General features: G+C 49.4%; 4 protein-coding genes across 4 annotated transcripts; 1 reads left to right on the plus strand and 3 right to left on the minus strand.

Moving 5' to 3' along the window:
- Positions 1–6,378: 6,378 nt before the first annotated feature.
- On the minus strand, positions 6,379–6,684 carry LOC120838865 (neutral amino acid transporter A-like). The gene has a single exon (XM_040208968.1). The coding sequence runs from the start codon at positions 6,682–6,684 to the stop codon at positions 6,379–6,381; it is 306 nt and encodes a 101-aa protein (XP_040064902.1).
- Positions 6,685–20,647: 13,963 nt separating this feature from the next.
- On the minus strand, positions 20,648–26,770 carry LOC120838864. Its single transcript, XM_040208967.1, has one exon. The coding sequence runs from the start codon at positions 26,768–26,770 to the stop codon at positions 20,648–20,650; it is 6,123 nt and encodes a 2,040-aa protein (XP_040064901.1).
- A 28,004-nt stretch (positions 26,771–54,774) lies between these two features.
- Positions 54,775–55,398, minus strand: LOC115325067 (the record flags this gene model as incomplete). The annotated part of the gene is made up of 1 exon (XM_029985766.3): positions 54,775–55,398. A coding segment is annotated over one exon (624 nt), but the record flags the coding sequence as incomplete, so codon positions are not given.
- Positions 55,399–62,509: 7,111 nt separating this feature from the next.
- Positions 62,510–64,335, plus strand: LOC115325075. The gene is made up of 2 exons (XM_040208966.1): positions 62,510–62,847; positions 64,113–64,335. Exons 1-2 carry the CDS (start codon positions 62,510–62,512, stop codon positions 64,333–64,335), a joined length of 561 nt encoding a protein of 186 aa, XP_040064900.1.
- Positions 64,336–71,669: the final 7,334 nt, after the last annotated feature.

Genomic DNA, 71,669 nt, shown 5'->3' on the forward strand with positions numbered 1-71,669 from the left:
TCAGAAGTTCACTGCTTCGGGGTAGTTTCCCCGCTGCACGACTCACGCAAAGACAAATCGACGACTTGCGAGAAACAAAAAAAAAAAAACACGAAGAAAGCAACCTGTAAGTGTGATGATCTGTGAGTGTGATGAGCCTGAAGACCTGTGTGAGTGTGAGGACCGTGAGCAGCTTTGAGTGCGAGGACCGTGAGGAGCTGTCAGTGTGAGTGCCGTGAGGACCGTGAGGACCTGTGAGTGTGAGGAGCGTGAGGACCTGTGAGTGTGATGACCCGTGAGTCTGATGACTTGTGAGTCCGATGATTCGTGATGACCTGTGAGCGTGCACGATGACCGTTATGATCTGTGAGCGTGACGACCGTGATGATGACGGCGAGTGAGTTTTGGTTTTGTGTTGAATTGTGAGGGTGAGTCCGGGTGATGACCCTGTTTCGAATAAATCGTGATCGTGAGTGGGTATGAGTTCTGATTGAGGAAAAAATGGTGATCGTGAGTTTGAGTGAGGACAGCTTAAAATGCCGATCTATGATTACAACACGTAATCAAACTGCTCTATGGTGTTATGGGCTTAAGCTGAGCAAGTTGGTTCATTGCTTTTGAATGGAGTTCCAGGAAAAGGTAGAAGAGGAAGACCGCTTAAAGAAGACAGAAGAAAAGGGATGAGAACATTCCGACAGCAGAAAGGTCAATGCGTCTAAGAAAAAGAAATTCCGAATTAAAGAAAAAGAAAACCTAAATCAAGTGTAAAGGAATAAAAGATCTAAGTTAGTGAAAAGAAAAAGAAAACCGGAACCAAGGATTAGCAGAAAAGGAAAAAGAGGCATAATCAAATGTTGCTAGTCCAGCGGTGCGAATGTTATATTTTTTCTCTGTGTGTTTTTCATGTTCAGCTGGCCCCATTCACAAGAAAAGCTCTATGGCTATTGACAAGAAAGTTTGTTACCGCAGGCTACCGTGCGGTGTAGCATTACAACCGCAAGCTCGCGCTGCGCCTCTGAAGCACCATTTCCAGTGCGCTCCAGGATCATCGCCGTGCTCATCACTCTAAAAAAAAAAAAATGCGGTAGTCCTTACACTCCTTGTCACATATACGACACTCCAAAACTTCAGTTCGCCGTGCAGCCCACTGACGTCAAACTGACGGCCCCAACTTTTACGAGAGGCTTGATGACGGCGCAACATAAGACATTAAACAGCTAAAGTACGCATCAAAGAGTGCCGAAAAAACAAAAAAAAAAAAAAAAAAAAAAAACGATGAGGATTTGCATTAAAGGACAGAAAACCCCTGTTACTTCTTTTTTTACAGTCATTTACAGTTATTTAAGCTATTTTAATGAGCTGCACAACTCGGCTGTCACGCCGCTCGTGAAAGTTGGTAGTGCCGGTTCGCTGTACGTTCAACTGAAGTTTAGGGGTGTCGTGCGCTGTGCAGAAACTGCCTGTAAACATAATCGGCCTGTTTAGGGTTTTTATTTATTGCTCTATCAAAAATAAGTATTTTAACATACCTTACATTTTTTGTACCGTGTTACTTGCAACATTGCGGTCCCTTTGGCCAAAACTGCGCGTTCTAAGCTCTCGTCACGAACGGCTGGCTAACACAGACGCGCTTAAAATGCTTCGAGCATTTTTAGGGGCGAAGCTCCTTAGGGTCTAACCTTGTCCGTCCGTCTGTCCGTCCGGTCGGCCGGCGTCCGTGCTCACATAAAAAGAAAAAAAATGTTTGCGCAGTCGACAGGATTCGAACCTGTGCGGGGTGGATTTCTAGTCCATCGCCTTAACCACTCGGCCACGACTGCGGGACGAGTAGGGGGCTCTGAGATGTGGTAGTAACTCAAGAGCTGGGGTTTCTGTCATGGATGAAACGTTGCATGTAGCCGCTCAAAGTCTATACAGGAGAGGGCGCTGCGGTCAAATGCGTATATAATCGCGTTAATCGTTGCATGCATTGGCTCAACGTTTATAGACGAAAGGGCGCTGCGGTTAAATGCTCAAATGCGTATATAACCACGTTCCATACCACACATCCTCTTTCTGACATGGACCATTAACTTAAGCGGTAGAAATGCGTTCCCACGGCTTCTAGCGGATCCAAGCTGATCCGCTAGAAGAACCACTGGCTCTGCATTTCAGCGACCCTAAAGCAGTAATAATGAAGTCGAAACGCAACCCGGAACTCAGCACTACCTATGAGCAATAAAAAAAAAAATATCAGCACCATCAGCACCACCTATGAACAATAAAGTCAGTATCATCAGCACCACCAGAGCTTCGCCCCAATCAACATCATTCACCACGTGGAGATGCCGTCTTTTTTTTTATTCGCTTTGTAAATACTTGAAAGCAAGTACTGGTATCCTGTCTTTTTAAATTGCTTGGAATAAATGGTTATGTTCCTTGTAACGGCCTTAAAACGCGAACCCATTGCCGACTTCTTTTTCTCGACATACCGTTGCGCGACGAGTTTTCACCTACTCATGGCAAAGAATGGACTTTCCGTAGACCGTACTATAGAGTTCTTCATAATAAGCGGGAGCATTTGCCGTCACGTCGAGCACAGATTGAGCTGGCGGCCATGCACAAGACCAGAAATCCGCAGCCTATGCGATACACGAAAAGTCCCTAATGAAATTAGACATCCCGGTCCTTCGTGCAAGGCTGTTGCAAGGCGGAGCACAAGAATTCCAGTTTAACGCGCTCACTGTTTTCGTTAAAACGGCTTCACGCATCAAGGCCGACAGTCCCTGCTACCGGTTCCGCGCCGCCGCTGCCGTGCGCGCTACTCTGGTTCTCCATTCGTCCGCGGGAGGGCGAGCGGCGCGCTGGAGTTGCGAATAGATCTTTCCAGCGGCAGTCTCGAACGAAGCGATTTACAGCGCGCGTCCCTGGTTTTGAGAGGGTACGTTGGTGTTGCTCGACTGCGCTGGGCTGTGGGTTTTCTCGTCAAAGGGTTGCGGCAGCCTGCGTGGGTGCAACTACGGACGTTGATGGCGGTTAAATTAACGCATTTTATTGTTTAATTTGCGTTGTATTGCGATTAGAATTTCTCCAGGTTTTTTTTTCCCGAGACATATTTTCGGAAACAAAAACAAACAAATTAAATTAATTTTTGCGAGTTTGTGCGCAACAGAACAAATACAATTGGCATGTTTGTTTCATTTTATGGTGATTTTTTATTACGCGATACACTCAGCCGTATTGATCTACAAAGGTCCTAACTGCCGAAAGTATTGACCACATTGGATGGCCGAAATGCATGGGTATTACACGCTCACAACACGAAATTCAAGGAGTCTGTTCAATCGGACAACAGAGTGTACCTACCCCAGGGTGCAGCGTTATCCGAACAGGATTTATTTGAGAAAGATCTAAAAAAACACAGCATGTCCCTTATACCGTCTGGACGAGTCACTTCCCGAAAATCGGACTTAAGCCGGCTTGTCTTTGGGCATGAGAGCTGCTTTTTTGCACAACACCAAAACAAATGGACGAACGTGTCTATTCAGTCCACATACCCCGGACCCTATCAGCTATTTTTAACGAAGATCGAAAAGGAAAAATGTTCTGAGATTGCCTCGACGGAAATAATCCTCGATGGACGTCGAACGGGCCACGTCGCGGGCTCTTGGACGTTCGCTCTCTTCGTTTGTTTCCTGCGAAGGCCAAGCAGGCTACGGGCCCTGGTATTCCCTGGCTCTCACAGTGGAAGATAACGCAGGAAGGGCAGATAGCCCTGAACAGGCGAATATAGTAAAAACTTTCAGAAAAGACTGCGAACTCCGAATGCACAGTGCAGGTGGGGAGTCACGCTGACTGGGTTTCCACAGCTCAGCTCGGTTGGATAATTTTCTGGCTGACAGGGGCCGCCCGAGTAGCAAGATGGCGGCGGCCAGAGAGCTATTTTTGCAAAGATCTACACGGCGCTTATCTGGTTGTTAATGATGAAAGAAATTAAAGGCAGCCCCCGAGCGGAAGCCAAGAAGCTTTACTCTATCCGAGACGTCATCACAGTCAACGCACGAACAAAAGTGCTGCACCGGTGCTTATTTTGGAATCGGGTCTAGTCAATATTTGGGCACAAAGTTTGCTCTATTGCCCCTTGATGACGGATATTTTATGAAGGGGTTTACGGGTCGGCGTTTCTTTCTTGGAAATTCTTTCGTTGACATCATCTAAAATAAATCGAGAAATAACTATGAGGTATTGAGTCCATTTTGATCTGGCCTTGACGTGCGAAAGTGATGGTCCGAATTGAAATACATATTTATGACCTCCATTAGTGCCGCGAATGTTAAACGTATGTTTGAGCAACCAGATGGCACTGAAGTTTGAAAAGAGTATATTTCGTAATGCACAAAAGCTTATAAGTATCAGCATGCTAACACCGAGCAACATCGTATAAAAAGCCCCTATAGTATTTACAAAAAAAAGAAAGACGTTTACGAGTCTCTGTAATGCGAAATTAGAGCGCTGCTCTTGAGGAGGAGGAGGAGAGGGTACGGAGTGGAGGATATGCCCTCCTCCTCCTCCCCTCCTTTCCTCCTTCAGAACCTCTCCTCCTCCTTTTCCCTCCCCTCCTTCTCATTTCACCCTCCTCCTCTCCCCTCCTCCTCCTCCAGCTAAAGTTAGCTGGAAAATTGATGCCATTGAAACCTCGATGAGTCACTTCCCGCTTAATTTGAGGTTTCAATCAATGGCCTGTTCAGGCCATTGATGGAAACCTCAAACACCTATTCAATTCCCCCGCTAAATTTAGCGGGGAAAATGACGTCACATGGCTTCGTGTCACGTCACCTATGAACAAATCCAGTTCCGTCGCTAGATTTAGCGGGGAAACCGACTTCATGTGACCTCAAACACCAATTCAATTCCTGGCCAAATTTAAGGGGAATCGAATTGCTGTTGAGGTCGATTGACGTAAATTCCCCGCTAAATTCAGCAGGGAATTTAATTGAGGTCGCATGACATCAACTTTCCCGCTTAATTCAGAGGGAAAATTGCTGCTGAGGTCACGTGACGTCAGTTTTCCCGCTAAATTTAGCGCGGTCACGCCGACGCTGACAGCGACGCCGACGGCGACGCCGCAAAACACGGAAACGGGCGCTTAAGAGCTGCGCTCAAAAACTGGCAGTTTCACTTTCTAGTGAATATAGTCAGTGACCGGTGTTCAGGGGGAGCTCCTCCCAACTCTTTCCACTTTGGTAGAGCTGAAGGGAAGGTCGCCTCCTCTCTACCGTCCGCTCGTCTAAAGTGGGGCTGAAGGATTCTTAAAGGGGCAACGATATACAGTTGGAATGTTTTTTTTTTTTTTAACTTTACGAGAGCTTACCGGCGCTAGTGAGACCCAAGGACGCTCGCACGCAACGCTATTGACCCAGAAATCTCTTTGTAGTTTTAAGAATAAAAGCGTTTTATTTCAATATCTCGTTCGCAAAATTTGATGACACAGTTTGGAGGTCGCCGTGTCCTCCAGTGGTGATATTTGAATGCGGCTCATAGATTGGGCTCGCGAGAATCAATAGCTCGACAAGCATTCCAGTAGTGGCTCGTGCCAAATCGCTTTAATGACGACAATAACCGAGCCCGAACTATGTCTGACACCCAGCGCGTGTCATGTGCTTTGCCCACCCCAACGCGTAGCAACGATAAACATTGGCCGCATATCTTCGGCTCCAGATCTGATGGCCGCTTGTTCTGGCTGCGAGTTGAGGAGAAAAACGCTGCTCGTTTTATTTTTTATGCGACTACCATTGCACGATGAGAAAAGCTAACGCTTATTTCATGGTTTGTCAACGTCGGACTAAAGACGCTTTACACACGCGCCAGGTTAGAACCGCCATTGTTGTTGTCTTACTCAGATACTGAGCCCCTGAAACGGGCGTTTTGCGAGCCTCCGCAAAGGCCAAAGCTGGGGACAAAGTAGAATCAAGCGTGCCAATAACCTGGCCTGCAAGGGTAACGATGACGTGAAGTAGACGAAATAAGAGGAAACTAAAACTGAAAGTCAGTTGGGGCGGCGCCCATGAGCAGCTGCTGTAAAGCGTCTATAGATTAGCGCAGTTGTGGAACTCTCGCAGATGGTGTACGTACTTACCTCGCCCTCTTCAGCCCGCCTTCCGTCCTCGAAAGCGCTCTATAGATTTTCGTTTCAAAACTGTGTGTTCTATAAAGTGCGCTGAAAGGCCACCTAGACGCTGCGCTTCAAGACATACGTATTTGATAAAACACACTGCAGTTATCATAGCAGCTATCCTTAAAACAATGGCGCGTTGAGCGACGGGACGAGGACCGTGGAGGAAAGGTTGGGGGGAGGGGGGGGGAACACTGCTCGTGAAAGCAGCGTTGACGGGAAGCTTCGTAAGTGAGCTAATCTTTGCCTCACCTCATGAGGTCGTAGAGCATATCGACTGTCCCGTTTCGAGTCGGGTCTAGAAGCTCCTTTTGGTCTCCCGTGGCGGCAAGCTCGACCGAGTGTCCCGGCTGCATGAACAGCGCCACGAGCACTGAGACTCCTTGGGCCATCAGCTTGGTGAGCAGGCCGTAAACGAGCGCCCGGCGTCCGACGCGGACGGCCAGCGGAAGGTCCATGGAGCCCATGGTGGCGATGACGCTCGATGTCATCAGCGGTAGCACGGCTTCCTGGAGCATCCGAGTGAGGAGCTCACCCGGGAACTTCAGGTACATCAGCTGGGCCCGCCGGGGGAAACAAGCTGAGGCTCGCGAACCCAAGCTGCGCCTAGTATACAGCAGGTCGCACGGCTCGTTTTTCTACGTGGCCTACAAGCGGTCAGTAGAGGGCACAGATTAGCCCCGAGTGCTGCGTCAACGTTTGGATGTGTTCTTGATCAGTGAACACGAGTCCCCAGCCGCATGCTAACGTCGAACAAGTCACGTACAAGCGGCCAGCCACTCTGGTCACTTTTAGGTGGCGCAGTTAGCCCAGCGCTACGGCCTTGCTATCTTGAAAAATGTTGAACCCGCACGATCCCCGAATTCGCTGGTATATTGCCATTTATTTTAAAATAGCGCGAAAAAGGGCGGGACAAAAAGACGAAGAAGCACACAGGACAAGCGCTAACTGGCAACTCAAGTTTATTGAATGCTTCCAACTTTGCTATCGCCGTGCATGCGCGTAATCTGGTCTCAACAAAAACATGACGTTCCGCCAAATCAATAGATATAGCCCGCCCAACGCATATTCAAAAGGTTAGCGAAACAGCTACATCACCCTTTCGCAGAATCCGAACGCGGAAAGGAAAAAGTGCCTTGTTAATATTTAGAAGCTAGATAGTGTTAATAAAACTATACTCTTTCGGTTGCATATACACGGATGCGACGCTGACGCAAATGTTTTTGTCGCAAGCATGTATATTTGCCGCCTTCGGCAACTCTCTTTCGAACTTTGTTGCGTCCCTCCGCCTGCGCACCGTGCAGCATGGGGGAACAACCACAATGTTGGAAGCATTCAATAAACTTGAGTTGCCAGTTAGCGCTTGTCCTGTGTGCTTCTTTGTCTTTTTGGCCCTTCCTTTGTGCGCTATTTTAATATGAATGGCAATTACCAACTTGCCCACCAGACCAAGCTTTTACAATACATTTGGTATACTGCCCCCGCAATAGCCTGCCAAGTGAAAACTGAAACGTCCGCGAACCTGTGCCTAACAAAACGGATAAAAGCAAAATATTTCCTCTCGATGCAAAGGTTGTAGCTTTGCAGCCAGAATAAATATTTTGCATCCAGAGGAAATATTTTGCATCTTGTAGCACGTCCAGCACGCCGCTGCTGGACGTGCTTGAACGCATGAAGCACCAGGAAAAACGCAAGGCTTGCAAACGTTCACTGGACGCGATATTTGTGGGTGCTGTTTAGAGCGCATGCTCAGAAGTATGTCACATTAATAGGTTGCTAAGAGCGGCAATCTTGATGGTGTGGAATGCAAGTAGCAAAACAATTGTGGGCAGTTTGATACTTTAGACCCATGTTACGGATAAAAAAACCAGAACGCGAATGGTAAAAAAAAAAAAAAAAAACGCATTTTTTGTGTAATAGGTTGCCCACACTAGCGAGAAAACGCGCGTGGCACGCCGATCGCGGGAAGACGCGTCCCGCATCCTGAAGACCACACCAGATAGAGTTCTGCCGCCGCGAATGTCGCGTGACAGCACAGGAGGCCTCGCGCACTCTTGAAGCATTCGAGCGAACGCATGATTTCCCGCAAGATCTCGAGGATTCTCGAGGCAATCGGACGGGCGAGGGACGCTTTTGCTCGCCGAAGATCGAGTCATGACGCGATCAGCGCGCCGCGCGCGTTTTCTCGCTAGTGTGGGCGGCCCTTATTGGCGACGTGAACGATCAAAAGCGTCGCTGCGGTCGGCCCACCACAATTGGCCGAATGCTGACTATGACGTCAGCAAAGGATTTCTCATCGACGCAAATAAGAGGAATGTAAGAACTTCAACTTTGACGGTGTTGGCAGTGTTGCTTTGAGAGCGCTATGATTTCAGGCTTTCACCATGCTCATTACAAACACCATCGAACTTCTTGTTCACAAGGTAATGACGTCACGAAAGGTAACCAAACGAGGGCGCCACCGAAACATCTCGCCGCTAGTAGCCTAGTTCACATGCAGCGGTTTTGGCCCTAGAGCGGCGCGATTTCTGCCGTCGCGGCGCTCTGGCCAGCCCCAGCGGTTGAGCGGCACGAGCGCCGCGACGGCAGAAATCGCGCAGCTCTAGGGCCAAAACCGCTGCATGTGAAACACGCTTAAGGCTCGTCAAATTACGAGGCGCTGGAGAAATGCAGCTTTCTGCGTTAAGTCCTTATTTAGAACTCTTTTTTTTCGCCTTCCGCCCATTAAAAAGCATGCGGGAAGGGCCTCAGAAGGCACCTGGTATAGGGCCGCCCACACTAGCGAGAAAACGCGCGTGGCACGCCGATCGCGGCAAGTAACAAAATGTCGCCGAAGCACAGTCAGCGCCACGAGCGCGTGCAGAGACACGCCCTTTATCTTCCCGCTTAACCGATTTATCGGCGCGCCGGGCGCGTTTTCTCGCTAGTGTGGGTGGCCCTTATCGCTGCGCCCCAGCGTTCTTCCGCAACATGAAGTTCGTCTGCTTTCCTCGCGGTCACCATGGCAACGAACGCCGAATGAATGGAAGCACGCACAATACCGCCGCGTGAAGCCAGCAGCAGCTGACGCCATTTTACGAACGCCGTCTGCTAGCAAAAGCCGAACGCGGTGCGTCAGATCAACCGCCTTTGCCGGTGCGCCGCTGGCAAAGACGGCGAAGCTGAGACACGCCAACGGCGATAGAGCAAGCAACAGCACCGCGGGACAACGGCAACGGCAGCATTTATTGGGATCAAAGGAGCGAAATAAGTAAGGACGATTTTTTTTTAATCATAACACGCGATATCCAAGTTGGGGCCACATACCTTTGCCGGGTCTTTCCTGCGAACTTTTTACAGAGACTCGGGGTGCCGCATTCAGAAAACAGCTCCGTTTGCAAAATATGGGGGTCCTGAAAAGGGCCGTTTAGACAGCTACCCAGAACCTATGCGGAGGGCAAGTTCGTCTGCTCCTTGCGCAGGGGGTAGCGGTGACGTCAGAACGCCGGGCCCTGATTGGCTGATCGAGCCCCCCTATCTGAGCGTCGTCTGCTTCTTTGCAACGTCGTCTGCTCGCAACGTCGTCTGCGTCTGTCTTACGTTTCCTGCGACTTTCGGAAGTGCAGAGGCCAGATTCACGAAACGATCTTACGCCAAAAATGTGCGTAAGACAAAACTTAAGAACAAATTCGTATTCACGAAACGAAATTTTCGTAAGTTTTGCGCAGGTTACGGCGAAATCCTACGACAGCTCCGAAGCTGTCTTACGCACTTCTTACGATCAAGTCAGCATGGCCGACAGCGTCGCGGTCGCGACGACCCACGGACGTTTATTTTTCTACGTGAGCTTCTCACGCGTCCTGACTTCAAGCAGCAAACAAAAAAAAGTAAAAATTACTTGAAACAGAGCACGACGAACAAGAACGCTGGATCCACAGACACCGGGGAAAAGCTCCAACGGCGACGATTCCACCGAACGCGACCAAACGAGCTGGGCAGTTAGGCCTAGCAGGCACTCCGCGACTCGGCGACCGTCTGCCCACGACCGGCTGACGTGCTGAATGGAATATGCCCGCGCGACCCTTGTGAACCCTTCCCGTGTTATACTTTGATCGCTGACCTCAATTTTAGATTAAGAGGTCAATTTCTTCCTCTTGTTATCTCCTTGTTTCCCGAGGCAACGGTGACTCTCGCCGGTGAAAAAGCGGCGAATCTCCGACAGACGCAGGAAAGGTAAAGCAGCCATCGCTTTGACTAGCAGACGTAAAGCAGACGACGTTAACTGCGCCAGCCCGCCGGCGCCGTTAAAGAGTGAGGGGTCGTATTTGGGAGGGAACTTGCGGACACTAAGCAAACAAACCTCGGCGCCCCGGGACACCTCGCCAGTGAGTCCTTTGACTTCCCTCCTTGATGCGCGTCTGCTAGTTGTTAGACGAAAACAACGTACCGCTCGAGTTATTTCGACTGCCCTCCCTTAAAGGCCAAGTCGAGTTCGCTCCGAAAATCGCAGGAAAGGTAAGACAGACGCAGACGATGTTTCGAGCAGACGACGTTGCAAAGGAGCAGACGACGCTCAATAGGGGGTCGCGATCAGCCAATCAGGACTCGGCGTTCTGACGTCACCGCTACTTCCTTTCTCATGCGCAGAAGACAAAAATGAGCCCACTTGCGAGGCGTATAATTGACGCAACGATCATTTGACAAGCGGTAGGAGCTTAAAGGCCGGTTCTCACATGCAGCGAAGCGCTGATGTAGCGCTCCTCACGTGCCATCAGCTACTTATCGTATGCCATGAGCAACAGTTTTGACGGTGCGATACAAAGCTGGTGAACGCTGCCGTCAGCACGCGCTTAGCGCGAGGTTAGCGCTATGCTTGTAGCGCTCCGCTGCATGTGTGAACGGGCCTTGAGTCTTCTTTATGCAGGCAGGCGGGCGACGGGCTCAGCGTAGCGGATCACTCGAAGTCACCGGGGCCGTCAGAATCCTCGCCCTGTCTGCGTCGGGGCTCTAGATTTTGGCGGCCGCGGCGACGAACGACTGAAATCTATCAGTGTTTCCGCGCGCCTTCTCTCTCCTCCAAAACATGAACTTTGCAAGGTGACCAGTGAAATGGTGGCTCTCGCGCTGTCCAGATGGAAGAGAATTTTTGACGTGGGCCCAGGTGCCCTCCACCGTATTGGTGTGCGCACCAGTGTTCGGGTCGACAAAGGGCAGCTTGTGGTTAACGGTGAGGTGCGTGAAGCGAGCGTCATCTGCAAGCTTGCGATAGCCAGCCCAACAGTCAGTGATTATTCTTGTTCCAGGGCGGACCCACTCGGCTATTAGCCCTTGCAGGGTTTTAGCGTCAAGGGTCTCCACGGAAACAAGAAAGCAGCACCCGCTGCCACACTCCACACCGCCGACAACCCACTGGCCAGGCCTTAAATACCCGCAATGGTACTTTCGCCACCCGAACATACTCTCATCCAGGGACGGATGCAGGAATGTCTGGAGAGGGGGGGGGGGGGGGGGGGGGGGGGGGGGGAGTCAGGTGTTGGTAAAGGGGTATTCACACGAGGGAGAAATCCCGGGGATTTCTCCCCGGCACGCGCTCATCACGAGATGAAAACGCGAGGCTTTTGCACATCGCAAAGCCTGACGTTTTCGTCGTGGGATGCGCGTGCCGGGGAGAAATCCCCGGGATTTCTCCCTCGTGTGAATGCCCCTTAAGCGTACCATATGTTTAGAGCCCCCCCCCCCCCCCCTTCGCCCGTTTCGACGCCCTAAATTTTTACACATGTAGAAATGAAGAGAGGGGGCGAGGGCAGGACATCCGGACCCCCCCCCTCTAAATCCGCCTCTGCTCTCGTCTACTTCTACAGTCACGCCTTCGCCGCCGATCATCTCTGAAAGCGTAAAGACGGCATTTACCCCAACCTCCCGACAAAAGATTGCCCAATCAGTTAATGTCTTACTTGGGGCGTCAGTCTCCCGCTGAACCACGGCGCACGGTAGGGTCTGGCACCAGAGGTAGATAATTTTCATGAGTTGGGGAAGCGTCAGGTTCGATCCCTCGAAAAAGGAACCGCTCCGTACCGAGACCTCTCCCCGGCACTGAAACTTGATCGGCTTCTTCTTGGGCGCCTCACAAGTCATCCACATACCCGACCTCCACGAGTATAGCCATGCGCAGATCTAGCGCGGACCTGCAGCATCATCGCAGCTTCGCACTGTGGGCACGCGCAAGAACCCAGGAGGAGGCCCATGCCCTGAAGCTAATTAATTGCTTCAAGAGGGTCTTTGATGGCGTCATGAAGACGGCACAAGTTAAACACCATGGCACTGTGATGCTCGCCTCTGAAAGCAGAGCTGCGCGCATCTTTGCATTTAGTATTTTTATTTGATCCGCCATTTTATACCTCGTGACACAATTCTAGCAAACTAATTGGTTAATCGGTCGAAATACACCATCACGCGACAAAACAAACGCCAATCGTATGACCAGAACGGTTGCCACGGTCGGCATCGTTACAAAGAAGAGTACAGTCAGACCCAACAACAACAACAAAATGAACTAACAAAGTGAATAAAAAAGTAAAAATAACATATAAGAAGGGAGCCGTTCTCGGGCGGCGTGTTCTTTGATGAGAGGTGTTGCTCACGATGTTCCTTGTTTGTGCTATACCGTTGAGGATGCCACGACAGTTATTTGAAGCTGATTGGAACGAAGGAGGGAGAGAGTCTTGGCGTCAGAATTCGACGTAGTCGAAAAGAAAAGAAAAGTAAGAATGCACAATATATACCGTACTGCAAGACCGTTATACTCCGCACTCGGCGAGGTCACATGACGCCGCCGACGACCGTTAGGCTATTTATTTTGTTTCTTTGGATTTTTTCATCGCGACGACTACTTCACCGTGGATGAGAGTTTCCAGCGGAGGCCCGGCAATTTTTACTAATTATTGTTATTGTCGTTTGAAGGGCACCCTTCCTATGCTGCTTCGTTCCTGTCGCCATAAAAATATTCTTTCTTTTTAGATTATAGGCGCGAAAAATCCACACTGACTAGGGCCTGAGTAACAGCACCGAGATGTTGGCCGAGACTCTGCACTGCTCAGGCCCTAGTCCGTATGGAATTTTCGCGCCTACAATCTAAAAAGAAAGAATGGCATACACACACATATCACGCCCACGCACTGAAAGTTAGTCCAGAAGTCCAGTCTCCCCGACGTGTTTTTGTAGCGCTTTCAAAACGATACACTGATACCGCCAAGTGTCTCCGGCCCAGGATTTTGGTGACATTAAATGGTCTATGGCCCAGCAGTTGCAGCGTTTGTCTCATGTCGTCTCGTTAGGTGCTCTATTTCATGCAGGCACGCAAAAGATGCCAATAACAAAGATAAATAATTGGACTACTTAATTATTGGACTAATTGTATTGAACTAATTGTATCCACAACCAATCCGACCGTAAACTCAACTTTTTTTTTTTTTTTATACGTGGCGCTAACTTTTCCCGCCCATATTTTTATGGCGTCAGGAACGAAGACGAAGCAGCACAGGAAGAGTGCCCTTCAAACGACAATAATAATAATTATTAAAAACTGTCAGACCTCCGCTGGAAACACTGGGGCAAGGTGGAGTAGTCGTCGCGATAAGAATCTAATGAAACAAAATAAATAGCCTAACGGTCCTAGGCGGCGTCATGAGGCCTTGCCGAGTGCGGAGTATTACGGACTTGGCAGTACGGTATATATTGTGCACTCTTACTTTTCATTTAGACTACGTCGAATTCTGACGCCAAACCCCCCCCCCCCCCCCCCTCCTTCGTTCCGACGCATTGTTTGTTGTTGAATTAACAAATCAGCTTCAAATAAGGGTCATCGCATCCTCTAGGATAAAGAAACAAAAAAAAACAAGGAACGTTACGAGCAGCACCTCTCATCAAAGAACACGCCGCCCGAGAACGGCTCCCTTCTTATCTTTTTTTTAATCACTTTGTTTCTTCATTTTGCTGGGTCCGACTGCTGTCTTTGTAACGATGCCTACCGTGGCATCGCGTGTCATGGTTCAAATAATTTCTCTTGTTTATTTTGCGCCTTTGATCCCAATAAATGCCGCCGTTGCAGTCGTTCCGCGGTGCTGTTGCTTGCTCTATCGCCGTCGGCGTGTCTCAGCTTCGTCGTCTTTGCTCCGCGCGGTTGATCTGACACACAGCGTTCGGCTTTGGCTAGCAGACGGCGTTCGTAAAATAGCGTCAGTAGTTGCTGGCTTCACGCGGCTGAGCCGTACGTGCTTCCATTCATTCGGCGTTCCTTGCCATAGTGGCGGCGAGGAAAGCAGACGAACTTTATGTTGCGGAAGAATGCGGCGGCGCAGCGATACGAGGTGCGTGCCGAGGCCCTTCCCGCGTGCTTTTCAATGGGTGGTAGGCAAACAAAAAGAGTTCGAAATAAGGACTTAACGCAGAAGGCTGCATTTCTCCAGCGCCTTATAATTTGACGAGCCTTGTACGAAAAGCATGTTTTTAGACCGGAGTTTGGAGATAGTTTCTTTTACAACAACATGGGTCTAAAGTATCAATGTGCCCCGTCAGCACGTGCTCAACAGCATCGAGCTCTGCTATGGCCGCCGGTGAATGCCACATATTGTTCCGCTTTACCTTAAACTTATGTTGTAATCACACCCTTTAATCGACATTAAGGTATTAAGAATGAATAAAAAAATAAAAAAAATTGGAAGACGCCATTTTTCACACATGGCAATGTGTGCACACCGAGCTTCCGCTAACGGTACACACCCTGCTTGTCTGACATACCTGTCTGGGAGTCCACGGCTTGGAGGAGGCGTAGCGGAATACGAGGCCCACGACCATGCTCCCAAGCACAGACACGGCTATGGCGATGTTGAACATGTTCTCGTAGACAGTTCCCCCGCCGTGACTCTCCTCCACGTGGACGCTGGGCATCTCCACGGCGGGGCCTATGGACGCCACGGACCGCCTGCTCGTATTTCCGGCCTTGGGGCTGCCTCTGGAACCTTTGTCGGGTACAGTGGCATCGCTTTCTTCGAGCGCCTTTCCGCTAGGGCCACCCAGGGGACTGCCGCCTTTAGATCGCATACCGTCACCACCAGTGATCTAGTAAGGTTGGTCACCACGTCGTTTTTCTCCTTCTCCCTGCCTGCTTCTACTTCTTTGGTCTGTCTCTGAAGTAGTTTAGAAATTAAGTGCCGCCGCCACGACCGCCAGCGATCGCCCCAACGACAAAAAAAAAAACGAAAAAAGAAAAAAAAAAGCGACAAGCTCATTGAGGTTTGTGTAGTGCTGACTGCTGATTCATCGTACGACAAAGGTGAATGATGTAAAACGCAACGTAGGTTTGCCAGCGTTTTGCAAAACTAATTCGTTTCGTTGAAAATTTAATTTGTGGAATTCGTTAACGCCTTGAAACTTTGACGGGGACTGCGTTGCGAACGCAGGCTTCACGCCAGTGTTTTCTACAGTGTGTACTTTGCCTGAATGCATATAAAGACAGAAACACTGCCTATATGGTGCATAAAATAAAGAAAAATTCGCTTATCGTGATCATGTTGACTATCTACTGAGTGCTGTTGATAGTAGTGGCGTAGCCAGGAACTTTTAAGGGGGTGAGGGTGGAGGGGGGTTGAGGGGGCTGGGATGTTCATGACTTGGGGTGCGGATGGGGGATGGTGTCAAAATTTGTTTCTATATTCTAGGGCCTGTCGGATTTGGGGAAGGGGGCGGGGTCGAAGCCCCATAAGCCCTCCCCCTCGCCCCCCCCCCCCCCCATGGCTTTGCCATTAGATGATACCATAAGGGCAGCATCCTACATTCCCAGGCTGCCATAAGCAAGTGCATAGCCATTGAGCTCATACCAGAATGACAAGATAGTTGCTGACATTCTTCACGTTACGTAGCGGTTCTTTTTTTAGTACATATGCTCGTTTTTCCTTCACACATCTACTCTGCTTCCGCTTGTCGTTTATGCTTGATGATGATAACTCAACTGTGCGTATTTGCTCTGCATTGCAAGCAAATGAAAAAAAAAATCCAGCTCACACTATTCTTTAATTTCAATGAGTTACTCTCACTTTTGAAACGACAATCTATTGAATTGGTATGATAAACTTTACATTAAACACACGTGTGTTGATTATAGGACAATTTTATCTTTATTATTTTTCTTGGTCACGGAGATGACGACCATCCACAAGATTGCACTGGCTGAATTTTTCGTCTACAGTGGGTAACAATGTTACCATACTCTGTCAGACTAAACTCCTGGATCGCTAGGTTGGACATTTGAGAAAAGGTACATGGAAGTGACGTAATGGAAAGGAGGAACGTATCCTAGCAACACTCACGTGGCGGCTCTGCCCACTTTGACGCCGCTACGTCATCGTAAACTTGACACCTGTCACCCGTTTGAGCGACGTTCGGAGCCAACTCCCGACGAGCGGAAGGAGCTACGCATTCCCTGAGGCGTCACTGCGCGCGGGATACGAAGTAGGATTTACTGCGATGCGGGGAGCAGTTCCTGCGTTTAGTGAAGGAACGGCAACCAATCCTGTGCGTCGCTGGTTGTCGCATCTGTTCTAGTACAGGTAAAAGTATTGAAAAAAAATTAAACCTTTTGGGCGTTGTTAAAACAAACCGCTTTTTTGTGTCCTTTTGCAATACATTTAAGAATTATTTGGAGAGAAAGTTGTTCCAATATTATGCGGGATGTGCGCCACGCGCCTTCTTCAAACCAAAATGTCGAACCACGAGGAGCCGGGGGTGCCGGGGGCAGCGGAGGGGTCGGCGGAACCAACGGGGAGCGCGCGAGTGAAGGCTGCTTTAGTCAGAAACAATTTTTTTATCTTTCGAGAACTTGCTATTGCTGTGCTCAAATAAGAATGTTTGGCGCAACCTCTGTGATAATTCTTTCAAAGTGGTCCAGTGTTTATATGGTGGTATGCTAGTCAGAGAATATATATATATTTTTTTTCCTTTCGAAATTTAACTATTGTGCTCAAATAAGACCAGAGTGTTCAACAAGATATCTGTGATATATACTTCAGATTGCCCAATTGTTTACATGGTTCCAGTCGATGCTCAGTTTTACTTCCAAGAATGGAATATTACATTCCATTTTATCACACTTTTATTCATGAAGTCACAGGTTTTTCTTTAAGAAATAAAGCAATTTTCAAAACAAACTACATGTGCACTGTCTTGAGATAACCCAATCACCTAACTTTGATGAAGTACCATAAAAGAGATAATAAAATGGAGCAGAAGGCAAGACGCTTTGAAGCATTTGTAAAATGAAACAATGTCCATGACAACAATATCCCTGGTTCAATCAGCAACTAAGAAAGCAATCTCTGCAAAAGCAAGCCTTTCTTTCTAGAGGTACTCTAAATTAATTCTGAGTTCTTTGCAGGGGCAATCCAGATGACCTGTTGGTCTGGCAACTAAACCACCGAACCTTTTCTGTCACTGTCGACTGCGTCTCGTGCCTTCTGATCATAAAAATAAAAAAAGGCTGTATCGATTTCACCGCGATGCACTCGACACGGATCTGGAGGCAGCACGTTGGCTGTGCGACAAACTTCACAAGGTGTAGGAGCTGAAGAGAGTATGTAGCTTGTGGGCGGCCATGACTGTGGAGCAGGAAGCGAAGTGTGCACTTTACGGCTTCCACGGGGAGGGCTTCACTGAGGGCAAGGATGTGACGGGGTCCTTGGTGGTCAGGACCTCAGTCGTGGTGGCGAGAGGTTCGCTGTCGCTGGCGGCGCCCATGCTGGGCACCACCGCGGCGAGGGCGCTGAGGGGCTTCCCGACGGTGTCCCTGGTGGTCGGGACTACCGACGTGGCGGCGGACCCCTTGCGTGTGGCGCTCCGCACGGGCACGTCTGCGGCGGGTTCCGAACCGGGCGACAAGGCGCTGCCTCAGAGCCTTCTCCCTGTCCGAGAGGCCGACCGGAAGGCCGACCGGAGGGTCGGCAGGAGCCAGCCTCTCGGGAGCCGATGCTGACCTCTCCGAGCTCGGCTCAGAACCGTCCGAGCTCGGCTCAGACTCCAACTCTGACTCTTCAGGGTCGGAGTCTGACTCCCGTTCTGGCTCGCTCGATGCAAGGCAGATGTTGTGGAGCACTGCACATGCCGAAATAATGGCGGTGACTGTTGAAGGGTGGTAATACAGAGCCCGGTGCCTTTGCAGACACCGGAATCTGTTTTTCTACAGCCCGATGCAGCGCTCCACAACAGACCTGATCGAGGAATGCGCCTTATTAAACCGGCCGCAAGCGGTGGAGGTCGCGTGGTTCCCGGGGACTGGGGTGATGAGCCAAGGCTCCAAGGGGTAGCCGCTGTCACCTGCACATGTAGAGGATGGAACATATTACATTCTTCACTTTTTAAAATAAAAGGCAAGAAAACAGCAAAAACAGCTGTGTGCAACTATGTCAATTATAATGTAACTTAAGTGTGATTTAAAACTGTGTTAATATTTCTGCACTACAGTATCAGTTTACATTATGATTAATTAGCACCAGCTTGCTTGCAAACTCCCTGTTATTTTATGTAACTATGTGTTTTCCTGGTGGGTTGTATGGGATGTGTGCACGGTTCCTTAGGGGTGCTGTGTTGTATGCAAGTGCATTTTTAGGGCCTTGCATCCGACAGATAAAAGCTCTGTTGCTTTTGGGAGTGTGGCCGTGACCTTAGGCACGGGCAGAGCAGAACACGCTGGCCTTGTCTTTGGCAAGCAAGGGGATAAGGCGCCAGTTCGACGAACCTCTTTCCTAATCCTGGGTGGAGTTGGAGATGGGGAAAAGAGAGGGGGTGGTTAGATTGGAAAGGAGTCAGGTCCTGTTGGGACACGGAGGGTCTAATAGGAGGAGCTATATAGGCAGACCGAAGAAGAAGGGTCAGGGAAAAGAATCCAGTGTGTGGGACAGAGACGACCCGAGGACAGATTTGGCGAGCCCCAAGTGGCCAAGGAGGAATTGATCCCATTCCGTACAAACTGGCGACCGTCAAAGCGACCAGGCGAGCCCCCAGGGATCAGTGAAAGAGCTCCAACCTCATGCAAAAACCAACCAGCAAGAGGGTATAGGCAGACAGTAACAGTGAGTGGGCCGAACCGGACAGCGACTCGCACTGCGGTCGCATGCCTTGCGTAGTCTATCACTGTCGTGAAATTGTTGTAGTGTGGCTTTCGTAGCCTGCAGAGTGTGAGAGTTATGTGGACATAAATAGAGATTAATTGCCAAACTTTGGGTGTTGTCTCACTTCAAGGATTTCCAGCAACTGTGTCTGTGTGCCTCACAACAAGCACAGTACGTGTGGTACTGTGGCTTTCAAGCAGTGGGAGCCACCGTGTGCGTAAGGAATGAATTTAGTATGCTCACCAAGCAGGAACCGGCCGTCGCGTGGCAGCTGCCCTTGCTCGAGTTGGTTTCGGAGCCAGGAAAATTGCCACACGAAGGAGTCGTGCACCGACCCGGGATACCGTGGGCATACCTCGGCATTCTCACTCATGAGTGCGGTCACTCACGATCACTCACGCTCACCATCAGATTTGAGGTGATCGTGAGTGAGGCCGCGAGTCTCGAAAAATTGTGATTGTGAGTGTGAGTGTGATCGTGAGGTACGTGAACTTATGAGTGTGAGTGTGAGCGTGAGTCCTGAGAACTGATGAGTGTGAGTCTGATCGCGAGTGTGATCGCGAGTTCTGAGAACTAATGAGTGTGAGTGAGAGTGTGAGCCCTACGAACTCATGAACGTGAGTTTGACCGTGAGTGTGATTGTTAGTTCTTAAAACTCTTGAGTGTGTGTGTGAGCTTGAGCGCTAAGTGAAGTACTCATGAGTGTGAGTTTTGAGGTCTCTTGAGTGTGATTGTGAGTTTCGAGGCTCATGAGCATGAGCCTGAATCAAGACGTGAGTCTTTGGGTGGATATGAGTCCGGTGATCGCATTAGTCTGCGTGATGGCGTGAGCCTGAGGACCATGGCCAGGATGAGTCCCGGTGAGCGCTGGTATATTCTTAGTTGGGTTGGTCACGTGAGCTCCCGGGCCGTCTTAGTGGGCGAGGAGACTCTCGCTTCGCAAGTACTGCGTGGGGTTCGGGCCTTCAGAGTTGGTTTGGGTGTCGCTCGCGCTCCTTCGCCATGTGAACGCGCCGGTTCCTGTGGAGGGCGGAGGAGGGGGTATTCTGATTCCATGGCGCGCCTTAGAGCGACCACTCCTCAGATAGCGAACGACTGGATGTCATAGAAAAACTGTACTTTTATATCCATAACAACCACCGTAAAAGACGGTGCTTCGTAGTAGCGCGTTACATGGTGATCCCAGATCGAATGAGTCCAAAACAAAAAAGGAAGAAAAACACACACGGCACAGACTGATGCCAACGCGATGCGGCTAACCCTAGCAAGTCCAAACTCAACTAGATTGCAGTAACACCACACTCCCCGTCTGGTATCACGAGATACCACTATGACACCATAACGCAAAGTTTACAAACTGGACACGCACTGAAGTTTTGGATCAGTCTTCTTTTGAGATGAGAAGGACAGTCTCAGTGACTGGCCGTCGGAAAGTTTTTAGTTCTCCTCTGGTCGCCGTCTTGATCTCGACTTTCCGTACTTTTCCGTCCGCACTCGGGAAAGTGTTCACAATCACACCCATAGGCCACTCGTTGCGGTGAACCTGTTTGTCCCTTAGGAGCACAATGTCACCCTCCTTGAGGTCTCGACGGCTATCCTGCCACTTGCGACGGCTCTGAAGCGTTGTCAGGAACTCACGTCGCCAACGGTGCCAAAAGGAGTCTGCCAACCACTGCACTTGACGCCACTGACTTCTGTAGAGATCCTTGACGTTGAACTCGCTGGGTGGTAACGTGTCTCCACCAACCTTCTGGGTAAGGAGTGTAGACGGAGACAAGATGTCCCAGCATTCCGGATCCATCGAAACAGGAACAAGAGGTCTAGCATTTATGATTGCTGAAACTTCTGCCAAAAATGTCACCAGAACTTCATGGCTGAGACGGCTCGGTCCGTGTTCCAACAACATGGAATCCAAAATACGACGTGCGATTCCGATCATCCGCTCCCAAGCTCCTCCAAAGTGGGAAGAATGAGGAGGGTTGAACACCCAACTGCAATTTTGGCTTGAAAGGAATGCTTGTACTTTGTCGTTGTCGAGACCACTAGTTCTCAGGTTGAGCTCTGAACATGCTCCGACGAAATTGGTTCCACAGTCGGATCGCAGCTGTTTCGCAGGTCCTCTGAGTGCGAAAAATCTCCTGAGAGCGTTAATAAAACTTGAAGCATCCATGGACTCTATGACTTCAATGTGGACCGCCCGAATGCTCATGCACGTAAACAGCACAGCCCACCGTTTGCTGCTGGCTTCTCCACCTCTAGTTCGACGTGCAGTCACGTTCCATGGTCCAAAAACGTCAACCCCCACATATGTGAATGCGGGTTCTGTACTGAGTCGATCAACTGGCAAGTCTGCCATCTTCTGGTCCAGCTGTCTTCCTCGCAGTCTGCAGCACATGACGCACCCGTGTATGTACGACGCTATGCAGCGTTTTGCTCCGATGATCCAGAAACCTGCGGATCTGATTGCTCCCTCAGTAATGTGTCGACCTTGGTGCTTGATCTGCTCATGGTAGTACCTTACAAGCAGCAAGGCGACGTGGTGTTTACCAGGTATGATTAGAGGTCTCCGCTCCTCTTGACTCAGCTGTGCGTTGTTGAGGCGACCACCGACTCTCAGCAAGCCCTTGTCATCAATACGAGGATCCAGTTTCCAAAGTGGACTTGATTTCTGGACTCCTTTCCCCTGTGACAAACACTCGAGCTCATTTGCATATGCTTCTAGTTGGACGGAGCGAATGACGAGATTCTTTGCAAGAGACAAATGCTCGACAGATAGCTGTCCTGCTTGAAGGCAGCCACGTGGCAGGTCAGCTTCGTCGGCTCGAGAAGGGCACCGAAAGTTGCCAGCAGCACGTATGAGGTATGCCACTGCACGCATCAGTCTAGGCCAGCTTGAAAAACGACTGAAACGATTAGTCCCGAGTCCATTTGTGGTCACACTGGTGGCTGAGACGCTTGCTTCGGGCCGGATTTCGGCATCAGTGTTTGGGTCCATCAGCTCAAACTCGTTCTGCAAGACGCATGAAGACTCTTCTTGACGATTTAAGAACTCTGGACCAGTCAGCCAAGCCGTCTCCTGTAGCCGGGCTGCGGGCACGAATCTTGTAGCAAGATCTGCAGGATTTGCATCGGTCCGAACGTAATGCCATTGTTCTGGTTGTGTAGATTTTCTGATGCGTTCGACCCTGTTGCCGACATACACGTAAAATCTTCTTGTTTGGTTGTGTATGTAGCCCAAAACCACCTTGCTGTCGGTGTAGAAATGCACCACATCTAGTTGTGTGTCTATTTCTTTCTGAATGAGCTCTGCCAGCTCCACAGCCAGCACCGCACCGCACAGTTCGAGCCTTGGAATGGTGTGTTGTGGACGCGGTGCTAGCTTAGCCTTGCCCATTATAAAGCCGACATGACACGCACCATCCGAGTCTGTGGCTCTCAGATACGCCACAGCTGCTACAGCCTTGGTCGAGGCGTCTGAGAAGATGTGCACTTCCTTCTGCTGAGCTGTGCTAAGTGAAACGGCCGCATAAGTGCGAGGCACTTCTAGCTGCTCGAAAGCCTGAAGGGAATCCTTCCAGTTCTCCCACTCTTTCCTCTTGTTTTCAGGAAGTGGGGAATCCCACTCGCAGGTTTCTGTGACGAGTTCTCGTAGGAGAGACTTCCCTTGTATGGTAACTGGAGCCACGAATCCAAATGGGTCGTACACGCTGTTCACCATTGACAAGACACCACGCCGGGTGAATGGTGTGTCCTGAACTGGAACCCTGAAGGTGAAGACGTCCTTCTTTACGTCCCAGCAAATTCCAAGACTGCGTTGGATTGGTGGAATGTCGTGACTCAGGTCGAGTTCCCTTAGATCTTTTGTGTGGTCCTCCTTGGGGAAAGCTTCCATCACTCTGCTGCTGTTTGATACTATCTTGTGAAGCCTTAGGTTACAAACTGCCAACATTTGTTGCGTGCGTTTCACCAGGTCGATGACACCATCTGCCGTAGGGAGAGATTTCAACCCGTCGTCTACGTAGAAGTTCTTTTCGACGAACTCCCTGGCATCTTTGCCGAATTCTTCCTCTCCTTCCTGTGCTGTCTTCCGGAGTCCATATGTAGCCACTGCTGGTGATGGACTGTTACCAAAGACATGCACTCTCATCCGATATTCCACCACTTTGTCGTGGATGTCATTGTTGCGAAACCACAAGAACCTCAGGTAGTTTCGATGGTCTTCTCGTACCAGGAAGCAGTAGAACATCTGCTGAATGTCCACTGTGACAGCGAAGCAGTCTTTCCTAAAACGAATCAGGACGCCCAGCAGGTTGTTGGTCAAGTCTGGTCCTGTGAGAAGAACATTGTTCAGAGAAGTTCCCTTGAACTGAGCACTTGAGTCGAACACGACCCTGGTTTCGCCTGGTTTGCGTGGGTGATACACACCAAAGATTGGAAGATACCAGCATTCCTCTTCTTCTCTTAGCGGTGGGGCTTCTTCTGCGTGGCCATTCCTGAACATCTTGTTCATGAATGTCGCAAAATGCTCCTTCATCTCTGGTCGCTTCTGCAGTGTGCGTCGCAGTGATGCAAGACGAGACTGTGCAAGCTCCTTATTATTAGGAAGCCGAGGTCTTGGCACGCGGAAAGGAAGAGGGGCTACCCAACTGCATGACTCATCTTTGAAGACTTCATTGTCCATGATGTTTAGGAATTTTCTGTCCTCCACCGATGGAGCTGGTTGGTCATCGTCCTTTGTCGTCTGGAACAACGTGTCTGTCGTTTCTTCGACGGAGTAGTCTTTGATGGGTACACCTTGGGTAGGTGGTACATGCTGGGTTGGATTGATGGGATCAGTGAATTTCTCCTTGACGAGAAAATGGTTGCGGCATGGTTCAAAAAGGGAGGGTCGTCCATTTTTGAGCACATTTGTCTTGAAGTTGGTGACACAGTCCGGCTTGCGTGTGCGACCTAGGCAGACGTCTCCTATGATCACCCATCCTAGGTCTAGTCGTTGAGCGAAGGGCGCATCAGGAGGCCCATTGCACTGCTGACGCACCTTGTGGACTCTCAGGATGTCTCTTCCCAGTAGAAGCAGAATCTGAGCTTCCGTATCCAATGGCGGTATGAGGCTCTCTATAGCCTTTAGATGTGGGTGATGACGTGCAGCGTCTGGTGTCGGAATCTCGTTCCTGTTGTTGATCATCTGATTGCATTCAATTAGGGTTGGGAGAGATAGTTTCACGCTGCCATCAATATTTGCAACCAGAAACCCAGAGGCTCTCCTTCCTGTCGTTTCTGCTGTTCCAGCACATGTCTTGAGAGTATATGGCGAACTCTCTCCCTGGACATCAAAGAGGTTGAAGAATTCTGTCCTTGCCAGTGACCTATTGCTTTGGTCGTCCAAGATGGCATACATTCTCACAGCCTTTTGAGGTGTGCTTGAGTGACACACACTCACCAAACAAATCTTGGAACAGGACCTTCCACCGTAACCTTCCCCACACACCTCGGTGCACTTGGAAGATACGTCAGGTGATAGTCCGTGATGAATGGTGTCGTCTTCAGGATCCTGTCCGAGGCTCGAAGACAAAGGTTTGGAACTGTCCGGGTGAAGCGCTCTGGTATGTTCAGTGCTGTCACAGTCGTCACACTTGATCACAACTTTACAGTCCCTTGCGAGGTGGTTTGTAGAGGAGCAACACCTGAAGCAGATCCCAAATTGTTTCAGCAGAGACTTGCGTTCTTGCAGTGGTTTCTCTCTGAACACACGGCACTTTCGTAGAGGGTGAGGTTTCTTGTGAAGCGGGCACTGTCTGTTAGGGTCCTCCATCCTCTCGGCTGTGGCTGGCAAATAATGGTCGACGGCTCCTGGAGTAACGTCGGTCGCATGGACTGAAACGGGCGTGTTTCTGAAGCCTTCTCTTGACGTGACCTTCTCATTCTTTGGGAACCTCGGAAAGGTGCTTCCCGTTGTGCCGAAAGCAAAGCTCGGGTCGTTCCGCATCCTGGCCTGGTCTCGGACAAACTTCGAGAAGAAAGAGAAAGGGGGAAAAGAGACGTGATGATCTTCTTTGTACCTTGAGCCTTTCGAGATCCACATCTCTTGGAGACGGTGTGGCAACTTCTCTGCGATGGGGTTCACCCCTCTTGCCGTATCCAAATAGCCGAGTCCTGTCAAGTGGGGATCAGCTTTTGCGGCTTCCAGTTCCAGAAGCAGATCTCCCAGTTCCCGTAGTTTGTGAGTGTCTTTGTCGGAGAATTTAGGAAAGCTTCCGATCCTCTTGAAGAGCGCATCTTCTATTACTTCGGGTCGCCCGTAGCAGTCCTCCAGTCTTTCCCAGACTATCTCTAACCCCGCCGCGGGGTTGTCGACATGTACTGAACGCAGCCTCTTTGCATAGACCGAAGACTCACGGCCCAGCCAGTTCACGAGAAGATCTAACTCTTCATTTGCCGTAACTTCCAGAGTTTGCACCATACTTTTGAATGTGGCTTTCCATACTCTGTAATTCTCGGGGTGATCATCAAACTTGACGAGTCCTGTGCTGACCAAATCTCGACGGACCAGGTATTTCAGCACACCACTCAATTCTGGAGCAACCTGCTCAGCAGGCAGTTCGTTTGAGCCATCGTGGACGGCCGCCTGGTTGTGCACATAGTCTACAGTGCGCTGAGCACGGACTTCTGATACATCTGAGATGGTTCGGTCGGAGCGATGCTCCCCGCCGTGCTGTTCTGCAGCCGCTTGCAGGATTTCTGCTTGAACTTCCATAGCAGCCGCTTCCCTTTCCAGCTGTAGGATCTGTAACTCAGCGTCTAGTTCTGCTTTTCTGCGCTCGTTAGCCGCAGCCGCACTCTTCTCCTTTTCTTCGAGCCTTGCTCTTTCGAGTTTCATGGCCACTTCCTTTCTGGTGAAAGAAGCACGAGTGCGCGCCGCTGCAGCCTCGGCGCGTGCCCTCGTTGCAGCCGTGCTTGTCGTGGTCGCAATCGAGTGTTCCGAACGCGTCGACCCTCCAGAACGTCTCGAGCCGTGAAGTCGTGGCCCGGCAGACTTCGACGAGTGCTCCGAGTTAGCGTGTTCCGAGTCCCGAGACTTCGTGGCGCGGTCGGGCGTCTTTCCGGTGTCCATCAAGGCTTTCTGAACCGCGCGAGCTCTGTCGCGATCCGTTGTCTTCTGAAGGGCTAGCTCTAGCTGGCTTTGTTCCGCGTTGATCCCCGACAAGTAGGCCACGTAGCGTTCCGACAGCGCTTGGTAACGACCGTACTCTTTTCGGATACGGCCCGTCGCCGCTTGCTGCGTTTCGGCGTTTGTAGCCTGTTCAACTTCCCGAAGATCGTTTGCGATGCGCTCCCAGACGCAGTCGAGCTTTTGACGTTGCTCGTCCCGGTTCGCTTCGTAATTAAGCAAGGCCTTCTGCGACAACGTTTTTTTTCTTCGCGGTCTCGAGTCTTGTGGCGGTTGATCCTTTATGGCGTTCTCACTCACGTGACCAGCCGCCGAGTCCCCGTCCGAAGGGTCCATCTCGTCCAAGCTTCCGTGGCGGCGTCCCGCGTTCGAGTTCGAGCTGAACCGAGGTGGCGAGGCCTAACGTTCCGACGCGCTCACTTGGCGTTCACCGTCTTTTACTATTCTGATTCCATGGCGCGCCTTAGAGCGACCACTCCTCAGATAGCGAACGACTGGATGTCATAGAAAAACTGTACTTTTATATCCATAACAACCACCGTAAAAGACGGTGCTTCGTAGTAGCGCGTTACATGGTGATCCCAGATCGAATGAGTCCAAAACAAAAAAGGAAGAAAAACACACACGGCACAGACTGATGCCAACGCGATGCGGCTAACCCTAGCAAGTCCAAACTCAACTAGATTGCAGTAACACCACAGGGGGGGGGGGGGGGGAGGGGTGCTTGTTCTTGCAGGCTCCTCCCTGCCAGCGCCCTCCGCAATGTCTCAACCAGCTTTAGAGGGCAGAGGGGGTATGAGGAAGGGGGGGGGGGGGGTCGCTTTTGTCTCTCCTCGGCGTTCGCTCTTCGCTTCACGGCAGACTGCGAGACGCCAACGGACTGACGGCGCCTCGAGGCGGCGCGGTAACGTCGGAGTTGGGGAAGCGCTCCAAACGGCTAGCGCTCCTCTCTCTGTGGCATAGAAAGGTTCGTGTGTATTTCGGTTCTTGTTGTCAAGTTGGTGTCAGTGGGCACAGAATTTTATGATTGCGTCAACTATAACGTTCGCACAGCTGCAATAAAATTAAATGACTCGCATGATCCTCATCAGCACCCGGAATTTCATTTCTCTGCGCACCTCAACGTACCTTTCGCAATGAGTCATCAATCAGGAAGTACGACAAAGGCGGTGTCATGATCGATCGAAGCTTTGAGTGAGGTCTTTCACAATGTGCGATACCATGCTTTTAAGTGTTGTTTGGGGCAAAATGGCGCAAGTGCAGGACAGCCAGCCGGCAATGGCCAGGCGGCGCCACGAGAGTGCTGCATTCGGCGACACAAGCGGAGGGGTCTCTCTTAATGGGTCGGCCAGTGGCTAGTCTGCCCGTCGGGCCGTGGCAAGCGGCGGCGAACCCGATTTCAGCAGTGCACGTGCGCGCCATGTCCCTTTTTATTTTATGCGGTTTTTTAAGACCATCGGGAGCCTTGATAGGTCCAAGTGTTGAGAGCATAATCTGAAGCTATCATTTGGACACCTGTTTGAACTGTCTTCGTGCGCTTGCGGCGTCGCTCTATAATAATCGCCGCCCGATCGGTCTGTGATTCGCTCGTCTCCCAGGAAGTGACACAACGCAAAGAGAAGGCAGCGAATAGGTTTACTGTACTTCCCGGTTGCCCGTCTTCGAGAGCCGGCAGCCCGGACCCGCCGACCCTAGTTGTCGCCCGTCGTTCATAGCTGGCAGTCGGAGTCCGTGTCCACGCCTGCGGATCGTCCTTCCCACGCACTGCGTACGCTAGCTGTTCCGGGCTATCACAGCTAGAGTTTCGCTGCAGAACCACTCCTGGACCGCCATGGACTAGGCCGTTAAGGCCAGGCTCGCCGTTTCCGCCGGTCCTGATCCGAAGCTCGCTGGTGGAACGCTCCTGGGACCGACATGGGCCGGACCAGCCAGAACGGCTCTATCGTTCCTGCCCGGCCCCAGCCTCGTGCAGAACGCTCTTCCTCTTTCCTCGCCGGCTGGCCCCCGCTCGCGCCTCGCTCGACCGTCCTCTTCTTCTCCCGGCGCCCCCACGACACTAGAATAAAATTTGGGTAATTAGAACCAAACTCTCCGTGCTAAAGAACAGTGCACAAGTCTGGCGACAGGATATGAGAAGGATATTTACGCTTCGCATGAGCGTTTCCCAGAAAAAAAGTGAGCATCCTGTTTTCCACACGCCGTCACATTTGTTACCAGACTCAGCATTAAATTTGGTAGCCGAAACAAACAAAAATTTGTTCTACGAAAATCCACTATTTAATAACTTGCATGCTTAAAAGGTTTTGGTTGCAACCGCGCGTGCCGAACGGCGCGCGCGGTCGCAACCAAATGCACGCCTACAACTACGAGTACCGGAACAGGTCGAAGGGCATCTCGCTTGAAGACCTGATCGCCTGATTCTCGACGTCAAAGCTAAGCAACAATCGGCCCAATTTTTCCTACTGTATTTCTCTAAATGGTTGTCTCAGAGACTCGTAAAAAAACTAGTATAAATACGTTATTTTGCAAAAGGAGTCTGTCAGACCACTTTCCAAGCCTGCACATCTATTTTCGTTCACTTCAACAATTAATGTAAAATTCACTGACATGATGCATCGCACTCCAGTAATCCACTTTGTCGCCATGTCGCTTCCCAAGATCTTAAAAGGAAGCGGTAAAGTCTGACGCTTGGGTCACCTGCACGGCCGTGGCAGTCTTTCACGCAGCAGTAGCGGCGTTTATTTTTGGGGAAAACTCTAGGCTTAGGGGAGATGTCACAGGAACCCGGAAAGGTCATAGAGACGTGAAGTTGAGACTTAATTTTATGAAAAAACAGTTCCAAAAAGGCTCACGCCGATCCAAAATGCCACGTTCACTCGTGGTTTCTAAATGCGCCCGCCCACAGTCCTCGCGACCCAGGCCGTCCTGGACTATTCAAGTTGTTTTATTTTTCAGTCGCTAGATGGCGCAACGTGTCGTGCCAACTTCCAAGCTGCATTGCTGGTTGCCTATGGGCACACTTAGCAAACTGTGGAAGCTACGACTCAGTGGGCCAATTAGAGCGTCGCATTGAGACAGGTGGCATCCAGAATGGACGCCTGTGAGACGCTGCCATGGGGAGGCACTCACTTGATCGAATGACGTTTTAGCGAACGCCCACGTTTCATCGAACGACACTTTAGCGAATAGTCAGACGCCGCGAAGCGGCGTTTTCGGGCGGCCCAAGTGAGTTCATATTTTTGTAATGAGTTGCCGTAGACTGTCGCCGCGAAGCGGCGTAAAGCGCAGCGCGACGGATGGGTTAACGCGCGCCCCCGTTATTCGCTAAAACGACCATTCGCTCAAATGTCGCCGTTCGCTAAAATGTCATTCGCTCTTCTGATATGGACCCGCTGACGGAGGCCCGCAGTGGCCGCAACGTCGCGGCGCCTGCCCCACGGCCGGGGTGCCGGCGCGCCGGCTGGACGCGACTCCGAGGCGCCAATTGCCCGGGCTTCTCGGGCTTCGTGCGTGACGCTGTGCTCCCCTTGGCCGTTGTTTATTCATGTTTCTTTTTTACGTTGTTATGGTCTAATGCATAGGTGCTCAGAGTGAGGCAAGAATTTCTTGTAAAACAAAAATAATATATCTGATAACCAACTTTTTACAATTCAATTCTGAAACACTTCTTAACGTTGGAAGGCATATGACACATATCGCGATGATTCAAGCCCGTAATGAATTTTTACAATGGTGTAGCGGACGGCAAGATTGATCAGCGGTTTGTTGAATGAACACTTGTTAACCGAGCGACAAAGAATCTGTCTCGAACAGATGGTTACAGAAAGGCCGCCAATTTGATAATTATGCAACATAAATTATAATATATCTTGTGAATTTGCAACTAAATGTCCGGAGAAACCGTTTGTCATCATTTCCGCGAGTTATGAAAAAAAAAAGACACTCAACTTCAATTTCCCGAATGTGCTGCTAATTTCCGGGAACTTAATGCGCGAAATAATGCTAAATATTGCATTTAAAAAAACCGCCAAGTTCGATTTTGATATGGGGCGGACATTGTGCCCGGGAAGACACCTTCGATATTTTATTTTACAATTAGAATAGGATTCAGGCAATGTTGACAGAGTCATAACCTGTAGTGACGCTTGTGTGCCGAACAAATCACTTAATACCCCGCCAGTATTCGTACCCGTGGCGACACCTCGAAAAGGCGAGGAGACCGATTTTCCGCGACGTTCAAGCGTATACCATCAGAGTAGGCTCGTAAAGGCCGGTTCACACATCTGCGTTCCGAGCTACAGGAACGACAGAAACGACACGAACGACATGACACCGGGACAACCGTGACACATGATTGCTTGACAAAGCTGCTCATTGCATTATCTGCCACGCTCTGTAATACGAACATAATCGTCCCCTTTGTCATGTCGTTCGTGTTGTTTTTGTCGTTTCTGTCGCTCGAAACGCAGATTTGTGAACCGGGCTTGGGATAATAGACCGACCTCATCGCCAGTTTCGCAATGCCTCCTCTGTCGCAATGAATTGCGGGAACTGTGATCTTTCCGCACGAGGGTAAACGCCACGGTAGTGCACGAGACGAGCCGTCTTGTGCACTACCGCTGCCTCCTGTGAAGTACAACTATGGCTGCGTCACGCACGCTCTTGACGGTTGGTGAGATCGGTCTATTGGTCAAGCCCAACGTTGGTCAAAGCGAACGGCGAGCTCTCGTTTTCTTTCTTTGTCGGGGGGTGTTTACAGGTATTGCGTTTTCCTGGTTGATAACAATAAACTATTGATATGTTGGGCCTGAAATATTCGCTACAGTACACACGGATGAGCACTATATAAATAGGATTACGCTTCCAGCGAGAGCTCGCGCACGTAGAAGCGGTCAGCTGCCCTATGGCAAAGAAGACGACGTAGGCGATTGAGGAGTTTCAGCGACGATGTCACCGCCCTGGCGGCTGGTCGCCGAAAGAGAAAGAGGGGGATAGGTTAGCTGGGCGTTGGCTTTGTGTAAATGCGTTCGCCACGAACGTAGGCTTATAAACTTCAGCAGCAAGAATATTACGCGGCTCTAGTGTTCCGGTACGAGCAACACAGCTGGCACGATCTGTTACGACTAGCTACGACCACCCGCCGCAGCGATGCAGGCGTCGAAAAAGCGCAACCGCAGTCAGTCGCCGTCGCCCGACGCAGATCGTTTGGCATTCAGGGCTTTCCGCCCAGGATTCTTCGCTTGCACTTGGAACCGAGTTTTATTTGCTGTGCTTGTGTATGTGCTCAGTGGTTGGATATGGACCTCATGGAGCAGTTCTTCAGACTCAACAGCGACTCAAAGTTGACGGCGGAGAGGCTTGCAGCAACGCTTTCGTTTGGTGCACGGGTGTGGCGACTACACGGGTAAAATTTAAGATAGCTGCTAGCATGGCGGGCCATAGTCGTTTTATGTTGACACGATTTTAAGTTTAAGTACTCCGTGCAAAGGCGAATCTATCGCGTTTCTAATCCACCTTTGTTTTTGTTGTTGTTTTTATCACGCACGACCGACTACTAAGCAAATGCTTCTGTACCGGTGGCAATCAATTCGTCGAACGACGTTTCATGGACAAATCGTTTCGTCGACACTGCGATGTTTCATCGACAGATCGTTTCGTGGAAACGAGCGGGTGCTCGTTTCATCGACAGATGTTGCGACGTTTCGTCGACAGCTCGCTCTGCAAGCTCCGCCAGCTGCGCCTCCTCGCGCGGCCTTGTGTTGGATGGATGGATGGATGAAAGATGGCCGACTGGGCCAAGTATGGCGAACCAGTGCGCAGCCATCTTGCCTCACCAATTTAAACTATCAAAATTTTTTTTTGCTTTTTTTTTTTTTTTGGGGGGGGGGGGGGGGGGGGAGCTCGCCGATTGCACTGATTACGGAACTTACGATTTGAGTGGTTTCGCTCGTGTCTTTGCCCGAACCTTTGGGGAAGCGTTGTCAAAGCCGGGAAGTTTTGTTATCTACCAGTGTCCTTTTTCAAATTAGATTTTTAAAACATTCAACAATATGCGCAGCTCTTGAGGGCTACGCTTTCGGCATCATACGTGATCGAGGTGTCTGTACGTCATCGAGTGCAACCCTTCGCGGACTGGCCGCCGGCACTCCGACTGTTTTGAAAAAGTGGCTGAGTCATTACAAGAGCAAGCGTATCTTTCCGCGCGTCGCGTCTTTTGGCAGAACACTCAAGAGCCAGCTGAACATAGCATAGATTGTCCACACGTCAAAACACTGAAGCTCTTAAAGAAAATTTGAAAGAATAAACGAGGCCTGTTTGCGGTGCACACAGCCTTCCTACCGTTGAAAATGGCATTAAATCGGTTTTCAAGCTAATTGGCATCTGGTCTTAGCCGCTAGCAATAAACTTTAAAGGAGACTGAGCATTTTCCTACGCGTGGTTTACTTTTACGGTGATAAAACACGGTTGTTTTCTCCTCCAAACACTGGGTATTCAACCTACTGTACTTACCAGACCGTATACGATTTTTAGTCTTTAGCATATTTAGCTTCTGGATAATGAATAACACAATAGTTCTCCATATGTTATGCCTATACTGAAATTTTGCATGCAGATAAGCTAATATGTGACCAAAGAACATTAGATTTGGAAGCCGCTTTTTTATGAAAAGAGCTACGAACTTGCCCCAGGTATCGGTCTGCTGGAATCGATAAAATAATAATTTAATGTCGCGTGTGGCTCTTACCGACAGATTTCATCCAGTGGTACTACCGTGTCCAAGGCCTTGCATGTGGCGGCTGCTCGAGAGAAGCTATATAATGCAATATGATGCACGTTCGATATCAACTATGGTTTACTTTGTGTAATACGACTAAACTTCGTGTACTGTTTTATTTATCTGTGACCAATTATCGTGTTTGTTTGTTTATTTATTTATTTTTTGCATTGCAATGTAGTTTTTTTTTTTTTTTTTTTTTTTTTTAGGTTTACTGGCGGGCAGCGTGCTCACGGTCCTCCTGGTAGTGCGAGCGTTATTGGTTTTCGTGCTTTTGTTATTTATTCTTATTTGACATTGTTTACAGCCCCCTTATTGTGTAATGTCCTTTTTAATCGGCCCTTAAAGGGGAACTCCGGCGACTTTTTGAGCAACCCCAACTAACTATATTTTTGAAATCGCCGTCCTTTAATCTTTCTAATATGTTATTTTGTATCGCGAAATTCAGAATAGTTATTGTGAAATCGGCAAATGAAAATGACGCCAAAACGAAGATTCGAATATACCCGCGCTTTTCATTGCCGTAACGTCACGGCTTGCGGTTCGAGCGGGCAGTCTAAAAATGAACTATGCCGAGCATTTGTATCGTACTGCTGCGCGGGAGCTGGAGCGACTTTCCAAAGCATTCATTTGACACCATAAAACTGCCTGTAATCAGTTGAAAACAAAGTCTACAGCCCAAAGAGTGAACCCCTGCACACTCATGACGTCACTTTTTCAATGTTGCCAGTAGAGCTTTTCACTTTGGAAAACACGATGAGGACCAAAATTGTAAATTCTGTAACTTCGCGAAAAAAAGTTATTTTGTCCAAATATTTGGGTTACTAGTTCAGCGATGTTTGTTGGTGTTTTCAGCAAGTCTTTAGGCAAATCGGGGACTATGAAGAAAACGGCGGAGTACCCCTTTAAGGATACATGACGATGAAACTAGTGTGACTGAACAGTTTTTTCGCGTATAAGCCGCAGTAGCCAGTAAAACACTGCATCACTTTTCGTTTTGAATAATTTAGGGTAATGAACACGCTTGACTTCAATTGAAGTATTAGGGTTGTAATGTTGCAATAAAAGGCTGCAAGCTGTAGTTTTGTTTTAAAATAACCAATATGAAGAAGAAAAAAAACAGTGTTTACGCCCTTTTCCGCAACCCACCATTGGATCGAAGTTTTGCTCTGTGCCTACGCATATTTTTCTCCACCACTTTTCTTCTTCCAGTAACTTTCGGTTCCATAAACGGGCATCGGAACTTGCAAATATCCGAATAGGCCGCGCGCGAAGTCCTGCGCGCTCTTGCTTTTCCATTTGACACGGATGAGAGCGAGAGGATAGCGCAGTTGCTCACCTTGGAGAGCAACTGCGCTAGGCATCGTCTTTTTCATCTGTTACAAGCGCATGTACTGTTAAATAGCGTTAAGAGAAGGAATAACAGGGTTTATGTACAATATTTACATTGTTGAGAAACGTTCTGATCCGTTGAGGCGTTCGGTATGTATTGCGTCGTTCGGTATTCGTTGAGGCTATATCGTTGCGCACTTCGTTCTCTTCGTTCTGCTGCCCCGTCCCTTTCGCGATCCAGCATGTCCTTTTCATCGCTCTCACTCAAGAACAAAGTCATAATTAAATTATTTTACATGTACCTTAAGTTTCCGGCATTCCTTTCGGAACCGCAAAAAAAAAAAAAAAGTTTGTCGACGAAACGTTTTACGGTGGTGCTGTCGACGAAACGATTGTCGATGAAACGTCACACTGTCGACGAAACGTGTGTCCATGAAACGTGTGTCCACGAAAAGTTGTCCACGAAACGTAATTCCACGAAACGAGTTTCGACGAAATGATAGGGACCCCTTCTGTACCGATCACGGAGTGAATGACTTCGGCCTTACATTGCGGAACGCCCAATAAAAAGTAATGTTCGTTCGGCGAGAAAACTTCCCTTTCGAGGATCCTCCTTTGATTGATTGATAATTTCTCCCGTATCTAGGTGCCTTAATCAACACGATCGATTAAGTTTGCTTCCCTAGTTAGGACATTTTGCTGCCACACGCGGCACTAATTCTTGGCACGATGTATGCCACTGGTGGTATTGTGAACTGGTTTACTTCCAAAGCTAAAAGTGTAACAGGTGGGACAATTCAGTTTGTTAAAAATGTGATGATATGGGAATTTCGTCTACAGCATAAGCTTTCCAGATCTAGAATGGGTGTGCTGGTGGCTACAGCCTCAAGGTTTTAATGGACCAAATGGGTGATTACACGGCGATAATGCGGTGGAAAACTGCCCATTGACTCGGTGAGTTTTGATTGTGACCATCGGTGTGCTGTTGGCAAATTAGGTAATGGCAGACCTTTTCCCTGACCATCTGGCTTTAAGAAAGATTGTGTCTAGATGTGCTTAAATATGTTTATTTCAAGGTTCAGTTGACCCCTCTGCATCATTACAGGAAGGCAGTCTCAAGCCGCAACAAACAGTGGTGAATATACAATGCATAATAACAGGCAGTGTCGAGGCGTTTAGTCCGCAGAAGCCAATTTGAACCTAAAAATGATTTTTTTTAGATAGTTTGCATTTGGTGTATACTCCGCAGGGCCTGGTTTCCGCGACCAGTGCATAGTCCACCAAGCTGGTGCGTTGTGTCTTCGTGTTTTTTTTCCTGGGTAGCATTTTCTTCGCAAGTTCTTCGGCGAATGCTATTGAGCCTGAAGAACTGCTCTTGAGGCCCATATCCAGCCACTGAGCACAGACACAAGTACAGAAATAACACTTGGTTCCAAGTACAAGCGAAGCACCTGGGCGGAAAGCCGTGAATGTCAAACGAGCAGCGTCGGGTGACGGCGACTGACTGCGATGCACCCCTTCGACGCCTGCATCGCTGCGGTGTGTGGTCGTAGCTAGTCGTAGCGAGAGGATCTTCACTTCAAGCAAGAAATCTTGCCATACCCTAGTCATGATATGGGTGCAAGTGTTCGACGACGTGGGCTTTCTCACGTTGGTGCAGTTGTCATCAAGAAAGGTACATATCAACAATGTTTGGCGTTTGAGGCTGAAACTATGACGCATACTTTATCTAAACCTAAATTTATCGGTCTGCGGCTACAAACATTTTCGTTGACGTTGCTTAGATGATGTAACTATTCAGGCCTCGCATTAAATGGTGTTGCGAACTCTTCGGTTGTGTATGAAAACCTATTTTTGCCCTAATAAAATACATTTTCAAAAGGGCACGTGCCTTCTGCTGATGCATATCTTTCAATTTGCAATGCAGAGGCAAAAGAAAATTAACTGTGTACATCTACCACTTAGCATAAGCACCTTTTGCCATTCATTCTTGAGCACACTCAAATATCAGTTTAGGTTGATCTTGTTTCAGAAGCTTTGCCCTCTTTTGTAAAAAGAAAAAAAAAGTTAAAAAAGCTTTACCTTTGTTCTCTTTCTGGCATTTAATACAGATTTGTTTATTTTGCAGATCGCACACAGCAGATATCACCGTGGTACATACAACTCGAACGGCCAATGAGACTATTGCTATTACAATAAAGCTTTCCACAAGAGCCAAAAGGAGGCTTGTAGGGGTGCACAAGCACATCGAAATGAGATTGGCGCTTCCGGGGCTTGTTTACATTATGCATAAAAACAGGACGATCGGCGACCAGCTGATCGCAATATAACACCAAGGATACCGATGTTTCCATACATAGAACGCAGGATAAAGACCTCAGTCGTCCCTTGTATGCTGTAGCTGTCATACTTTCCATCCAACCGCTTCTTAGCACTATTAACTAGAACAACCGAAGAGTTCGCAAAACCGTTTAATGCGAGGCCTGAATGGTTACTTCATCTAAGCAACGTCAAAGAAAATGTTTGTAGCCGCAGACCGATAAGTTTAGTTTTAGATAAAGTACGCGTCATAGTTTCAACGCGCCAACATTGTTGATGTGCACCTTTCTTTGGACCCAAGTACATTCGGTTCAACTTGATGACAGCTGCACCAGCGTGAGAGCTCACATCGAACACTTGCACACATATCTTGACTATGGCAAGGTTGCTTGCCTTCGACTGGCTTGAACACTTCATTTGTAGCATCACGGTAGGTCTTGGTTGAAGCGATGATCGTCTCGCACACGTAAACAAACAGAACAGCACGCTCTGTTTAATTTATACGCTACCGATCTACGGGCGCCGCAAATCTATCCCCCTCTTTTCCGCCATGTTGGATCGATCGGAGTGCCCCTATATTCGCTCAAACTCCTTATGCTCCGACTCTATAACAATGCAAACACCTCGTTCATTGGACTTTTAAAGACTACCGAAACCGACAGATTAACCTCTACGTCACTACCTATTTCGGAACACTTGCAAAACGTCAGTTTTGGAATTTCGCGTGCATTACTGGGCACAAAATAAGCCTCACATGACGCTACAAAAAATAAGCGGTATACTAAGCTACCACTGCGTCGAGAAAAACTCCTTTTAGAAAAAGTTTGGAATGATTCAGCATCTCGCGAGCGTCAAGTGTGGACGCGGCCAAAAGCACGACAGAAAGCAACAATTACGTCTAACCGTCTGGCTGCCGAGCTCCGAGCCTCAGTCCCCCCCCCCCCCCCCCCCCCCTATAGGGCACGCTCTTTTCGTAAACCAATATCCGCTAGACAGGCCGAGCACGCGGCCAAACGGTCATACGTGTGCAAAAGGCCGCCGCGCCGCACGCACCCCTCCAGCAACGTAAGCGACGTAAGCGCACAGCCAACACCACGCACAGCACACTGCACTGCATGCGTACAAAGAGTGAGGAGCATTTGCGCTTGCGCCACCTGCGCCCTATCCGAAGCGGACACCGTAGTGCGCTGCGAACACGCGAAGAACGCATGACGTCAAGGAGCCATTTCTCTTTCTCTCTCAAAGAGAGAGAAAGAGAAATGTCGTTAGACGTACGAGTAAAACAAAACGAACAAAAAAAGTGTCGACGAAATGTAGTAATATGGTGGCTGAGTAATAAGCTCTGTCGAGCATCGAATGTCGAAGAAACGATCTTCGGATGACACATCGATGAAACAAATGTTGAAGAAACGATCTGCCGATGAAACATCGCAGTGTCGATGAAACAATCTGTCTATGAAACCTTGTTCGACGAACTGATTGCCCATTATAAAACTGCGTGTCAAGAATGACGCGGCTTGCCACATGAAAAGTGGCGCGCACTACATGATCGAGAGCGCGACAAAGAACCACATGGGGACGGCCGCAAACCCCCAAACCACTCCAAACCAAACCAAGCAAAGTCATGCCAAAGTCAAACCAATCCAAACGAAATCAATTCAAGGACGGCTGCATGTATCAAGATAATGAATGCTGACAGTATTTTATAAAGGCCGAGGTGACTGAAAAACAATGCCAGCCGATGATTCTCCTTAAATCGCAGCCTACTCCGGCAAGCACGGTCGATCATCAAAATCAGAAGCAACTGAAGTGAGATTTGGAGAAGAAAACTCGGCCACCGCGGCCTCTGTTCATAGAAGAGCATACGACTGACAGACACCACTGTCAACAGGGATTATGGTGAGATTTCAAACTGTCGTCACGTGCACCCACCCTACCTAATATAACCGTCCCCCCCCCCCCCCCCCCCCCCACACACACACAAAAAAAAAAATATGGGTCGATGCTTATATGTTTACTGTATATACATTCTGCATAAACTTCCGTAGAAGTACCTGTGGGTGGCACAAAAAAAGAAACGGAGGTGATATATCTAGTAATTGTTTATCTGTGTACAAATGAGCGAGGTATGCACAGCGAGGCGATGTTCTAATCACTGCGACATTGTCTGTGTAACCTGTCGGAAGGCGCGTTTCTGTTTTCCCGCCGCCCTTGTCAGCAGGCGAAAGTTAAACACACCCACTTTAGTCAGCTTGCATTTAGTTTCTTTCGTAATTCATCCAGGTTTACGAAATTTGGTAGAAATTTGCGGAGCATAAACATTAACATAGTACATTTCTTTCAAATTGGATTAGTGGCTCAGAAGTTTCCCCGCCGCTCGACTCACGCGAAGACAAACCAAAGGCTTGAGAGAAACAAAAGAAAAGCACAAAGAAAGCAAACGGCAAGCGTGATGACCTGTGAGTGTGAGGACCTGTGAGTGTGATGAGCGTGAAGACCTGTGTGAGGACCGTGAGGACCTGTGTGAGTGTGAGGACCGCAAGGACCTGCGAGTGTGAGGACCGTGAGGAGCTGTGAGAGTGAGGACCTGTGAGTGTGATGAGCATGATGACCTGTAACAGTGAGGACCGTGAGGAGCTGAGAGTGTGAGTGCCGTGAGGACCGTGATGACCTGTGAGTATGAGGACCGTGAGGATCTATCTGTGAGTGTGATGACCTGTGAGTGTGAGGACCGTGAGGAACTGTGAGTGTGATGTCCTGTGAGTCTGATGATTCGTGATGACCTGTGAGCGTGATGACCGTGATGATCTGTAAGCGTGACGACCGTGATGATGACGGCGAGTGAGTTTTGGTTTTGCGTTGAGCCGTGAGGGTGAGTCCGGGTGATGATCCTATTTTGAATAAATCGTGATCGTGAGTGGGCGTGAGTTCTGATTGAGGAAAAAATAGTGATCGTGAGTTTGAGTGAGGACAGCTTAAAATGCCGACCTATGACCGTGGGTCGATGCACATTATCCGGCAGTCGGCGTCACACACCTGAAAGTGAGAGAGATATTGACATGTAATTACCTGAATCCACAAGTAGTAGATTGTACTTATGGTTCACAAAGCAGTCGCAATTTCAGAGCCTTTTAAGTTACTTTGTCTGACACATGCATGTCAACACATCTTCCTGGATGCAAGGTACAACTAACTACCTTGAAACAAAAATAATGTTTTTTTTTGTTTTTTTTTTACGGAAGCTTGCACGTTTTAACAGACAAGTATTATTTTTGGGAGAAGCGTCTCACGGCTCAGATGCTACGAAGAGCACACGCCCGCGCAGTCGTCAGACCCCACAGCCCGCAGTCATAAAACGGCATACTGAAACCGTATCGGCAATACGTATTTTTTTCTATAGATTTGGGGCGCGTTTTGACAACGTAACATGAGTGTACTTACCACCATCACGTTGAGGGCGTAGAAGTACTTCCGGCACCAGTACGCCGCCTTCGTGACGGTGGGGTCGTTCTTGGACGGGCCGACGATGGAGACCATGGTCCCGTCCACGCAACCGATTACGCCGGGTATCCTGCCGAGCAGCCTGAAGCCCTTCTCCGCGTCGAACCTCTCGCTCGGCGTCTCGGGGAAGTGGATCCAGCCACGCTGGACCACGAGACGACGCACGATAGCGACGGACACGGCGCGGACCGCAACGCTGACTGTCTTTTGGTCCCGAGCTACGTGTTCGTCGCTCGCCACCATGCCTTGGAAGCTCCCCGTGCCGTAGAAGCGCAGTGCACACAACACTTGAAGCTCCACAGTCATGATCGTCCACGAGGTGCGCACTCTCCTCACCTCCGGTTCCTGGCGAAGTTCGTCGCACAACCACCGCACCACGATTTTGGGCAGGCGGTATTGCTTCCGAAAGATCTCCTCTGGGAGCTCGAATGCATCGCGGTGTTCCCGATACAGCCTTTCCGGCGAAAAAAAAAAGCTCTATTAAAGAAAAAGTCGAATTGACGAGACGGCGACGCCTCGCCGCCGAAAACATGCTGCCAATGACACCTAGTTCCGAGCAAGTACCTTTTGAAACGTACTCGGTACAAAACAAAACGTCATTTTGTTGTCACGTCCGGCAGCCGACTCCACCTAGTTTTGCCGACTCCGCCCACATTTTTCTAGGGAAATTACGTCACTTTTGCTTCCAACCAATCAGACGTGATGACGTCACTTCCGTGCACTAAAAAAAGGAACATGTACAATGTCGAACCTAGCTATCCTGCTGTCTAAACAACTAACGATTCATTTTAGGACACACCTGTTTGTGATTCAATGTAGGCCATCGAAAAGTGTTTCTTATGATTGTCCGATGACTGACAGGCAATTCCAGAAGCTTGGCGTGAAAAGGTAAAATATCTAATTGATACAATAAAATGCTATCAGCAACCCATCCAGATTTTTGCGGCAACTACAACCTATCCAGACTGTTTGCGGCAAAGTGTTGGAGTCCTTCAGAACGGTGACAATCTCCTCCAGACCGATGATGTTGGTGACGAAGGAACGCACCCCACGACGTTGGTGTGCTTGTCGTGGCGGCGACGAAAGCCTTCTTTCGCACCTGCTTCAGCTGCCTCGGTCCGGGGTTTTGTCGACGGAGCCGTCTCCTCCCAGCCGGTTGACAGCGACACTCGCAACGGCCGTCACGGCTCTGATCACCGTCCACTGGGCATTAGCTATGTGATCATCGGTGGCAACCGCGCTCTTGTAGTTCCCCGCTGCGAAAAATCTCAGTGCGATTCAATTAGTAGCTGCTGCTCGACGGTCACCATCTCTCACCGCGTTATCTCTTGTCGCGCAGCGTTGCGCAACAAGCATCGCCGCCATTTTCTACGCTCTAGAATCCTGCCCAAATCGTGTTCCCCTTTGTGGAATAGAAACGGAAGTTAAAAGCACGAGCACATCACCCCAAACGATGTTTGCACGAACGTTGGCTTGCAATGCGCAAGCGTGCCTGCTCGACAGGGACGTTGAAAGCCCGGAGCACGTTCTTGTAGCTCCTACATCCGCACTAGCTCGCACACATAGTGAAACAGAAAGTAGGGCGTGTCGAGTAATACCGCAGTTAATCTAGTTACGCGACTTCCGCTATGTGCCACGTGGGTTGGACGTGGTCATACGTCACATTGTCGTCACGGTCCGAACTCGAAAAGCGACAGTTGTGTTGGACAGTTCCCGCTCATTCACACTGGAAGCGGATCCGCGTTCGCAAAGCGGTTGCGAACGCGGTTGTATAAAGATCCAGTACAATTGCACGCGTCCGGATGTCATCGAGTGGGCGTGCAATTGCACTGGATCTTTATACAACCACGTTCGCAACCGCTTTGCGAACGCGGATCCGCTTCCAGTGTGAATGAGCGGTTACGGCAAACGGTTGCTTTCGTGTTTCGCGAACGTTCCCATGGGAACCGCGTGGAATTATCACGCGGGCTGTGGCCAATAGGAGCGCGCGGTTCGTAGGGGGGAGGAGTTTTCGAGAAACACGAACGTGACCGTTTGTGACCAGAATAGCACCCCAGGATCGCTAGTTTGGACATTTGAGAAAAAGGTACATGGAAGTGACGTAATGGAAAGGAGGAGTGTATCCTAGCAACACTCACGTGGCGGCTCTGCCCACTTTGATGCCGCTACGTCATCGCAAACTTGACACCTGTCACCCGTTTGAGCGACGTCCGGAGCCAACTACCGACGAGCGGAAGTAGCTACGCATTCCCTGAGGCGTCCCTACGCGCGGGACACGGGGTAGGATTTACTACGACGCGGGGAGCAGTTCCTGCGTTTAGCGAAGGAACGGCAACCAAACCTGTGCGTCGCTGGCCGGCGCATCTGTTCTAGTACAGGTAAACGTATTGAAAAACAATCAAAACCTTTTAGGCGTTGTTAAAACAAACCGCTTTTTTGTATCCTTTTGCAATACATTTAAGAATTAATTGGAGAGAAAGTTGTTTCAATATTAGAGAGTTTTAGTAGACCGTTTTCGCTTTCCCGCTGCGCTCTATGGAAAGCGGAGTCGCCATCGCGCATGCGCGACCCACTCTGGGATTTGAGCGTGTAGCGTCAGCTCCGCTATCGTCGCCATCTTAAGAAGTACGTTTCACTCTCAGTAAAGGTTCACTAGATGGTGTTTTTCTGGAAAGGTGGGTGCTCGCTATTTGAAATCATGCTTAGGAGCGCGCTTGACCGTTATGAACCTCGCTGCACTAAGATGGCTGCGCAGACTTTGTTTGAAAAGGCGTCCCCCAGAAAATGTTTCACGGTGGTCAAGAACCTCTGGCTGCTTCGAGAAATCGCTGGCCGCAATCCTTTCACGGCCCCTGAACAGTGGGAACAGGTGCTGCCTTCCTTGTCTAAGCCAGCGGGCTCGATTTTTCTATGCGAGATGACGACGACGACGTTGAGAGGATGACACACCGGGCGACGGCGGTGCCTCAATCTGAGCCCTGGGCCTCGGTTCCTCGGAGACGGCAGCTTCTACTTCGGCTGGACTACCTCCTTGGAGCATGATTCTTTTACCCCAGTGGACCCCAGTGAGCAATAGCGCCATTATGTTCCTGGTGCTCCTTCATGCACTGATCGAACGGCGTGCAAGATCCTCATAGCTCGCTGCTCACCCGCCCAACCCGCCTCCACGAAGTCTGGACTTCTGCGAATCAGACTGCCACCCTCCCCAATACCAACAACCCATGTCGTCGTCATCTTGCACGTATATACTCATCACATTACCATGTTCCCTAGACGCGGCACCGCGGGCCTCGGTGGTACGGGCTGCTACTTTCCGCGGTGCCGCGGCTCTCCAGAGCCAAACATTAAAGGTTAAAGACTAAAGACTAAAGCAGTCGGCAAACGGACAGATATTTTGTTTAGTTACTTCAGGCAGCAAGACAGTGAAAATTAGCGAAAGCGAGTGCTCCATTTATATCTCTACTTTTTTTCCCCAATGAAATGAGTCTTTTCTTCTTCGTATGCTTCGGTTTGTGATAGGGTGCCTTGGTGTTTATGTACACTGCGCGACATTGTTAGCGGGAGCATTCAATATCCTGTTTTCATTTTTCGCCTTAAATTCGAGGGGCTGACATTTGCCTATTGGTGTGGAATAAAGTGCTCGTTTGGGGCACTAATCTGAGCGACAAATTTTCAGCTTTTTCAATCGCTGTCAAAGAAATAAACTGCAAATAAAAGCGATATTTTTCGTGTTCGTATTAACAGTGGAGCGCAGTGTATGTATCTGCCTCGGTGGGTGACATGAAACCATTTTGCTTGACTATACACTTCTTTTTATTTCTTTTGTGTGTTTATGAAAGTGCGTTTTTCTAGTTTCTGCCTCACTTGTGCTACGGTCTTGTCTTGCAATAGAAGGCCACGCAACATAGGCTACTCTTACAATGCTAAATTCAACAGTAACACTGTAATTTGGTTAGATGCAATATTCACACGCACATCTGAGAAGTAAAATCGTTCGTAAACGTTTTTTATTAAAATATTTCTAAATCCCTTTCAGCCCAGTTGGACAGGTATTTCGCTCAGTACAAAAGCTTGAATATGATTTACTGTGATAATTTTATGCATTCTAATATTAAACAAACAAAAAGATGCCCATGGTCTTTGTAGGTTTCGTCCAGCCGTCTGCGCACATCACTGCCTGGTGCTTCACGACGAGCACCCTCTTGTGGTCCTCTTCTGATTTTTTGATGGACGGCATATGGGCATGCTGTGCGTTCAACAAAACCCCAGCAGTTGTTCAGGGGTGTTCCCTTGTCCTTGACGGCCTAATAAAAAAGACGAAGAAAAACACTCTTACAACACGGCAGTATTTAAACACTACCAAAACATGTGATATGGGACTTGTTACTCCTCTAAGATAAAGCGTATTTCCATTGTAGGGTTGTAAAAAACTGGGTATCGTAAATTAATATATATATAGTTGTTCCTTAATTCTGCTAAGCTTTGAGGCCGTCAAACTGTGCATGCGAGGCTCGCTACGCCGGAATTCAAAACGAAACTTCAGAAAACTGTTCTAATCTACCACTATTGCTTAGAAGTCCAGGGTTGTGTTTGTTAAATTTTGCATTGTTTATGCCTGTCTGGTTTTCACCAGACAAAAAATGACGTGGAATATTCTTTCGACCGTTATTGGTAACTCTTTTCAAAACACCACCGGGTAATATATTCGGCCGCCATATTTTGGGCATCGCTTTTAGTGCGAGAGTCGTGACTAGAATCAATTTCATATTCAGTATTGACGCAGCATTCGTGTCTAATACATTTAGACTCGCATCCGCGACAAACAATGACGTAGCTCTCTTGCTCCCTAGACACTTGGCCAAAATAAGGCGGCCTCGAAGACCAGCGGCACCATAGGTTGCACTTTTGAAAAGGCTGCATTCAAGTTTCTATTATTTTCTAAATCTACCAAGGAAATCCATTGCGAACATTTCCTGAGGAAAGTTAAACAATTCTAAAGTTGCGAGCGAGTGTGAATAAATAAAGCTGAGATGAATGGTTTCTTTGGTGCAGCTTGCGAGTGCTATGCTCATGGTCAGCTTTCAGTGGCATTTTCGACAGGAGGGCGCATGCACAGATATAATCGGCGTTCAAGCACGCGCACCCGTACATCTGACAGCATAGCCATAGGACGTTTACAAAAACGCGACGACTTTACCGACGCCGTGCTGGTTGCAAAGTGATACTCGTTCACTTCGTTTGATTATGCTGTTTTGTGTTACATAGAACTCAAATCGAATGGTTTACTTTTTACGCGCGGGGCGTACGCTTTACTTCTTGATTTGACCCCTTTCAAGCTGAGGTCACGGTCAAAAACATCGACGCGTATTGAGTAAGTGCAGCCATCTTGAGATCTAAGCGATCACGCTAGGGACGCTGAGGGCAGTCCGCTCTACAACTTGTGAAGCGGAGCGCACGCTCACTCCGCTAACTATATACGCTCCAACTCAGAGCGGGTCACGCATGCGCGGTGGGGACGATGCTTCTCGCAGAGCGTAAAGTAGAGCAAAGAGGGTCAATAAAAGTGGCCTACTAATATTCACAGATTACGAACGCGCTCGTCGTGACTTGTCCTGACACTGCCCATGTACACCTTTTCACCAGACAGAGCAGCCGTGCTAGAAACAATGAAAATGCGAAATTTACACAAACCATGCAGGGCCTCACCTGTGAGCACAGCTCCAGTTTCGCCAGGGTCAACCACCTATGTTTGTTCATGTCAGCGAGCAGGTGGCCGAACCTCTCGTAGATGTGACCCACGATGAGGTTCACAAACTGAAGAACACCGACAAGTTCCGTCCAAACGCTCATCCAAGTACGAACAGACGGTTGGGACAGGCCAGTAGAGGAAGAACCATGCAAAGCGTCTCGCCAGATTGGCAACACCCTGCGCCGATCTGTCGGGTGCTGGTATTTGGAGGCCCGCATGCAGAGCAGCCAGGTCCTTCTTTAAGCAGGATAGCTTCCTAAAGGGTTTCTTTTCTACGTTGGAAATATCCAGCAAACCGCGTTCGGAAAGGAAGCTTCGGCGCTTGATGGCACGAGGGATACGAATCATAGATTCGATGTCTCGCCAGCTTAATCTCGTTAGTAGAAGTCTCCTTCCTTGAGAACAGCGGGGATTCATCGTGCAGAAGCCTTGCTAGCCTTGAGCAACAATGTACTCGTACTACGCAAAAGGATGTGCTCGCAATGCACAAACTTCGTCCTTTTCTTTTATTTTTCTACTTCGAATAAGTAAATCTGTTTCATTTTTAATTCGAGTGGAGCAGGGGGGCTATGTTGCGCTTTTTGCACTCCCAGGAGACTAGGGAGAGGGAAGTGACGTCATCGACACAGCAAACGCAGATTGGGTGTTGATTTCGTTTCCTTCTGTCAACATCCAATCTGCATTTGCTGTGTCGTTGATGTCACTTCCCTCTTCCAAGTCTCCTGGGAGTGCAAAAAGCGCGACATAGCACCCCAGAAGCTACAAGAGCGAGTGCTGGCCTTTCAGCGTCCTTGATAAGCACGCGCGCTCGTGCAGTGCAAGTACCGTTTGGAGCAACATGCTCATGCTTCTACATTCGGCTTCACTCGCACACAAGGTGGAACGATTATATTTATATTTTATAGCATAATATTTCTTTAGGTTTGTGCCTACTATTTTGTGTTCATTATTGTCGCCTTCGTCTTTACTACCTCTACAAACAAGTTCCCTTTCACTCTCTTGGTGTTAACGTTCAGGGTTTTTCGTCTTACTAGTACTATAAACGTCCACTTGTGGGGCTACGCAAGCAAATTTTTCGAACCCGCTCAAAACGCTCTTACGCTGAAGAAAAACGCTCAACTAAAACGCGTTTTTGGACCTCCGCTTTCCATTCCGGCGAAGCAGGCCGCGCATGCGCAGTTTGGCACCCCCAGAGCGGAGCGGAAAATGAAAACGGTATACTAAAATTCTCTATTATGCGGGATGTGCGACACGCGTTAACGTAGCAGCTTGGGCGAGTTGGTTGCACATGATTACACACACCACAGCGCACTATAGCAGACAACACTCACACCTTACACACGAAAAATAAAGCACTGTCTTCGGGTATTTCCGAAGACAATTTTCTACATCTACTCTCGGTTTATCTACACTCGACCTTTATTACCTGGAAAGAAAAAAAACGTATCCACAGAAGAAAGGTGTTTGCATTGGGTCATGCATTGCCCCAGTGCTAAGTGATCTCTATCTCGCCCACCAAGACAGACTCTTGAACAATTGGCTTGACTCCACCAGAGTTGCTAGAGTATTTCGGTACGTCGATGATTATTTGATCATTCTTGACGCCGAGAACAGTATTGTTCCAACCACTATTGCCGGTGTTCTATCTACTTTTAAAAACTGCCTAAAACCACTGGAAATTACTTATGAGCTTCCGGAGGAAAGATCAATCCGATTCTTCGATCTCAGGCTCAATTTACAACACACTCATATATGCTGGAAATATGAGCCAAGGAGTAAAAAAACAATTCTTCTGTACAATTCGGCACATTCTAAGCTAGTAAAAAGAGGAATCGTCAAATTATGTCTAAGTAACTCTCTTCAAAAATCTTGCGAGCATCTATTTCAATAAGCTTCGATGCCCAAATTTCCAGATTAACATCCGCCGGATATCCCACGTCATTATTAACATCGATTGCTGAGAGCATGTTGAAAACAAAAAAATACGAGATCATATGTCACACCAAGAGCCAGAGAAAGATCTACGAGAGCTGTCGTGCTTCCATACTTCCACAGGTTCTCCCATGGCATCAAGAAAATCGCCAACAAGTTCAATATTAATGTCGTCTTTACTGCTCCCAATAAGCTTGGCAACTTGTGTAAACAAGTCAACTCACCTGATTTCCACCGAACAGTATGCTGCACCCCAAACCCTCAGAACAGGTTCGTTGAGTGTGCCGATGAAGTGGTGTACTCATTTCCCCTTTCGTGCGGGAAAGTGTACATTGGTCAGTCCGGACGATGCCTTAATAGGCATCGTCCGGTCTGACTCCGATAGATAGATAGATATCCGATAGATAGATCGTCCGATAGATAGATAGATAGATAGATAGATAGATAGATAGATAGATAGATAGATCGTCCGATAGATAGATAGATAGATAGATCGTCCGATTGATAGGCTCCGGGAACACAACAACAACAGCTCCAGAGCCAACTCAGGGCATCTAGGCATACACTGCCGGGATTGTGGGTGCGACGTTCACCTGCCGTCCTGTACAATTTTAGGTAGGAACAGAAACCAATTAACTCGAGAAATTATCGAAGCAGAACATATCGCCAGGAACTATAACAACTGCATTACTACACCATCTTTACACCTGACAGAAAAAGAGAAAACATTTTTAGGCATCTAGGAGGTCGGTGCGCGTGATTTGGGAAATTCGGCGGTGCTAGAGGTTGAAGAAGACAAAGTTATATAAAAAGAGTTGTCAGTCAGCGCGGTTTGTTTGAATTTTGCTTTATTTTCGTGTGTAAGGTGTGAGTGTTGTTTGCTATAGTGCGCTGTGGTGTGTGTAATCATGCGCCACGCGCCTTCTTCAAACCAAAATGTCGGACCGGTCGGTGTAGTAATCTCCTCTACACGGCGGTACGAAAGGAGAGGACGCTAACAGCACTCACATGATGTGGCCGGGTAGGAAGCCGCGGCCCCGCGCGTTCGGGACTTACGAAGAATGAGACAAAGACATGTTGCCTGCTGGGTGTCCCGTAGTTCTCTGACGTCGCTGACGGACGGTGGCTCTTTTATTAACATATGTCACGTGACATCATAGATGCATAAACCCACATAACAACAGAATAAGACAACCCGATAAACTCACCATCAAAGCATACTAAACAGAACACACGTTGCGCCATCTGGTGGCAAAATCACTTATCACAGATCACTACACACTTCCCTCCTTAAAATTTTTTAAAAAGGAACGGAGGGAAACAAAGCACAAAACACAATTCGAATTTCACCACAATAAAGACAACGCTCTCCCCTTGTCTGTTAAAAGAAATTGTAACATATGGAACCGGGTATCGGCTCACAGCGGCGTTCCTGGCAATGAGACGGCAGATCGTCTGGTCGACGCTGAGCAGTACCGTAGCTCTTTTCATCCATGTCACCACAGTATGACAAAAACCATAGACAGTTTCTACATCAGATACAAACACAGTCTCCGATTCCCTATAGCCTACCTCGAGTTGCTACAGATTTGGACTGAAGTTTGTTTGCCTTTGTTGTTTTTTTTTTCTGTTTTGATGTCCATGACACAGGTGTAGTGTATGTTAGTAATTGTTAGTGGTTAGGTGTTGTCAAGAGTTGGTGTTTGTCATGGACACCGTTTTACCTTGGCCAAGGATACCTAAAGCATTTTTATTACATGCTATGACATAGTGCTATGTAAGGATGCAAAACAAAGACTCATTGAAGACATTTGGAGGAATATAAGAAACACATGGAAAGATATCTCCAAAAACAAGCTCTTGGACCTGAAGACTACACTCCACACGGGAACTCCAAACAGTCTCCAAAACAACAACTATGCGTTAAACAATGTCGATAAATGAATTCTGTTGACTTTCCATATTTGAGTCATCTGAAGAAATGAAAGACATGACATAGTCTTTCAACTTTGCTGGGAGACGTTTCTTTCGTTGTGGTCGTAGGGGAGTACTAGCAGCCAATGGGGTTGCCAAAGCCACTGACGGCTGGGATACGAAAAAAAAATCACAGCTTGAAGGGTCGCACTGCACAACCACTGGGTCACAGGGTACCTCCACCTGCTGGGGAGCCCCACTTGGTTCGCCAGGACTTGGTTCCTCTGGGGAAGCAGGCTGCACGGAATCTCCGAGCGCAGCCGGAGGCTCGGTGTCGGGCCACCAGGAACATCCAGGTCGCCCAGGCGTCGGCCCAGACTCGCCAGCCAGTGGAGATTGAGGAGGCCCAGGGTCAAAAGCACCGGGGACGAGCAGTGGCCCCGGATCAGGAACTGTATGACTTTCAGGTATACTGTGTGGAATACTATCATTTTGATCTATATCTGGTGCGAGGACATTTGGAAGTGGAAGTGAAGGAATACTATTGGAGAGTTCACGAAAATCTTCCTCGTCCGAGTAGATGTCGGAATCTCCCTCACGAGGCCGTGCAGACGCCTTCGTCAATTTACTGGCATTCCAGGTCCTTCCATCATCGAGCCTGTACGTGGCTGATCCCAGCTGGGCTTCAACCCTTTTCGACTGTGTATACCTCGATTGAAGTTTGCCACGATGTGTGGGCTTGAACACGCGCACGGCTTGACCAGCGGAGAACTGTGGCCGTTTGGCAGCCTTCCGGTGATCCCAATATGACTTCATGTTTTGTTGATAACTTTGAACCCTCTCGGGAAGAAGAGCACGTTGTTGTAAAACGAAATCAGGAACCTGCCTTGTAGGCATCCCTTGGAGGTTTAGACCGGTGAATCCGGCCATGCAATAAAAGTGAAGGGGCAAACCCCGTCGCAGGATGTACCGTACGGCGGTACGCTGCGAGATGGTCTCGAACAGCGTCTATAAGAGGACGGCCTTGAACTATAGCTGCCTGAAGGCACGTCTTGAGAACACGGTTAAATCTCTCCACCTGACCGTTACATTGTCGATGATACAAGGACGTTTTCAAATGTTTTATGCCATTTTCACGAAGGAAGTCTTGAAATTTTTTGGACATAAACTGTACCCCGTTGTCTGTAACAAGCTCACAGGGAAGTCCTTCATGAGCAAACACATTTCTCAAAAAGGAAATGACAGTTGAAGACGTTACTGCTGCGGCAGACTGCACCTCAGGCCACTTAGAATGATAATCTATCAAGACAATGAAAAACCGTTGACTCTGTGGCGCCCTGTCGATAGGGCCTACGATATCGACAGCAAGTTTTTCCCAAGGCTGGTCGGGGAACTTTATGGGCTGCAACGGAGCGGGTGCGGCCTTTACAGGTTTATCGGTCGAATGACACACCGTACAATTTTCCACTTTTGTTTCGATCTCCTGGTTCATGCGGGGCCACCAATAGTGTTCACGTATGAGGCTTGTTGTTCGTGATATTCCTTGGTGTGTCTTGTGTGCAAGATGGATGATGTTGTCACGGAGTGTTGATGGCGGCAGGAGCCTTTCTCCACGATACAAGATACCTTCATACAGTGAAAGTTGCTCACGCACTTGAAAGAACGGTCGCAAGTCGGTGTGGATGTCATTACCCTCCGGCCAGGACGTGGTAGTGTACCGGATTACAGATGGAAGGATAGTGTCATTAGCCGTAGCCTGTTGAAATGCGAGTTTGGACATGGGGACTGTGATAAGAGAAACGACCTCCTCGGTAAATTCCATACCATTCTCCGTGTCGTTAACGGGTAGTCGTGAAAAAGCATCGGCAACCAGGTTCGCAGATCCCTTCTGATATTCAATAGTGAAATTATAATTAAGCAGTCTGGCTGTCCACCGGGTGATCCTCAAAGGGCGGATCCCAGACCCCTTGCTAGAAAGCAGGGCGACTAGAACTTGGTGGTCTGTTCGTATCACAAAGGACCGACCCCACAGATACACATGCCACCTCTCACAGGCCCACAAACAGGCCAGCGCCTCCTTTTCACCTGTTGAATACCTCCGCTCGGCATCAGTCAACGAGCGCGAAGCGAAAGCGACAGGACGCAGTTGACTTCCGTACTGTTGTTGTAACACAGCCCCAAGACCATAGTTAGATGCATCCGTAGCCAAAACGATAGGAAGTGTTGGATCAAACATCGACAAAATCGGAGCACTTTTTATGGAAGCCTTTACATTTTGGAAACTGGCTTCGGTTTCCGGGGACCAGTGAAAGCGAACTCCTTTACGGAGAAGACGACGCATGGGCTCTACGACAGTTGAGCAATGAGGGATAAATTTACTGTAATATTCAACAAGTCCCAGAAATGCTTTCAGCTTTGCTGGTTCGGTAGGGGTTTCAAAATTTAGGACTGCATCTACCTTTGCGGAAAGGGGTGCTAGTCCTTCCGCGGAAAAATGGTGTCCCAGAAACGAAAGTTTTGTAACTCGAAAAACACCTTTACGATTTAGCTTCATCCCGGCTCGGGAGATACAAGAGAGGACCTGACGCAGATTCTCGTCGTGTTCTGCCTGCGTAGCACCGTAGACTATTATATCATCAAGGTAAAACTGGACTCCTTTGCAATCCTTCAGGAGTTTTGACGTGATGTTTTGAAACGCTTGCAGGTGCCGAAGCCAACCCGAAACAAACGCGCTTGAATCTGAACAGTCCCTCATGCGTGATAAAAGCAGTGAGATCACGACTCACCGGGTCGAGACGAACTTGGTGGTAAGCGGACGCCAGGTCCAGCTTGGAGAAGCAACTGGCACCACGCAAGGAACCCAGTAGTTCATCGATGTGGGGTAGCGGGAAAGAATCGATGACTACCGCTTGATTTGGCGCACGGAGGTCAACACACATCCGGATACGTCCGTCAGTCCGCCGAACGACGACGATAGGTGAAACCCACTCGGAGACATCCACTCTCTTGATCACACCTTCTCTCTACAGTCTGAAAATCTCTTCCGAGACAGCATCCCTCAGGGTCATCGGAATACGGCGCAGCTTGGACTGTACCGGTGGCACGTTGCAACGCTGCTTGATAGTATGGGTGGACTTCTTGACCAAACCCAAACCTGGACTAAAGAGATGTTCAAATTCTTCGAAGCCTTTGGGCAACTTGGACTGATCTGGAAGAAAAGGTCTTGAAACTTTAGATGCATTTGTATTTTCATGGTGTAGCAGTTGTGCTGTGATTTCATAGCTTGTATTCTCAGGACTTGTGTTTTCAGGAAGATGTGGTTGATGGAGCCCATGGCCCTCAGGATGGCGTCGCGGAATCGCGGCTGTCGACGAATCGTGGTCAAAGTCCACGGGAACTTTCGGAGTGGTCTCTTCCGAGACCGATGACGATGTAGACACGTTGGCACCCGAAGGTACAAAAGAAGATGACCGGGACCTTGCATCTCTGGATCCGGCCGGTTGGCGGTTTTGGCAGGACGTGATGGTGAACGGCCGTCGCTGCAGGGGGACCGCCGACTTCACATGCTGCCGTAGAACTCTTCCTCCCTGAGCTGCATCAACATGCGAACAAACATAATCATTTTCATCTCCTGATATTCTCATGCGCAACGCTCGGACGGCGTCGACGCCAAGTAGCGATCGTCCAGTCCGGGTGACAAAAAACTCCAACGGTGCACAACGATCCTTAAAAACAACTTGAGCGGTGAAGCATCCAAGCACAGGGATAGTGTCTTGCATGTAGCGAACAAGAGTTTTCGAGGGCGGACATAGTCGAATGTCGGAACTCCGTTGTACTTCATTAAACTCTCGTTCATTCAGAATGGACACAAAAGAGCCAGTGTCGACAAGGAGACGAAGAGGGGTTGTATTTACCTTGATGTCGGCCATGAAGGCATCCCGACGATAAACACCTCTTGCTGCTTGCTCGGCCGACTCAACGGGGACGCTCGGCAGCATCTCCGGCACCAGGGATGGCCCAACAATGTTCACAGGATCGTTACCTCCTGACGGCACATTCCGTGAAAACGGTCGGGCAGCGAAGTAACGGCCGGAGCCCTGGTGGGCTATGTTGCGCTTTTTGCACTCCCAGGGGTGCTATGTTGCGCTTTTTGCACTCCCAGGAGACTTGGAAGAGGGAAATCACGTCAACGACACAGCAAACGCAGATTGGATGTTGACAGAAGAAAACGAAATCAACACCCAATCTCCGTTTGCTGTGTCGTTGACGTCACTTCCCTCTCCCTAGTCTCCTGGGAGTGCAAAAAGCGCAACATAGCCCCCCAGGAGACGAGGGAGAGGGAAGTGACGTCAACGACACAGCAAACCCAGATTGGGTGTTGATTTAGTTTTCTTCTGTCAACATCCAATCTGCGTTTGCTGTGTCGTTGACGTCACTTCCCTCTTCCAAGTCTCCTGGGAGTGCAAAAAGCGCAACATAGCACCCCAGGCAAAGGCTCGGGAACGACGTTCGCCGCGGGTCACTGACGAAGGCCGCCGACGGTGGGCGGCGACTCCGACAAACCACCGCAAAGTGGCCCGTCTTTCCGCACAAAAAACATGCCACACCAGACGCTGGACACTCGTTGCGGTTGTGGCCGCGTCGACCACAGAAGTTGCAGGGAACACCGACTCCTTCATCTCCGTGCCTTGAAGGAGGAGGGTAGCGCAGACGCTGGGGTGGGTGGTGTTGTAAAGTCCGGGACACGTGACTGGAAGTGACGCCGGACCGGCCATCTTGCCACCGACTTCGGGAAGGAGCCGGCCATGGACCTCCACCTTAGACGTCCGGCGTTCCAATGGGCACGTGCGCAAAGACGCGCTCAACGGCTGCCGGCGCCGCACCGCTAGCACTGGGAGCTCGCAGGTGGAAGCTTTCTGCGGTGCGCGCAAGTTGCTCGTACTGCAGCGCGAGCTGAACGACACGGGTTAAAGTGGGTACCCCCGTCCCCACACACTCTCGAAGGATGCGGTCTTTCACCCGCTTAGAGTCCAACCCCTCCAAAAAGACCTCAGCAAGCCTCTCTTCCAAAGCGTCTCCATAAGAACAAAAAGACCCTTGGCGTCGCAGAGCGGTCAAGTACTCCGAGGCGGTTTCTCCCGGGCGTTGGACGCGAGCGCGAAGCTTTTGGCGTTCCAGCGCGATACACCCAGAAAACTCAAAGTGCTTCTCGATAGCACTCAAAAAGACTTCAAAAACATCGCCTTCCTCGGAAGCGGGAGTCTCATCGAGCTGAAAAGCTTCAACAATTCTCTGGCCCTCAACCCCAGGCATGAAAAACAAGATCACCTTTTTCCGACTAGGCGCAACACTGTCCAAGCCGGACGCCTCAAGGAACATCAAGAAAGCACGTTTCCACGCGGGGCATGCACGCTCGGGCTTGCCCGGAACTGGCAAGAAGTCGGGCGGTGACGGAACCGGCGCGAGCGCTGACGTGCCGGCAGCTACAGGAGGCTGTGTTCCATTATCCATTATATATATATATATATGTTGTAGAAGGTTGTAGGAAACGGTGCAAAAACAGTGCAAACTCACATCTTACGTTGTCACGAGACGCATGCTGAAGGGAAGCAGCTGTCAGGGCCCATTCTGACTAGCCATGGAACGTGTTCCAAGTGAAACGAAATGGATCGAAGAAGAAAACAAAATCGCGTCGGCTCTCACGGCCAGTGCACCGAGACGCGGAGAGAACTACGGTTAACCACCTCGTCGCCAAAATTTGCAGTAATCTCCTCTACACGGCGGTACGAAAGGAGAGGACGCTAACAGCACTCACATGATGTGGCCGGGTAGGAAGCCGCGGCCCCGCGCGTTCGGGGCTTACGAAGAATGAGACAAAGACATGTTGCCTGCTGGGTGTCCCGTAGTTCTCTGACGTCGCTGACGGACGGCGGCTCTTTTATTAACATATGTCACGTGACATCATAGATGCATAAACACACATAACAACAAGATAAGGCAACCCGATAAACTCACCATCAAAGCATACTAAACAGAACACACGTTGCGCCATCTGGTGGCAAAATCACTTATCACAGATCACTACAGTCGGACCACGAGGAGCCGGGGGTGCCGGGGGCAGCGGAGGGGTCGGCGGGACCAACGAGGAGCGCGCGAGTGACGGCTGCTCAGAAGGAGGAGCAACTCTCCTTCATGTGTGAGCACCCGTCGCTCGCGCGCAACGCCACTGACCTCTCCGCCGCCCTTACGCGGACGACAAGCGGCGTCTTTGGGAGCAGCTCGCTCTGCGCCTGAACGCGCTGGGGCCTCCAACCAAGAGCTACAAGCAATGGAAGGAGCATTGGTCCCGGCGCGTGATGAAGGCGCGGAAGCGAGCTGCACAGCTCAACGAGACCGCAAGCTAATCTTTGTAGTCTGCTGATAGTGCAATGAAATTTATTCAGTCGTTTTCGTTATCAACAGGAGGACCGGGGGCGGGAGCTCCACCATGCGCCCACTAGCGCAGTCCCTGGCCAGGATCCTGACGCTAGTGGGCACAGATTCGGCACTCGGGGCCCCTGGGGTGCGGGTCCCCGGTGAACCGAGCGACCAGCAGGTACGTACTTCAACAATTACCATCATGTTAACAAAGAGTGCAGGGCAGCGGTCACCAATGCGCTGTACCGCGGAATATCAATGAGGGTGCATTTAAGAAACACGTTGACCTTTTGCAAATATTAGGAGCTCTAGCGGAAGACATTGCATCTGTCCACGTAGTGGCGAAATCTAATGTTTGACACCCAAGCAGGGACATGCGTCATTTTTGCCACCTCGCCCCTGGCTGTTGCAATAGATCCCTGTGGTGTCTTGCTTGTAATTTTTGGGAAGATGATGTGCTAGCACTAGACATATATCCCGGTACTCAATGGAAACGTTGTCAAAAAAAGAAAGTGAGAGTGCCTCTGAGGTGGCATTCTCTAAATGTTCTCCTCCGAGTAGAATGCATGCTCGTCAAAATGTTTGGTCAACAAATGGGAAGCACAGACAAGGCTGTGTGTTCTCGAGTTGTTATAAATTCCCCTTCCAGGAGAGGCCAAGCAGCAGCAGGCGCCAGATGGCAGCCGAGCCGGTGGCCTCCACCTCACGAGGTAAGCTCTCTTGCTAGGGCATCTGGGACCTATCATCAGTGGTGCAGGTATGAGCACCATCATCACCCATACTCGGTTTCTTGGCAGGCACAACGACAAGCTGGGGGCCGTGGGTGCGGCCCACCGTGCCTTTCCTAATCCTCGGTGGAGTTGGAGATGGGGAAAAGAGAGGGGGTGGTTAGATTGGAAAGGAGCCAGGTCCTGTTGGGACACGGAGGCTCTAATAGGAGGAGCTATATAGGCAGACCGAAGAAGAAGGGTCAGGGAAAAGAATCCAGTGTGTGGGACAGAGACGACCCGAGGACAGATTTGGCGAGCCCCAAGTGGCCAAGGAGGAACTGATCCCATTCCGTACAAACTGACGACCGTCAAAGCGACCAGGCGAGCCCCCAGGGATCAGCGAAAGAGCTCCAACTTCATGCAAAAACCAACCAGCAAGAGGGTACAGGCAGACAGCAACAGTGAGTGGGCCGAACCGGACAGTGACTGGCACTGCGGTTGCATGCCTTGCGCAGTCTATCACTGTCGTGAGATTGGTGTAGTGTGGCTTTCGTAGCCTGCAGAGTGTGAGAGTTATGTGGACATAAACAGAGATTAATGGCCAAACTTTGGGTGTTGTCTCACTTCAAGGAGTTCCAGCAACTGTGTCTGTGTGCCTCACAACAAGCACAGTACTTGTCGTACTGTGGCTTTCAAGCAGTGGGAGCCACCGTGTGCGTAAGGAATGAATTTAGTATGCTCACCAAGCAGGAACCGGCCGTCGCGTGGCAGCTGCCCTTGCTCGAGTTGGTTTCGGAGCCAGGAAAATTGGCACACGAAGGAGTCGTGCACCGACCCGGGATACCGTGGGTCGATGCACATTATCCGGCAGTCGGCGTCACACACCTGAAAGTGAGAGAGATATTGACATGTAATTACCTGAATCCCCAAGTAGTAGATTGTACTTATGATTCACAAAGCAGTCGCAATTTCAGAACCTTTTAAGTTATTTTGTCTGATATATGCATGTCAACACACCTTCCTGGATGCAAGGTGCAACTAACTACCTTAAAACGAGAGTAATGTTTTTTTTTTTTTAAGGAAGCTTTAGCAGTAAAGTATTATTTTTGGGTGAAGCGTCTCACGGCTCACATGCTACGTAGAGCACACGCTCGCGCAGTCGTGAAACCCCACAGCCCGCAGTCATAAAACGGCATGCTTGAACCGTATCGGCAATACGTATTTTTTTTCTATCGATTTGGGGCGCGTTTTGACAACGTAACATGAGTGTACTTACCACCATCACGTTGAGGGTGTAGAAGTACTTGCGGCACCAGTACGCCGCCTTCGTGACGGTGGGGTCGTTCTTGGACGGGCCGACGATGGAGACCATGGTCCCGTCCACGCAACCGATGACGCCGGGTATCCTGCCAAGCAGCCTGAAGCCCTTCTCCGCGTCGAACCTCTCGCTCGGCGTCTCGGGGAAGTGGATCCAGCCACGCTGGACCCCGAGACGACGCACGATAGCGACGGACACGGCGCAAACCGCAACGCTGACTGTCTTTTGGTCCCGCGCTACGTGTTCGTCGCTCGCCACCATGCCTTGGAAGCTCCCCGTGCCGTAGAAGCGCAGTGCACCCAACAGTTGAAGCTCCACAGTCATGACCGTCCACGAGGTACACACTCTCCTCACCTCCGGTTCCTCGCGAAGTTCGTCGCACAACCACCGCACCACGATCTTGGGCAGGTGGTATGGCTTCCGAAAGATCTCCTCCTGGAGCTCGAATGCATCGCGGTGTTCCCGATACAGCCTTTCCGGCGAAAAAAAAAGCTCTATTAAAGAAAAAGTCGAATTGACGAGACGGCGAAGCCTCGCCGCCGAAAAGATGCTGCTAATGACACCTAGTTCCGAGCAAGTACCTTTTGAAACGTACTCGGTACAAAACGAAACGTCATTTTGTTGTCACGTCCGGTAGCCGACTCCGCCCAGTCTTGCCGACTCCGCCCACATTTTTCTAGGGAAATTACGTCACTTTTGCTTCGAACCAATCAGACGTGATGACGTCACTTCCGTGTAGTAAAAAAAGGTACATGTACAATGTCGAACCTAGCTATCCTGAGCTGCTATTCTGGTCACAAACGGGTACCTTTCGAGTTTTGACGTATCGAGAAAGAAGGGTGGAGCCTCAAACTAGAACGATTCTTGTTTGAGGCTCCGCCCCAACGTTCGGGTTCACGCACGTGGTCAGCTAGAGTCTGACGATCCCCCTACGTCGCGATGACGTGTCCACCCAGTTGGGGCGAAGAAATCCCCGGATTTCCCCCTGTTCTTTTTGTTATCTTCTTCCTTTCCTCCGAGAGTTAGAATGAGTGAATAACAGAAAAAAGGCTACCGGAAGGTAGCCTTTTTTCTGTTATTCGCTCATTCTAACGCTAAACGTTCTAACGTTTAGCGTTAGAATACGTAATGGAAGGGCGGGATACATCAGGAACATTTTAGTGGCTGTTTTCGGTGCCCTTGAGGTTCTCCAGTAGCTTGCTGTACGGCTTGTGCCGCATTCCTGCCGGCTGGCGGTCTTGGACTTCTTCGAAGGGAGCGCTCGTCGGAAGAGGAACTTTTGGTCGGGCGGGAGGTTGAAGTTCCTTCTGATTAATCAGATGGTCTCGACGTCTCAGAGGCCGGTGGGATAAGTGTGGGTTCTGCGTCCGCCTCGTCATGCTCATCGTCGCACTCTGTAACTGGTGCCACTAAATAAGCTACGCTTCAGAGTAACGACACTTGGCCATATTGTGTCTTAGAATCATGGTTGCCAGTTATCTGAAGCTTCATCTGAAATCACAGTAAACGCTTTTCCGCTATCCACAAATGTTCAAACAGTTCGCGACAGAGCAAAACAATATTACATGAGCTTCCTAACACCGAATCTAATGCTGAGTAAGTCGCACTTTTGAATCATGACGATCGGCAGTTGCGTCTGCTCTGCATACGAACCAAAATGGCGGCGCACACAACAATGTCAGGGAGCGGAGTGCCGATACTCTAAGCGCAGCTCATTTAGTGGCTCTCTCGGTAACCACTTCGCCGACAATCGTTGACTCTGGTGATGAGGATGACGCGCCGTCCTCGTCAGGCAGTGGTGGCTCTGAGAGACCCCCAGGGTCATCGTTATATTCGTTGATGGCAGGTGCTGCTCTTGAGTGCTCCTGTTCCACGAACTTTTCGGTCGTTGATGCGAGTTGTGTGTGCCCCGAGGCGTCGAGTACCTCCGTGACATCCATAAGCAGCTAGCTTTGTTCTTCAGTTTCTTGGGTTCTTGATCCAAGGAGTTTACTTGTCTCCACTGTGACACACGTATCAATCGTGTTCCCGTACCTTTCACATTTAGTGGAGCGGGGGGTCTTGCACAGTCTAAAAAAAAAAATGAAGGAAAAAAGTAGCAACGGCGCGTCTTCCTCCCTTCTACTGACGCGCCCCCAAGCGGACACGAGAAAAGGGGAGGAACGAAGCGTTTTTCTCCTTCTTCAGGCGGACGGTAGAAAGCTATCGCCCTCCCGACTCATCTTCTTTCGGTTTCGCTTTTCGAGCAGGTCGCGCACGTTGTTTAATAAATGCTGTTGAGTTGATTGAGCTTCACCGGCAGCGAAGGCCGCCTGTAATTCCGTCTTCTAGTCTAAACGTGCAGAACATTTCGGTTGCATTCACGTTTTTAGCGCTAATTTTAACAAACGAGCAAACGAAGTCGCTAGAAACAGCGAAGTTCCGGAGCAGTGCCAGCAGCGCAATGTACACTGGGGGATGGCCGTCTCCGGATTGCGGGACTCGCGCGGCACGGAACTACAGTAGCAAAACCGGCGAAACCACGCGGAACTTTGTCGACGTTTTCGACGTTATGGAAACCGCAGGAACTGCGTCCAAGACAGGCAGGTTTCGCTGCCGGCTGCCTGGGTGCCTTCTGTGCTGAGTTCGGTTCTGTTTTCCGATGCCGAGTGCAACCGGCGTTCAACGTGGTTGTGTGTTTGTGCCTGTCAGAAACATAGCTGCAACATCGTGATGGCAGTGTTGTAGGTTAAGAACAAAAGACTAAATTATCGCCGATGTGACCGTGTGTTCGCGTATCAGTGGTGTAACAAGAAGATGAGATGGTAAACTGTCGGGCATTGATGCCGCTGGTCGGGCCGTGATCGGAGGGGGCGGGGTGTCGCAGGTTGACATTCCGCTTTACATTAAAAAGTTTAATACCACTTGAGGGATTACGTGCAATCGATCAACGTGCCTATAGTCATGTTGGAACACTGGTCCGAACAGTGTAAGCTCCTATCGTACAGTGACCAATTTGACTGTCGGAATTGTCTCGTCCCCGATAAAGCCCCTTGATAAAAGCGTTTTTTTACAAGTACCGCCAACCATTGTTGTGGAAGCGCGCGAGACACGTGCCATGAGCGGGTGCTCCGCCGCCATTCGCTTCAAAGGCCCGCTCATTTCGGTGCTGCGCCGCCATTTGCTTCCAAGGGCCACTCGAGACATGGGCCTCGTGCACTCGCGCATTTGAAGCTACTTGCAAGACAAACGCAAACACATCGAGGGGCTTTAGTCCCCGATAGCGATTGCGCTATGGGGAAAGGACAGCAGTACGAAATCGTGACGAAAAAACGTATATTTACAGTTTAGAATTTTTGAATTAAAAAAACAATAGTAGCTAAATCGAAAAAGAAGCTACCCTTTATTTTGCTGTTTAAATATGCTACGGTTCCTGGAGAGACTGCCCTCCACGTGGCGCACTGGGATGAGCGCTAGAAGTTTTCGGGATCGCCACGGCGTAGCTCCGTACACTTAACACCTGCCGCAAGTCGCGGCTTTGACTGCATTCAAGTTGATCGAAAAGCAGTTTCTCAGCCCATGAAGCATCACTTCCAGCTGAGGGAATATCCGCTATACAGAGATTAATTCAAGACGGCAATGGCAGCTTTGCGCGAACAGCACAAGTAGAAAAACAAACATTACAAGTACAGGCTACGACGTGCCGTGCGGGGAAACAAACTTATGGCTTCGAACCGCATTGGAGCAGCTTAATTTATTGGCTTTCACATAACTACGTCATGATCGAGCGTTTTCTTTTTAATAAGAGATTCATCCCCTGAGCCATTAAAAATACTCTTAGAGGTATGACATTGCTAGAAAAAAAATCAACATGCTGGGAATATTTTCTATTGCTTATTCAGTCACCGAGAAATTCCGTCCGTTCAAAACGACCAGTATAAAAGACGGAAACGCAGATCTTGGGTGTAGTGTTCGGGGTAGTGTGGTGTTCAGTTATATTGATAATTGTGTGTGCCGTGTATGTGCTCAATGTATGTTCACCTGATGCTTCTAATAAACGTATAGTAGAGGATCCCCAAGCCCAATTCGCGATTTTCACGAACTAAAGGGGGCGCCACCGTCGTTCAACATGGCGGATGAGAGTAGGTCGTATTCCTCGTTGAGTATGAAAACAATCTTAGACTTCTTGGATTGCACGGTCGAATCACGTTGCTACGTGGAAGCAGAACGTTTATTAGATGCCAAACACCTTGTTCTCGTCGGGGCCAAGCAGCGCAAGGGCAGCGATCTGAAAATTGTGAGCCTTTGCCAGCAAACATCGGGACTCCAAGCCCACCCGCACGTAATCTCGACGCAGTTTGCGAACGTACGCGGCGACATTCAGATAGTCGAGAGCGAGTGTACCTGTAAGGCAGGGAAATCGGAGAAGTGCAAGCACTCGTCCGCTACGCTAATCCACTGCTACAGGTGAGTGGCCAGAACCTGGCACACTTTGTCGCGCGGTCTACAGCAAGAGTGCCGCTTGTCAGTTTGTAACAGTTATGACTTTTCATGTTCCTTTTTCCTTGCGTATCAATAAATAAAACATGGTGCAACTCATTTAGACCTGCCGTTTGCTGAATTCTTTAAGCTGTATTTGTGTGCAGCGCTGAAACTAAATTATAAGTGCGCATAAACGGTTTCCGTAATTCGCAGGCGAGCGATAAGACAAGCGACGGTGATTTCTCACCGTCGCCCGTTGCGTCACTCGGTTTTTGGATTTCTAGAAAACGTCGTCATCGCCTTGGTCACTCGCATGTAAGCGATTTGGCGAGCGACGAGTTAAGCGACGGCGACCCGCTTCGCTGTCCCACGGTAACTCGCGCGACGAAGAAAACCGCATGAAAGCGACGGGAGCAACCGACCAAGGCGATGAGCGACGCGACGAACGGCAGTGAGAGGTCCCCGTCGCTCGTCGCTGACTCTCGTCGCTGTCGCCGTCACTCGTCTCATCGCTTGCAAAATCGTTCGGCCCTCGCTTTCAAGCGGTTTGCCTCGTCGCGCGACTGACCGAGCCCCGCCAAATTGCTTAGATGCGGTTAATTAGTCGCGCTCCCACAACGGTGCCTTTGTTTAAGCTATTATTATCTGATACTATAGTGTAATGTTAAATAGTTACCACTAAAAAGTGTGGCAACTGAGAGAGAAAAAATGTCAGTGTCAAACGCTTCTGAGGCGTTTTACCCGTAGACAAGTCGGCCTGTACCAAAAGCACGGGGCGTCTCAGCTGGCATGCTCGCCAAAAAGTAGGCCGTTCTTTTGTTGCACACACATCAAACGCTCATTCACAGAGTAGCATTTGACTAGACTTGGCTGCGTTGAGGGAAATTATGTAGGGTTACGAAGGCGAGTCAACGGGACACCCGTGCCTCATATGAAGCGTGGCAACCAATTCTGGGGTAGATTGGCAGGCAGCATACCAAGTAAGCATGTCCTGGTGATTTGCGTCCTTAACTCGTCGTGCCCTAGTCAAACACAACTGTGTAAATGGACCTTTAACACTCCATTCGTACACAAAGAAATCTTTTTATACCAATTCTCATGACAAGAAAACCTAGAAGGAAACTCAAAGAACAACTTAGTTATGTGACTCATCCTGTGAAATGCCTGCTTTCCTTTCATTAAACTATTTTGAGCGCTAGCATGCAGCTCCATTACCCCTTCATCAAAAGATACCAACATTGTACTTCCAGGGCCAGCCTTGCATCACTGGATGTTCTGAGCTGCACCGATATTGAGTGTGAATGGTCCGCCAAGAAGAAAGGTGTGCAGCATATGTATGAGGCGGTGGCACTGTCGAAGTTTTGCCATGTGAGCATGGAACCCCCAGTCGTGGTAACTGCTCATGAGCAGGGCGTCATGGCAGAGCTGCTGCTACAGGCAGCACCACAATCGGCAATTGCACAACAGAGGTGAGACAATTCCTTGATCTGAAGAGCTTGCATGAACAAAGGTGCATTACCCTTTCTGTAATTCTTTCTGTCTTTCTGTAATTGGGGTGATCAAGCAATCGAGACGTTTGCTCTCCCAACCTATCTGGCAAACCAATTGTTGGATGGCAACGGATATCAGCAGACAAAACATGTTTTTCTCCTCGGCTACCTGGACACGAGAGCAGAAATGTGTCAGATCGCAGTCCACTAAGCGGAGTCATCAGATCAGCCCTGCATTCAAACAGTGTTGAACCTCAAATAGCTTTAGCTTGTATTGGCCCCCAAGGAGGAGGCTAAACTGAGTGTAACTCGTTCTCCACCTTTAAAGGGAAGATCCACATAGTAAATACGCACATGGCCCCATGACTAAACAATTGACCTAAACGTAAGCACACGAGTCTTGTACATCAAACGTTTAAGAAATGCTGTGTTCGAGCTAATTCGTATCCTCAATTAGGTACACAATTTAGCTTCTGTAGACCACAAGTACCTCGTCGTCATCAAGAACAGAAAATACCTCAAGCTCTTTGTTACTGTGCAGAATAAGCATTGCACATAAACTTTGAGAAATACCACCGTAAGCAGAGGTAGGCAGAGTGAGTCTGCTGATGCATGAATACTGAACTAACCTCAGATCCGGTGCAAGGTGCCCCAGAACTGGGGCTGAACTTGTGCATCACTGGGATGAATCGAACACGCCAGTCGAGCGGCCATGCAACTTCCAGTGGAATTGGATGCACTGGTTTCCGTAGTGCGTGATCTAGTTCAGTCAGTTCAGGCGAATCAAGTCGATACATTATTTCATATCTGTCTATCTCTGTTTGTTGTTTTTCAAAAATTCTTCTGTTTCCTTTAGGAAACGAAAACAAAAACCAAGGGCCCCGAACTCTGCTCTGGATGTCACACCTTGTAAGCGATTTTTCATGTATTCGTACAATGCAACAGTGTTCCCTGCATTCTCCGAGTACTTTCTGGCAAACGGTACTTGCTAATGCCAGAGGAGCATCAGTCTTCTGAAGTGTGAGTGTACCTTCCATGGGCTCTTGCAGACATGTTCTGGTGTTCGTGTACGTGTTCCCACACTCGTGTGTTTAGATTCACGCACCCAGCGTGACAACCCAGATGCTGCGCCTTGGGGTGCACCAAGCAGTTCTCCGTTATGCGCAGCAAAAGTAAGGGCGGACTGGTTTCGGACGCTGGGACCCAGCGTCTGAAACCTGACGCCGTTTACGCCGTTTCCTCGAGCATTGTCCGCCAAAACCGGAGTAAAGGCTGACACTTCGAGCTGGAAGCAGTCTCCTCGGCTGCCGGAATTCTATTTCAGTATTCCGCTCATACTAGCTAGCCCCACCTGATTTTTCCGGCTTTAGCCTACGCGGCGATCTCACACAGAATGTGTGATGTATATCCACAACGCATGACGCTGTTCGAGCTCTCGAGCGTCCAGTTCGACATCAACCCCCTTCAGGGTCCGTGGGAAAGTGCACATTCCCGATTCGCAGGACTGAACTGAACTTTACCCAGAACACCTGACCGGGGTACAAGGGATAATCTCGTCATCAGAACCTCTCCACACACGCCACCTAATGGACGCAAGAAGCCTGATCATGTAATCGAAGTTATTCTAGTTATCTAAACATTATTTCATTTTCTTCACAAACCAATGTTGCATTACTAATTAATAAAACGTCAGCACCCGACCATTGCTGACATGGTGCAGTCAACAGGACTTGCAGAATTAAACGAAACTGGTGTCGATGCCCTGATCATGGACTCCAACAACGGAAAGAATGTTACCAATCAGGATACGATAGGTCAGAAAATACAAGACATCACAATTTAACTCCAGCAGTTAATTCTGGCCTTAAACAATGCATTTCCTACACGGCAACCTGAAAACTGCATGAACGTGACGAACGGAAATGAACCAGAATGACAAGTAACTTCTACGAATGCTTCTACACTGGGCGCGACAACACAGGTGAGCTGGAATGCAACAACAGTCGATTTGCTGTCAATCACCGTCCCGATTCCCAACGCAACAAACTGGCCGAGATCCTACGACAGTCCCCAGGACCTCTCCACGTCCACTCCACGAGCGACACTTCGCACGCGATTCCTACATTCGAAGGGGAGTCATGAAAACGTCGCTGAGTGGCTCCGAGAGATTGAACGGGTGGCTTTCTTCGCAAATTGGACACAATGCCTCGCCCTGCTCAATGCTGTCACCCGACTTCACGATGCTGCACGAGACTCGCACAGGTCCTATGGTTCCCCGATCGACGACTGGAAAGTGTAGAAGGAAGCCATCAAGAAACGCTTCTAACAAAAAATAGGACTTCAAGAATTTCTGGGGTACCAGCAACATCGACAGCTTCGCTGCAACAAGAGAATTGTGCAGTACATTACGCGAAAAATGACATGCTCGAGTGAGCTTTTTGTGAGCTAGGAGCCAGCGAACGGATCTCCCTGGTCTTAATCGGAATCACCGAAGAGAAGTGGGTTAATCCCCTGGCAGCCCGAGGCTGTAAGTCAGTCCTCAAGCTTATTGATTGCTCGACGACTCTCGACCATCCAGAGAAAAGACGCAACCATGCAAACAAGGTACGCACTAACCTACAACATCAGCACAGCAAACAAGCACTCCGACGAACACCCCATCACCGAGTCCCTCCAAACGCACAAGGCGGAGCAAGTGTTTTAATTGCGACCAGCTCAGTCACCTCTCCAGAAACTATCCAGGACCGAAAACTACAGCGATCATCCGTGCAGAGGAGAAACGTATGCAAAAGGGCACAAGTTCAAGTGAGAATAATATCCACTGCTTGTTACGCACAAAAGGAGGTTCCCTCCTTATCGTCACCGCTTTCACGGAGAGGAATCGTCCTCTAAAGGCGTGCATCGACACTGCGGCCAACCTATCGGAACATCGACCCCAGGGCACTACCCGAGGACAAATGCGTGTCGCTATGATCCCCAGAAAAATCTTTCAACGTTTCGGACAAGGTGATGCCTGAAGATCAGCGTCAAATCAACGACAGTCAATTTACCGGAAATACTCATTCTTCCGCCCCCCATATCAATTGGCCTACTTCTCGGATCGGATTGGCGCCAACTTGCTAACGTAGAAGTCATGTTTCGGGTTTCGAACAGCATAACCATTGGTCAACTACCCCAATGGCACAATTTGCCCGCAGTGTTTCCGAAAGCAACAATCTCCGGAGAAGCACTATTATCAACCTTTCACGAGGAGCTGCCTGAAGCCAAATGTCTGGCCATGTTAGTGAAATCGGAGCCAGCATGAAACGACATCAAACAGTCCCAATGCAGCGAATCCACGCAGTTGTGGACAGCATTACCCAAGACGTTTCAACGGAAGAACGCCAAAAGCTCTTCGCAATACTCACAAAACACCACGCCGCGTTCACGACAAAGGAGAAACAACTGGGCTCTGCCCACACGTCGAGCATTCCATCGAGCTACATGACGAAATCCCCGTGGCGCCGCAGCCCAATCGATGTTTCCCAGCTGACTGGGAATTCATCAAAAGACAGGGCGAAGATTACTGGAACGTGGAATTGTTCGCAAAAGCAGAAGCGAGTATGCTCCACCGACGCTTGTGGTCATCCAGCTCAATCATTCCTCGACTCCCAGACAGATGGTTCACGACTACTGCTTATTGAATGCCAAGACAGTCAACCCACTGTATCCAAGCCTCGAATGGACGATGCACCCAACAGTGTAATGAGAGACGGCTCACGCTACTTCACTGTTATGGACGTCAAGACCGCTATCCTAACCATCCGAGCGAAACCTGAAGATGTCCACAAAACATCCTTTGTCACTCCAGATGGAAAGTATCAGCATCTCCGCATTGCCTTTGTTCTGTAAAGCACCCTAAACCATGCAAATGATTGTGCGAAGGACTTTCCCGAACGGCAACACGCATGGTTGACATTGGTCAAGGTGCGACAACCGTAGTTGAGGCTCTCAAAATTTTGGACGAAGCCCTACGATGCGTCTTTGTTAACGGACTCCGCATGGACATCATGGAGTGCCAGTTTATCCGAACAAGCTTTCAATTTCTTGGGAATTTGATCATTGTAGAAGGAAAAATACCCGACCCTCAGCGCGGCACTTCGGTTAACAAGTTCCAGCTGGAGAAAGATGCAAAACACCTTCACTCGTTCCTACAATTCCCTAATCACTTTCGAAAGTTCTCCCGGGCTTCGCAAAACAATCATTGCCGTTGTGTAACCTACTGCTGAATGACACGCATTTTGAGTGGTCCGACTAACATAAAAGGAGACTATTTGAAGCATCGTTTGAAAAATCCGCCAGTCCTGGCCACCTTTCGCAGTGAGTGCCCCATCCCAGTTTACACAAACGTGAAACAAACAGGCTTTGGAGCGATCCTAATGCAGATACTTGACTCGTGTGACAAGATAATTGAATACGCAAGCGGATCGTTGAACGCATACGACAGCACCCTGCACATCAACCTTCTGAAGTGCATTGGACATTGGACAATCACTGAAAAGTTTGCACTATACTTGCGCAGAGGACCACGATTCACTGTCATTACGGACAGCATGTGCCTCACATACCTCGTGAAGAACAGCCTGACTGAGTGAAGATTTGCACAATGGATCCTTAATCTCTCGGACTATGAGTTTGAAATTGTACACCGATTGAGTAAAGCAAACAAAGCGGGCGTCCGATGCCCCCACGGGCGACAAAGAAAGTTGTGCAGCAGTCATCAACATCGAGGACGACACCGCAGGTCAGCAACAGTCAAGGAACCTATGGCCTACCTTGCAGATTACGTGTATGCGCGATTTGAAGACAAATCAGTTTTAAACCGGGGTGTGTTAGCTAGCCCTGCTTGTTTTGTCCAGGCGGTGATCTTACACAGGATGTGTAACGTATATCCACAACGGATGATGCTTTTCAAGCCCTGAGTATCAAGTTCGACTTCAACCCCCTTCACGGTTCGTCGTAAAATGCACGTTTGTGATTCGCAGGAATGAGCTGAACCTTGCCCAGAGCACCCACCCCGGCAACAAAAGATTGTCTCGTCATCAGATTGATTCGACACACGCCACATAACAGTCGCAAAACGCCTAATCATCTAATCGAAGTTAATCTAGTTAAATAAACATTATTTCATTTTCTTTGCGAATCAATGTCGCATTACTAATTAACGAAACGTCGGCACCCGACCATTGCTGACACCCATAAAGCCTAGCTTGCCAAGCCCTTGATGGTTCCAGTGAGGCATGTTACAAGCTCAAGCCTGAGATTGTGATTCATTTCCCCTAAGCGGTGCACAGAGAAGCAAGGGGTGACCTCACGAACAGTGGCCTGCTTGGAGTCTTAGCTTGCCCTGACCCACAGCTGCCATGTCCTCAGCGATGCAAACCCACAACTGAATTTGGCCAGCGGATTTTAGTAGACGACACTGGAACAGATGGTGTTGGTCCTTGCTGGCTTCAGACTCTGTATTGATGTGCACACCCATTCAGCTGATGCTTTAATAAGGAGTTTTACAGTAACATATGCAATTTAAGCGCACGCTAGTGCTAAATTTTGCACTTGTGCTAGCGCACGCGGCGCATGTGAGTTCAAGAATAGCGTTTCTCTGCCGTGACGCAAAAGCCCAAGCCTCTCGCGCTTGCAACGCCACCAAGATACAGTCACCATTTTTATTTCACACACGAAATGCTGGAATTTGAATAAAAAACAAGTTTATTTGGTCCACAGTAACATTTTATATTTGTTTAAACGGGAGAATGCGACGCGAGCGGTCGACCGGTCGTGTCCGCATGCGTCGCCTCGGCAAGAGAGGTTTCGTGTACTGAGTTTCGCCGATAAATGTACGCGCATCGCAAGCATCAAGTTCCCGGTGATCGTTGCCCACCTTACTGGGTTTTCCAAACCGAGTACAATGTCGTCCCGTATTGAAAATCGCAGTCACGAGGATGCCACCGACGTCGCGCCTTCACGACGCTGCCAAAGCGGCTGCAGCCATGGTCCTGGGAGCCGCCATTTTTTAACTGTGCTCGTCTTGGCCTCAGCCAACTTCTCATCCCGAATCCTCCTTTTAGGAGCGCAAAGACTTTGCGTACGCACGCAATATCTAAGAAATAGCACTCGCAAAGCGCAAAACATGGTTAGCGTTCGGCGTAGTGGCGACGACGCTATGCTTTGTGTGTGCAAAGCTATAGCATGCGCTATTCCAAAAGTCCCTATTGTCACGGTGACTGTGACCATTGCAGTCCAACTTTATTGTGCGGAAGGACACAATGGTGAGGCGAGATCAGGTGCAATGCTCAAGTTCTTTCGCAATGCACTTCATTCGGCAGAATATGCACGAAGAGTTCAGAGTAAGGTCTTAACGCTAAGGGCTGGGTTCCCCCAGCACCTTACATTAAAAGTATCTTTTTTGCCCCATAACATTGGGCTAACCTACTATTGTGCCCTACTTTTGAAATGAAAGATTGCCTAATCTGATTGCATTTCTTTTGACTTACGCCAGCCCAATTTATCATTCAGGACATTGTCAACTAAACCCTGTTGGTTTGATCTTTTCTGCAGTGTCGGCTGCCCCTGTGCCACTTATGACTTTCCTGCATCACGAAGTCACTTCACTGGATGGCAAGAGCTTTGGAGAAGTCGTGCTACGGCTCTGCACGGTCTACGGAACAGATTTGGCAGTCAGTCAGGTTGAGGCAGCCACAAGGAGCCAGGCGACTTCACCTGCTTGGCATAGATACAGGAAGGGGTTGGTGACAGCCAGCATAAGTCACACATGCTTCACGAAAGCAAGGACGATTTTGCGAGCAAAGGCTAATGTGAATGTGGCACCGCTGCTCAGCTTAATTTTGCGGTCGAACCCGGTTTTTACACCAGCGATGAGGGCAGGTGTAGAAAAGGAAGGTCCTGCAAAGGAGTTATACATCGAGAAGTTGAGGGCTGCAGGACATGAGGCCTTAATCGAGGAGGTTGGCCTGCTCCTTCTGAAGGACTTTCCACTTGTAGGGTGTTCGCCAGACGATATTGTTTCATTTAGTTGCCACTGCTGCAAGGGCACCCTACTGAAAAAAACCTGTACAAATGTATACCGGCCTATACCGGTTCACACCGGAGTCCTGTATTCTCATATCGGTAACCCGTAGCTCTGTACCGCCGACCTGTAACCACGTACTGGCGATGCCGATACGCCGTACCGGCTGCCCATACCATGTACAGGCGGCCGGTAAACGGTACGGGCACAGCCGGTAGGCCACACCGGTAACCGGTAACCACGTACCGGCG

Source organism: Ixodes scapularis, unplaced genomic scaffold (assembly GCF_016920785.2).
Source record: "Ixodes scapularis isolate PalLabHiFi unplaced genomic scaffold, ASM1692078v2 PGA_scaffold2__306_contigs__length_199485367, whole genome shotgun sequence".
NCBI classification, from domain to species: domain Eukaryota; kingdom Metazoa; phylum Arthropoda; class Arachnida; order Ixodida; family Ixodidae; genus Ixodes; species Ixodes scapularis.

Excerpts from the sequence above, each read along its gene's own strand:
- LOC120838865 (XM_040208968.1), bottom strand. The coding sequence starts at position 6,684 with ATGTACCTGAAGTTCCCGGGTGAGCTCCTCACTCGGATGCTCCAGGAA.
- LOC120838864 (XM_040208967.1), bottom strand. The coding sequence starts at position 26,770 with ATGGACCCTTCGGACGGGGACTCGGCGGCTGGTCACGTGAGTGAGAAC.
- LOC115325075 (XM_040208966.1), top strand. The coding sequence starts at position 62,510 with ATGGCGGATGAGAGTAGGTCGTATTCCTCGTTGAGTATGAAAACAATC. Across the intron at positions 62,848-64,112 it reads ACGCTAATCCACTGCTACAG|GGCCAGCCTTGCATCACTGG; the intron begins GTGAGTGGCCAG and ends TTGTACTTCCAG.